Source organism: Zingiber officinale, chromosome 2A (assembly GCF_018446385.1).
Source record: "Zingiber officinale cultivar Zhangliang chromosome 2A, Zo_v1.1, whole genome shotgun sequence".
Taxonomy (NCBI): Eukaryota; Viridiplantae; Streptophyta; class Magnoliopsida; order Zingiberales; family Zingiberaceae; genus Zingiber; species Zingiber officinale.
The window spans coordinates 82,011,207-82,083,295 of record NC_055988.1 but is presented as its reverse complement, the minus strand read 5'-3'; the positions used below and the strand labels follow the sequence as shown (position 1 = coordinate 82,083,295).

At 39.5% G+C, this 72,089-nt stretch overlaps 2 protein-coding genes and 1 pseudogene across 3 annotated transcripts; 1 reads left to right on the top strand and 2 right to left on the bottom strand.

The window, feature by feature from the left end:
- Window positions 1–30,803: 30,803 nt before the first annotated feature.
- On the bottom strand, window positions 30,804–34,649 carry LOC122041344 (annotated as a pseudogene).
- A 1,803-nt stretch (window positions 34,650–36,452) lies between these two features.
- On the top strand, window positions 36,453–39,778 carry LOC122041343 (fruit protein pKIWI502-like). Its single transcript, XM_042600990.1, has 5 exons — window positions 36,453–37,097; window positions 38,073–38,172; window positions 38,261–38,356; window positions 38,433–38,513; window positions 39,446–39,778. The coding sequence occupies exons 1-5, from the start codon at window positions 36,550–36,552 to the stop codon at window positions 39,506–39,508; spliced, it is 888 nt and encodes a 295-aa protein (XP_042456924.1). The 5' UTR covers window positions 36,453–36,549; the 3' UTR covers window positions 39,509–39,778.
- Window positions 39,779–49,109: 9,331 nt separating this feature from the next.
- Window positions 49,110–55,973, bottom strand: LOC122041342 (ABC transporter G family member 7-like). Of its 2 annotated transcripts, XR_006128963.1 has the most exons (12): window positions 55,594–55,971; window positions 55,059–55,249; window positions 54,830–54,980; window positions 54,259–54,391; window positions 53,546–53,747; window positions 52,493–52,769; window positions 52,061–52,192; window positions 50,575–50,795; window positions 50,096–50,308; window positions 49,949–50,033; window positions 49,476–49,702; window positions 49,110–49,381 (listed from the first exon to the last, which is right to left on the bottom strand). XR_006128963.1 is itself a non-coding variant. In XM_042600989.1 (11 exons), the coding sequence occupies exons 1-11, from the start codon at window positions 55,930–55,932 to the stop codon at window positions 49,529–49,531; spliced, it is 2,118 nt and encodes a 705-aa protein (XP_042456923.1). In that variant the 5' UTR covers window positions 55,933–55,973; the 3' UTR covers window positions 49,110–49,528. The 2 variants fall into 2 exon arrangements, 1 of the variants encoding a protein (XP_042456923.1); XM_042600989.1 differs by having other exon boundaries at window positions 49,110–49,702; window positions 55,594–55,973.
- Between the last annotated feature and the right edge of the window lie 16,116 nt (window positions 55,974–72,089).

Below are 72,089 nucleotides of genomic sequence, written 5' to 3'. Positions count from 1 at the left end.
CTGGTCGGGTTTAAGGGTACTTAGCCTCATAACCTTTCCTAGGAACGCCCAAGCGAATAAAGGTCGATCGGGCTCAAAGGTGCTTAGCCTCGTAATCTTTCCTAGGAAGGCCAGAGCGAATAAAGCTCGCTCGAACTCAAAAACACTTAGCCTTCTAAGTATTTCCACATACGCCCGGCCGGGCTAAATGTCAACCGGGCTTAGAGGTACTTAGCCTCATAATCTTTCCTAGGAACGCCTGAGTGAGTAAAGGTCGTCTGGGCTCAAAGACACTTAGCCTTCTAAGTATTTTCATATATGTCTGACTGGGCTAAAGGTCGGCCGGGCTTAAAGGTACTTAGCCTCATAACCTTTCCTAAGAACGCCTGACCGAATAAAGGTTGCCCAGGCTCAAAGGTGCTTAGCCTTTAAAGTATCACCATATACTCCCACCTTGGCTAAAGGTCGGTCAGGCTCAAAGGTACTTAGCCTCATAACATTTCCTATGAACGACCGATCGAATAAAGGTTGGTCACTCTCAAAGACACTTAGCCTTTTAAGTAGCTCTATATATGCTCGGCCGGGTGAAAGGTCGGCCAAGCTCAAAGGTACTTATCGTCATAAAGTTCCTAACAGCCGTCCGACCAAACAAAAGTCAGCTAGGTTTATAGATGTTTAATTTCATATTACTAATACTTGATTGTTATTATGCTCAATATATCATACCAAGTTTCTGAGCCAGTCTATACAACATTAACAACCGACCAAGATACACTCAGCAAACGACATTCGACAACATTCTAACAACTTATCTTAACTTGTCGGGGAATATTTATTTAGAGCCTTCTTTCAATGTTATCGTGTTGCTCTCAAGCGAGATAATGATGATAGCATATTTCTTTAACAAGTCTCAGTAATTGTGAGGTATATAAACGACAAAAAAGACACATCTATGGGTAGGTAAAAGATTTCTCGAACAATTATTGCACAGGGTCCAGGATGTACTTCTTTCCATTACCTAACAAACTCTGAAACCCAGGGACCACCTCACGATCACGGAGGTTATGTGAGGTGGAATAAAAAGGGGGATCCTCTCCTTTGGAAAGGTACGAAAACATCTACATTTGAACCCTAGTTTCACGCGAGCACTTTCTCTATTGTTCTTCATCCACCTTATCGAAATCATACTAACTTGAGTGTCGGAAAATCTTACCAGGGATTCCCACCCCAGACTTTGGTCATTAACACTTTGTTGAATCGTCTGAATATGTGTAAGAGCGTCAAGGAGTTTCTCTACTCATCGGAAAGTCCTCTAGTAGTTAACAAATTATCTACTCGAGCAGTGCACCATCTCTCAAGCTTTCAGACAGGATCAGTATATTATCTTTTTATTCATGTTACAAAGAGCAAAATATCACTTATTTTTTATATATTTTAGCTTAATTAAGAAATCTAGTGTTCTTCCTTTTGTGGGACTATTCTTTAAATATTTTAAACTACAATTAAATCTGAAAAATATATACAATTTAATCCTCTTGATAATATTCAAAACTTTATGTTTTTTCATTTGCTAATAAGAGCTATTTATCATCATTGTCAATATCTCTCGTTAATTATATTTAAATGTAATAGGATTCCTTAAAACAATGGATAAGACAAATTAAAGGTGAAACCAAAAGAACCAAAACTTAAAGGCCACGTTGGGCCTGATATAATTTATATTAGGCCTGAAATGGTTGCAATATGAATCTCTAGGTCGATCAGTGGGTTTCGTTTAAAATCCATTGATCGATCTAGAGACCTCATATTGTAACTATTTTAGGTCCGGTAGATTTCTAAAATTATAAAGAGTCCAAATATGTTCTCGATTACTATTATTGACATTCATAAAGGTGGTCCAAAAGTTTTGAAAAAAAAATAAATTCTTTTTTTTTTATTTTTTTAAATTTTTTCTTCAGACCTATTATGGGAGATTAGACTCACGTTGGGTCTGATATCTCCCTATATCAGACCCAATATAGGCTTGATATCTCCCCATAGGCCCACATTGGGCCTAACATAAAGAAAAAAAAAAGTTTTTTTTCAAAACCTTTGGACCACCCCTTGGAAAGTCAAAAATTAATAAAGTGCATATTTGGACTTGTTGTAATTTTTGAAATTTACACGACCTAAAATGGTTGCAATATGAGATCTCTAGGTCAATCTATGAATTTTGACCGAAACCTACTAATCGACCTAGAGACCTCAGATTGTAACTATTTTAAGTTATGTGAATTTCTAAAATTACAAGGAATCCAAATATACTATCTATAATTATTTTTGGCTTTCCTAGGGTTGGTCTAGAGGTTTTGAAAAAAAATATTTTTTTTATTTTTTCTCATGCCTCTTATGTGAGATCAGACCCACATTGAGTTTAACATTGGGCCTGATATGAGGAGATATCAAGCCCAAAAATAGAAAAAAAAAAGAAGAAGAAAACATATTTGAAGTCGTTGCAATTTTAGAAATCCACAGAACTTGAAATGGTTACAATTTGAGGTCTCTAGGTCGATCAATGGATTTCGGTCGAAACCCACTGATCGACCTAGAGACCTCAGATTTTAACCATTTCAGGTGCCGTGGATTTATAAAATTATAAGGAGTCCAAATATGATCTCCATTATTATTTTTGACATTCCTAGTGGTGGTTCAAAGGTTTTGAAAAAAAAATCTCTTTTTTTTTAATTTTTTTTTTCTCAAACTATTATGGAAAATCAAGCCCACGTTGGGCCTGATTGTTGGTGCGGGAAGCATCCGACGATCGAACCTATGTTTTGATTATGTCAAAGGGTTCAAAGTTAAGGTGTTTTATTTACTAATATGTTGAATGAGCGTTGCAGGAAAAGTCCTAAGTGTACTTACGCAAAAGTCCTAGCTGCGGTTAGGCAAGTGGAAAACCCTAGGAGGCGGTAACCCTAGGTCATAGGGGGTGGTAGCTGTTGGTGCAATATCCCTCAGGTCAAGGGTGACCTGGTTAACCAAGCTGAGTCTTGGTTAGGGTTTAGATGTTTGACAATAAGATATTGATTGAAGAAGAGTCAAGTAGGTCAAGGGAGTGACTGGATACTTGACTGGAAAGTCCTAGTGAGTGAAGCTAGGCAGAAGGAAATCCTGGTGAGTGAAGCCAGGCGAAAGTCCTAGTGAGTGAAGCTAGGCAGAAGGAAATCCTGGTGAGTGAAGCCAGGTGAAAATCCTGGTGAGTGAAGCCAGGTGAAAGTCCTAGTGAGTGAAGCTAGGCAGATGGAAAGTCCTAGTGAGTGAAGCTAGGCAGATGGAAAACCCTAGTGAGTGAAGCTAGGTGAAAAGTCCTGGTGAGTGAAGCCAGGCAAGGAAGGAAATCCAGATGGATCAAGGATGATCGGACATCTGGTGTTGGGAAGTCCAAGTAGGTCAAAGGATTGACTGGATACTTGGCAAGGAAGGAAAACCAGATGGATCAAGGATGATCGGACATCTGGTGTTGGGAAGTCCAAGTAGGTCAAAGGATTGACTGGATACTTGGCAAGGAAGGAAGTCCAGATGGGTCAAGGTTGACCAGACATCTGGTGGAAGTCCAAGTAGGTCAATGGAGTGACCGGATACTTGGCACGACGAGTAAAAGTCCAAGTGGGTCAAAGGGATTGACCGGACACTTGGTGGGGAGTCCTGGCAGGTCAAGGGAGTGACCAGATGCGAGGCATGATGTACCAACAGGTCAAGGTTGACCGGATGTTGGTTAGGGAGGTTTGGGACTTGGTTTTGGGCAAAAACCAAGTGCTGGATCGATCCGTGGATCGATCCAGATCGATCAGTGGATCGATCCAGATTCTTCCCAGCGAACAGAAAGCTTCTGGATCGATCCGTGGATCGATCCAGAGGTCCCGATCGATCAGCCGATCGATCGGGACGATGCTGCTTCGCGTGATAAGCGCTGGATCGATCCGTGGATCGATCCAGGCGCGTTTCCTGAGCACAGAGGCGCTCTGAATCGATCCGTGGATCGATTCAAAGCCTCCCCGATCGATTCGGAACATTCGAATCGATCGGGATCCGACCGTTGCGTCGGGTTTAAAGCCGCAGGCGAGCGTGGTCTTCGGTAGATCTCTTTACGAGCTCTTCTCAGATTCATTCCAGCTCCTCCACAGCTCTCTACAAGCACGTGATCGCCAGTTCTTGAAGGTTCTTGGAGGCTTTCCAAGTCAAGAGGCGGATCTATTGCAAGAGGAAGAAGTTAGGGTTAGGGTTTTTACTGCACATCTTGTAAGCTTTTGCTTAACTTGTATTTCCCTTTCTTCTTCTTGTATTGAGAGTGTTGTAGGGCTTCTCCGCCTTTGGTAGTTACCATAAAGGAGTGTTATTCATAGTGGAGGGTGTGTGCGTTGGTGTGGATCCTTGGATTAGTCACCTCTTGTGAGGTGGATACCAAGTAAAATCCTAGTGTTAGTGTTTGTGTTTGTTTATGTATTTTCCGCTGCGCATTCTTGAAGAAACAAGCAACACCGAGCAACGAGCACGCGACGAGCTATTCACCCCCCCTCTAGCTACTTTTGGTCCTAACAAGTGGTATCAAAGCCAGGTTGCTCTTCACCGGAATCATCGCCGGAAGGGTCAAGCATATCAAGAAAAGCTAGAGGGTGAAGAAGTTGGAGCAAATTCATCAAAGTCAAAGAATTCAAGAAGCTCAACTTCAAGATGCAATTCCAAGATGGACTTGGATTTGATACAAGGGTGGCTCCACCATACACTTCTACAAGTTTCGATTCTTGGAAATCAAGAATCGAAAATTTTCTTATGATGGAAATAGAGCAATGGTTTGCTCTAATGGAAGGCTTCAAAGCTCCAACAAACTCCAAGGGCAAGTTTCTAAAGAAAAGCAGATGGAGCTCAGAGCAAATTCAAAGGTGCGAGGCCAATGACAAAGTGACCAAGCTTTTGGTCAATTTATTGCCAAGCACCATCCTTTGCAAAATTGGAGAGTTTGAAGATGCAAAGGAGCTATGGAGCAAATTGGCCAAGCTTCATGAAGAGATCCCCTCCACTGTACGAGATCATGAAGAATCCAGAGAGGGTGACTCTTTGGAGCAAGACCAAGAGGAGGACTCCGAGGTTGAGAGATGCTCAACCTTCGAAGAAGAGGAAATCCAAGAAGCTTCATCCTCAAGGGAATGCAACGAAGGGAACAAGGAGGGAGCATACTCCTTGTTTCATGATCAAGATGATGAAGCCTCCACCTCTAGGATTGAGGGGGAGCAATCCTTGGTGACGCCGGATCAAGAAGAAGGAGAAGCTTCTACATCCGGGTCAAGTGAAGAAGAAGAAGATGGTGCCACCTCCGAAATTCAAGAAATAGCAAATGGAGGAGCAAGTGCCATCCCTACACAAGAAGGTATAAATGTTTCAATTAAAAATAAAAATCATATAATATGTTTTGAGTGTAGGGAAAGTGGGCACTACAAGAGCAAGTGTCCCAACTTGGCCAAGAAGAAGGGTCAAGTGACGCAAAAGGGCAAGGAGAAGCCCGAGGAGACCACCCCCGGGACAAAGAAGAGCAAGGAGCACATTGTGTGCTTCTTGTGTCAACAAAAAGGGCATTATCGAAGTCAATGCCCCAAGGGGAAGAAAGTGGTCAAGGCTCAAGGAGGCACTAGTCAAGGGGGAGCCTCCAAGGTAAAAAGGAAGGTAACTTTCGTTGAGCCTATTTCCTTGCAAAATGGTAAAAAGCATGCTAGGTCAAATTTTTATCATTTTAATGCGATTTACCATAAGAATAGGAAGCATGAGGGTTTTAAGGAAAAGCATGTGGCCCTACATGCCAAAACTACTATCCCTAAGGCTAGGAATGTAGGTAAAAACCTAGGCGATAACTCTAAGGATGTAAGATACAAGCCTAGAAACCAAAATGCTCATGAACTTAATGGAAAACCAAAAACTAAGGACTTAGTGATGGAAAATCAAGTCTTGAGGTCAAGACTTGATAAAATTGAAAAGACCCTAAAAAGGATGGAAAATATCCTATTAGGGCAAAATGAGCATAACCTAGGTTTAGGGGTACAAAAGCCATCCAATGGCCATAGAGGTTTGGGATACAAACCAAAGGCTAAGAAGGATGTGCCCTCTTACCATAGAGTTCCATATAGTTATGGAACAAACCCTAGGTCTAGTGGTCAAGCCAAGAATACTAGGGAAGTCATCCCTAAGAGTATTTTTGCAATAAATGTGACTAAGACTTCTAAGAAGTCTAAGAAAGTCACAAACAAGGTCACAAAGGAGGTTATCCCTAGAGTTGACCTAGAAAATGTGACCAAGGCTTCTAAGAGGCCCAACAAGGTCACTAGGAAGGTATCTAGGGAAGTTATCCCTAGTAAGTACCTAGAGCATCCAAGGAGCACCAATAGGTGTTGGGCTCCTAGGAGCATCTTCTCTACCCATAGATGGGTTAGAGAGTGTCAACTCCGATTAGAAGGGTGGTTAACCCAACTTTGAGGAAATTGACACTCAAGGAGCATTTTCAAGGTTTTTGTTAACCTTTGAAAATGAAATGAAATTATTACTTACTCCTTGAAAGAGTAAAATGTGCCTAATGATGGAAGAATTGATTTTAATCTTAAATGGCACATATTGGGAAATTCATAAGAACTATCAAGTTGGGATTTTGGTATGTTCTTAGGTAATTTAAGGCAATCCGGGCCTTAAATTTAAAAGTGCTACTCTTGAGGAAAAATGGAATATGCCAACATTTGAGGACATGTTTATTTTAATTGGCATAAATTAATCAAGGGAATAAGAAATGCAAACTTAGGTTTTGGCACTTTCTTGAAGCGTTTTGGGCAATCTAGAGTTTAAGTTTTAGGATTAGCTAAGATTAATGATACTTAGATAAGTAATCTAGGTATATTTTATTTATGCTAAACCATGCCATGATTGTTTGCTCATAATATGCCATGACATCATGTCTATTTTTGCATTCATGTTTTATTATGAAAAATCCAAAAAAAAAAAAAAATACCATGTCATGACATTCATACATCATGTAGCAATAGGATATTTTCTTGTGAAAATTATTTTCTTTTGATGTATGCCATAACATAATCATGCATTAAGTTTAATTCCTTGTAATTAAGGACAAATGACATTAGTTTAACAAGTGGCATTTGTTTATAACAAGTGGAATAAACAAGTGACATTTGTTTAACAAGTAAATCAACAAGTAACATCCTTTGTGGATGTCTACCTCTCAAAATGCCTAGATAGATATGCATGATCCCTAGAATAGGGCAAAACCAAAATCTTACATCTCACAAAGACCTATAAGATGACTTGTATGTGTTTTAGTGCATATTATATACAAGTGAGATGTTAGGATGATGAACAAAGCTCAAGATGTTGACTTAGTGCATTCCTTTGAGTTTTAAATTCATCAAAACACATAGTTATGTGTTTTCCCATCATTGGGAAAGCTAATGTACAAGTCATGTGCATTATGCCCAAGGAACATGATGGGATATTGGTTTTGAAAATGTTTTTAAAATGTTTTTGGAAAACCTTGGTGAAGGCTATCTTTTGATAGTAATCACCATTGAATAGTTAGACACAAACTTGAAGAAAAACACTAAAGTTTTTGCAAGTTTTCAAGTTTGTGTCAATCTTTGAAAATATGATGTATTTTCATAGAAAACTATTTTCCATGATTAAGTATGCCCTAAATAATGTCTACACGAAATTTCATAATTTTTGGATTTTTGTAGAATTTTCTAGGGGTTTCTGAAGTTGACTGAAAAGGAATTTCAGCAACTATCAGAGCTCCGATCGATCCATGGATCGATTGGAGTTCCATGAATCGATCCATGGATCGATTCAAACGGTAATTCCCGCGAGCAGAAGCTCGCTGGATCGATCAGCCGATCGATCCAGGGAGTCTGAATCGATCCGTGGATCGATTCATAAAGGTTCAATCGATTGGAACCCAACTTCAATCGATCCAAGTTGCTGATTTTGGCTGGGAAGGCCTGACTTCAGCATCTTTGAACCATGGTTAGTCTATGTAACTATTCCAAACCCTTAAAATACATTTGTATACATAAAAAGGGTGTTTTCGTGTTGAAAACAAGGATGGAATGGTTAAGGAAGACTTCATTGAAGTTTAGGTCGAGGTTTGTGTCAAATTTTAAACATTTGAACCTCAAAACTTCTAAATCTGGGTTTCCTAAAGGTTTAGGGATTCCAAGTCATTGTTGGTGCAATGACAGAAGTTACCACCATGTCTTTAGGGGGAGGGACTCTTTAAAGGCATGAAAATTATTTTTCATGAACCTTGGAAGGTGGTTAACCTTCTTTAAAGAAAATGCTCATGGTTGAGCATTTAAACTTGAAATGGGGATAAATGGGGAGTGGATATCCTCATCATTTCAAGTGACAACTCAAGTGGTTGAAAATGCTCAAGGTTGGGTATTTATCAACATTGAGGGAGAAGTTTAAGGATAATGAAGGGTATGGGACCTTCAATATTGAGTTGATCACAATGAGTGAAATTGTGATCACGATGAGCAACTCTTCAGGGGGAGAGTCTTCAACAAATGGATTTGTTGAAGTGTGCCCAAAATTGGAGCATAGGTTGATGTGTGTCCAAAGACGGGTTGATGTGTTTTATTAGTAGGGGGTTGATGTGTGCCAATAGGGGGAGAATGAAAGGAAGTAAGTTAGGTTTTCATTACCTAGAGGGAGTTTGCCCTCTTAGGGGGAGAATGAAAAGCTTAATTTATGGGTTCATTACCTAGTGGCATGAAGAAGAAGGCTATAGGATTAGCCTAACTTACATGTGGGATTGTAAGTGTTATTGTGGTATTGTCAAACATCAAAAAGGGGGAGATTGTTGGTGCAATATCCCTCAGGTCAAGGGTGACCTGGTTAACCAAGCTGAGTCTTGGTTAGGGTTTAGATGTTTGACAATAAGATATTGATTGAAGAAGAGTCAAGTAGGTCAAGGGAGTGACTGGATACTTGACTGGAAAGTCCTAGTGAGTGAAGCTAGGCAGAAGGAAATCCTGGTGAGTGAAGCCAGGCGAAAGTCCTAGTGAGTGAAGCTAGGCAGAAGGAAATCCTGGTGAGTGAAGCCAGGTGAAAATCCTGGTGAGTGAAGCCAGGTGAAAGTCCTAGTGAGTGAAGCTAGGCAGATGGAAAGTCCTAGTGAGTGAAGCTAGGCAGATGGAAAACCCTAGTGAGTGAAGCTAGGTGAAAAGTCCTGGTGAGTGAAGCCAGGCAAGGAAGGAAATCCAGATGGATCAAGGATGATCGGACATCTGGTGTTGGGAAGTCCAAGTAGGTCAAAGGATTGACTGGATACTTGGCAAGGAAGGAAATTCAGATGGATCAAGGATGATCGGACATCTGGTGTTGGGAAGTCCAAGTAGGTCAAAGGATTGACTGGATACTTGGCAAGGAAGGAAGTCCAGATGGGTCAAGGTTGACCAGACATCTGGTGGAAGTCCAAGTAGGTCAATGGAGTGACCGGATACTTGGCACGACGAGTAAAAGTCCAAGTGGGTCAAAGGGATTGACCGGACACTTGGTGGGGAGTCCTGGCAGGTCAAGGGAGTGACCAGATGCGAGGCATGATGTACCAACAGGTCAAGGTTGACCGGATGTTGGTTAGGGAGGTTTGGGACTTGGTTTTGGGCAAAATCCAAGTCTTTGGATCGATCCGTGGATCGATCCGCGGATCGATCGATCAGCTTGGATCGATGATAAGCACCGGATCGATCCGTGGATCGATTCAGGTGGCTACCGATCGGAACGTCGTTCGCTTCGCGTGATAGCGCCGGATCGATCCGTGGATCGATCCAGCGCGCTTCTGCTCGCGGGAATCGATCCGTGGTCGATTCAGAAACCTCCCGATCGATTCGAAACATTCGAATCGATCGGGATCCGACCGTTGCGTCGGGTTTAAAGCCGTAGGCGAGCGTGGTCTTCGGTACATCTCTTTACGAGCTCTTCTCAGATTCATTCCAGCTCCTCCACAGCTCTCTACAAGCACGTGATCGCCAGTTCTTGAAGGTTCTTGGAGGCTTTCCAAGTCAAGAGGCGGATCTATTGCAAGAGGAAGAAGTTAGGGTTAGGGTTTTTACTGCACATCTTGTAAGCTTTTGCTTAACTTGTATTTCCCTTTCTTCTTCTTGTATTGAGAGTGTTGTAGGGCTTCTCCGCCTTTGGTAGTTACCATAAAGGAGTGTTATTCATAGTGGAGGGTGTGTGCGTTGGTGTGGATCCTTGGATTAGTCACCTCTTGTGAGGTGGATACCAAGTAAAATCCTAGTGTTAGTGTTTGTGTTTGTTTATGTATTTTCCGCTGCGCATTCTTGAAGAAACAAGCAACACCGAGCAACGAGCACGCGACGAGCTATTCACCCCCCCTCTAGCTACTTTTGGTCCTAACAGTAGCCCTATGCGGAAAGCCTTGGCGGGTCGAGGTCTTCGGGCAAAAATCCTAGGGGGCGCTAACCCTAGGTTGAAATCCTGATGTCGCGAACCGGGTGAAAGACTGGATGGGTCGTGGACCGGACGTCCAGCATGAAGATCGGAAGACTCGAGCGCCGAGCAAAAGTCCAGTCGGTCTGGAGAACCGAACTGGCAAAAGGTAAACTCTCCTGAGTGGAGTAGGTAAGGACGCGTTCCCCGGAAGAGGGAACAGTAGGCGTCGGTTCGACCTCGGATTTCCAGTCAGAACCGGACAGTCTAGAGACTATCAAATACTCTTTTTATTATGTTTATTATGTGTTAACTTTGTGTTGCAGAGTATTTTGGGACTAATGTATCTTGCAGGTACTAAAACACAAAGTTTACCTCAGATGAACAGTATCCGAGGCGCCTCCATGGAGCTTGGAGGCGCCTCGGGTGTAATGTGAGTTGGTTGCGTAAAAGGAGTTGGAGGCAGACCATGGGATTTGGAGGCGCCTTGGAGTGTGATAGAGGCGCCTCAAGGCGGATAAACAACAGCGACGCAAAGGCTTATCGCAACGTAGGATCCGAGATATAATTTCATGTTTGAGGCGCCTCAGACAGGCTTGGAGGTGCCTCAAGCAGGCTATTTAAGGAGGGTTCGAGCAGCAGTCCAGATCATCAATTGACAAGCGATCTTTCTGCAATGAGCTGCTAACGAGAAGTTCCAACGAAGCTATGACTTGACGCTGACAACCCGGAGCTCAGAATCTTCCATTTTTCGTGTCGTTGATATACTTTTACTACTATAATTATACTTGCTTGTAAAAGATTTCCGAGATTATAGTTGTTGCCCACCGAAAGCAATCAACGATCGCGAGCCTTGGAGTAGGAGTCGCCCAAGGCTCCGAACCAAGTAAATCTTGGTGTCCCTTGTGCTTGTGTCTTGTCTTTATTTCATTTCCGTTGCTTTACTGGTTTAATTATCGATTACGAAACGTGTGAAAGCCACGAGCACTATTCACCCCCCCTCTAGCGCGGTCTCAATCCAACATTGATATCTCCCCATATTAGGCCCAATGTGGGCCAGATATCTCCCTATATTCGGCTCAACGTGAGCCTGATATGGGGAGGTATCAGGCACAACGTGGGCCTGATCTCCCAATAGAAATAAAAAATCAGAGGTTTCAGTTATTCCGGTGTGAATGTTGGCATCATGGTAGTTCTAACAAAAAAGAAATTTGGCTAACAATATTGAGCTATCCTTAATGTAACATTGCAAGGAAGATTTTGATAGACCAAGTACATTAGGGATTCTTCTATTTACCACTGAAGGTTTTTTTCTTCAATCTCAAATCCTGTAGAGATTCTATATTAACATAGGTATGCAGTATCGTTTGTCCTGTAGATGGCTCTATCCCGGAGTTTGTTCACTTTTTCTCTGTTTGACATCTTGGAGAAGTGATCATCCCTTTGTTTCTTTTCTATTTTGTTTTATGAAGTCGTTTCTTATTCCTCACCTTTTTTAGCCGATCATAAATTATTTACAAGTTACAACCATATATAAACTATAAACCTGATTTAGTAGCTTTGAAAATGGATAATTTTCCCAATTAATGCCTAGAATAGAATAAATCTTTGAACCTTTAAGAGATGGGGTTTTCCGGATGTGATGGATAGATCAAGTGGGACTAGAGGCAGGAAGGAAAAAGGTTGCCAATTTCTTAACTTTGATTCTTCTATCTATCAATTGTTCCTATGACCACTTGCTAGATCAATTGTTGCATCACAGATATCTCCAAGCGGTTGATAACTTGAATGATACTTTCAACAAGTTTTAGATACTTTATGCTGCTAAACTATTTCCTAGAATATATTAATCATGCCCAAAAATATGTATATCAATTTTATCCACTGACCCATCGGTGACTTCCCTCTATTTCAGACTCTGGAAATGCTTCAAGAGAGGGAACTTGTTCTGCAACAGAACATATCGTTTGAGCTTGACAGAGCAAAAGAGTTTATCAGGGAAAACAACAGACAAGGTTTGTTATCAATTTTCTTGATTATGTTAGAGAATAAAGTATTTCTTTTACAATTTCATTATGATACAAAAGCAGTATTGTAATCTTAGCACATCATCATGTCGAAGTGACTTTGCAAAACTCTTGGGATCTCAATGTCTAACTCTATGTTTCAAATACTACGCGATCAAGCAAAAATTCTTTGTTTTTTTTTCTTTTGGGAGATTAAGTCCACGTTGAGCCTGATTCTCTCCATATCAGGTCCAATGTGTTCTTGATATGGGGAGATATCAAGCCCAACGTGGACCTGATCTTCCATAATAGGGTTGAGAAAAAAAAATTTAAAAAAAAAAGATTTTTTTTCAAAACTTTTGAAGCACCACTAGGAAACAGTAGGGATCCTCTGATCCGCAATTTGCGGACCAGAGGATGGTTCACTGTATGAGGACCATTGATTTGGATGGAGCTCACCTTTAAGTTGGTAGGGCCCATCCAAATCAAGGGTCTACAATAATGGACCATCTCTTGATCCGTAAATTACGGACCAGAGGATCTGTCCTCACTAGGAAAGTCAAAAATAATAATGGAGAGCATATTAGGAGTCCTTGCAATTTTAGAAATTCATAGAACCTAAAATGGTCACAATTTGAGGTCTCTAAGTCGATAAGTGAGTTTTGATCAAAATCCACTGATCGACCTAAAGACCTCAGATTGTAATCATTTCAAGTCCCGTGGGGTTCTAAAATTGTAAGGAGTCTAAAAATGTTCTTCATTGTTGTTTTTTCGACTTTTCAAATGGTGGACCAGAGGTTTTGAAAAAACTAAGGATGTGTTTGGTTTGCACGTTTTTCATTTTCATTTTTTGAAAAACGCGCGTTTCTGAAAAATGATGTTTGGTTTACATTTTCCATGTCTATTTTCTAAAAAAATAGATAACATTTTTTTGAAAATAGAGAATGACAAAAAGTCATTTTCTATTTTCTAGAAAATGCGTGTTTTCCAGAAAATGGAAATGAAACATGTGTAAACCAAACACACCCTAAATTCTCTCTATTTTTCTTTTTTCTGTTTTGGACTTGATATCTCCCCATATCAGGCCCAATGTGGGCCTGATATAGGGAGGTATTAGACCCAATGTGGGTCTAATCTCCGATAAGAGGCATCAGGAGAAAAAGAAGAAAAAATTTATTTTTTTTCAAAACCTCTAGATCACCCCTAGAAAAGTTGAAAATAACAATGGAGAGTATATTTGGATTCATTGTAATTTTAGAAATCCACATGACCTGAAATGGTTGCAATCTAAGGTCTCTAAGTCAATTAGTGAGTTTTGGCTAAAATCTACTTATAGACCTAGAAACTTTAGATTGTAACCATTTTAGGTCCTGTAAATTTCTAAAATTGCAAGAAGTCCAAATATTCTCTCTATTAATATTTATGACTTTTCTACAAGTTGTCCAGAGGTTTTGAAAAAAATAATTTTCTTTTCCCTTTATGTTAGGCTTGATATCTCCCCATATCAAGGCCAATGTGAGTCTAATCTCCCATAACAGGTCTGAGGGGAAAAAAAAAGAAAAATAAAAAAGAGAATTTATTTTTTTTTCAAAACCTCTGGACCACCTATAGAAAAGTAAAAAATAGTAATGGAGAGCACATTTACACTCCTTGCAAATTTAGAAATTTACAAGACCTAAAATAGTTACAATCTGAGGTTTCTAGGATGATCAATGGATTTTGAACGAAATCCACTGATCGACCTAGAAATATCAGATTGTAACCATTTCAGACTTAATATGAATTATATCAGGTCCAACATGGTCTTTTAAGTTTTTGTTCTTTTGTTTCCACCTTTAATTTGGCTTATCCATTATTTTAGAAAATCCTATTACATTTAAATATAATTAATGAGAAATATTGACAATGATCATAAATAGTTCTTATTAGCAAATATAAAAAACATAAAATTTTGAATATTATCAGAAGGATAAAATTGTATATATTTTTTCAGATTTAATTATAGTTTGGAATGTTTAAAGAATAGTCCTCACAAAAAGAAGAATACTAGATTTCATAATTAAGTTAAAACATAAAAAAAATTGTAATATTTGCTTTTTTAACCTGGATAAAAACTAAAAAGATAATATACAATAATGGAAATATTTTTTTTTAAAAAAAAGTTCGTAATGCATTAATATATATTTTTGAATTTAATTAAAGTTTAGAATAGGTGGAGAGCTTGAACGCTAAAAAGGAGATTTAGTTTATAGAAGTTATTACTTTGTTGATTAAGCTAAAATGTAAATGATGTGATAGTTTAACTATTTTAGTTAGACTCTTACATGAGAAATTTGATATTTTTATATTATTCACAATTTAGCTTAATGTGCGTATGATAACACCTCTGGAGAAGCCGAACTAAGCAATGGATAATACCATTTGAAATTCGTAGGTCCTGAAAAAGGTCCAATCGGACATTTCTAGCTTCATTAATAGGTTTTGACATAAAATTAGTTCAATCGGACCGAACCCCACTGATAAATTAAAAAAATCTAAGTATGTCTTTTGATAAATTACCGAAAATTAATAAAAATTATCTGTGGACGACTCATAGATTACCAAAAAAAATAGATGTGCGACCTTAGCGGCACCTAGTACTGATCTCACGGATATGGAGGGAGGTAAATACAAGTACACATGCCATAGATGTATGGTGGGGTAAACCCCGGTCATCAGTTGAGAATTAACCCCTGGCCATTACGCCAAATATATTATGCGCCCACCGTCTGCGCTACGCTCTGGGGCGGCTCATCGATTACCAATGCCTCGACGGATTAAGATTGATAATGTAATTAAGTGGTATCAGAGCCCAATCGCCTCAGAAGGACTAACCACCGACTAAAGCACTGAAACGATGACCGGACCTAGGGGCGTAATCGAGCCGAGCCGAGCCGAACTCTTGAATGTTTGAGCTTGGCTCGTTTATAATCGAGTCGAGCTCAAGCTTTATTTAACGAATATATTCATGGCTCACGAGCTTATTCGAGCTTTTATCGAGCCTAAACGAGCTTAATAAATATAAATCATAAATTTAAATATTCATTAAAAACTAAATTATATATTTAGAGAAAATTATAATAATATTGATCCGGTGGTAAGAATCCGGTACCCCATAACGAGGGGTCAACGCCACGGGGAGGTCAAAGGGCCCAGTGGCTCGCCGGAGAAGGACAAGCCAATCGGATTTGGAAGAAAGGGACATCCGGTAGTAAAAGGCACCCTGGTAAGGACCAGGGTTCCGACGCTCAATGAAACAGTACATAATGACCGAGTGGAGGGACGTGCCGCCCGGCCGACGCAGGGAATCAAGGCCGTCCGGACGCCGTTCTTCGCCCGGTCGGCCGGACGGATGTCCCAGCCGGGCGGTGGGTAAAGGAAGGGAACACCCTCTGACAGCCGTCAATTCGCATGGCTACGTCATACTCCTAGTCTGGTAACGGGGTGTCCTGTTGTCCCATAGAAGACATGCTCGGACTGTAGCAGTATGGTGTCAGGTAAGCTCTCTGACAAGTGCATACCGAAGTATGGGTTGCTGACACGTCTATACCTCGGTGAACGTGCATTAGTTCTCTCCTCGCTCTATAAATAGAGCCTCTTACTTCGCCGCAGGTACGCGCAAGAAACATCTCTGGAGCCACCCTTTTACACTGTTTGCTTGCCTGACTTGAGCATCGGAGGGTCGCCGCCGGGAACCTTTCCCGGCCCGACTTCTGTGCAGGTTCGCCGGAGCTTCGCGTGACCCGACGGAGGCCTACATCATCGACTAGAAGCGCCCCACGTGCCCAGCGTCCTTTGGTTCGGCGATTCGGACAGGATCAATTTGGCGCCGTCTGTGGGAACGCTCCTGCATCCGATCGGAAACAATGAACGAAGCTGGACGACAACACATGGTGACGCTTTCAAACGAGGAACTCGACGCTCTGATCGAGACAAGGGCCACCAAGCTCGTAGAACAAAAACAGAAAGCAGCATCCGAGCGGCCGGAGCAGCAAGCAACATCAGCATCTGGTGGCCGAGCGGAAGCACCACCTGCCACCGTCGCATTTCATCGGGCCCTGTTCCGCACCCCTGAAGCCGTACCAACTCACAGAGATAGGGGGTCTTCTTCGGATGAAATGCCTAGACGAGATGACAGGAAGGGGAAAGCCCCCCGAGCGGACGCCTCGCCCGAGCGGATCAATCGCCAATTTTCAGAGGCTATTTTACGAGACCCTTTGCCCAAGCACTACATGCCTCCGACGATCGGCGAGTATAATGGGACAACCGACCCAGACGATCACCTGGGTAAGTTTGATAATACGGCAACCCTCCATCAATACACAGATGGAGTAAAGTGCCGAGTTTTTCTCACCACTCTCTCGGGATCGGCTCAACGGTGGTTCCGAAGGCTGCTGGACGGATCCATCACCAGCTTCAAGGACTTCCGGACGGCCTTCCTCCACCACTTCGCCAGCAGTCGGCGCTATCAAAAAACGAGCGTGAGCCTGTTCGCCATCAAGCAAGAGGCCCGGGAATCGCTTCGAGCTTACATCCAGCGATTCAACCAAGTAGCGATGGACATTCCAACGGCCACCTCGGAAACCATGATGAACGCCTTCACACAAGGCCTAGTGGATGGAGATTTCTTCCGATCGCTCATCCGAAAGCCGCCCCGGGATTATGATCACATGCTACATCGGGCTAACGAGTACATCAACATGGAAGAAGCACAGGCGGCCAGGAAAAAAGAAACTCCAGCCGAGCGGCCTACTCAGTCCGAATGGAAACAACATACCGCTCAGCAGCTGCCCAGAGGGCCAAGGGCTGAAGCAATCCGATCCCCCCACGTCAAGTCACATGTGCAAGAGGTAGTCGCTGCTCGGCCCAAGCCAAAAAAGAGATGGACCCCAATGTTCTGCTCCTTCCACCGCACAGATACGCACAACACAAGGGATTGTCGAAGTCTTCCCTTCGTGGCTCATCCTGTACCTCGGAATGCTGGACGGCGGTCTCCCTCAGTCGACAGGCGACAGAGAACTCAGGAAGCCGATCGGACGCAAGCTGACAGGCCACGGCAACAATATCCCGATCGGCATCGTTCTCCAAGGCAAGAGAATCGCCGAGCGTCCAGAGAACGGTCTCGACCGTCCGTTCGGGAAGAAGAAAATAGAAGCAATACTTCCCGAGGCGAGATCAACGTTATTGCTGGCGGGCCGACCGGAGGAGACTCCAACCGAGCTAGAAAGGCAAGCGCCCGGCAGCTCCAGATTCATGCAGTCGGCTGTAGCCGAGAACGAGCGGAAGGACCCGAAATTAGTTTCGGGCTCGGGGACTTGGAAGGAGTTGAAGTACCCCACGACGATGCTCTGCTCGTCAAAGCGGTAATAGCCAATTACACTATTCACCGCGTATTTGTTGACACAGGGAGCTCAGTCAACATCATATTCAAGAGGGCGTTCGATCAGCTGCAAATTGATCGAGCCGAGCTGCTACCTATGATGACTCCGCTCTACGGGTTCAGGGGTAACGAAGTCCAGCCGGTCGGCCAGATCCGGCTTGCTACCTCGCTGGGAGAAGAGCCGCTCAGGAGGACGAGAACAATAAACTTCGTGGTGGTTGACTCTCCCTCGTCCTACAACGTCATTTTGGGACGACCGGCGCTTAGCGAATTCCGGGCGGTTGTCTCAACTTTTCATCAGAAGATCAAGTTCCCCGTAGAGGACCAAGTGGGAGAAGTACGAGGAGACCAGCTAGCAGCTCGGCGATGTTACATCGAGATGGTCCGAGCAGAGGCCAATTCTGCTCGGAAAACGCCCCGGGTCGAGGTAAACGCCATCACCAAAAAGCCACCCACTTTAATTTATGAAGAAAAAGAGGAAGTGCAGATTCATCCAACCCGGTCGGAGGCCACAACCTTTATTGCGTCCGATCTGGGGGAGAAGCAGAAAGAGGAGCTGATCCAATGCCTCAGAAGAAATCATGATGTCTTCGTCTGGTCGACGCATGAGCTGCCCGGAATTTCGCCAAGCATCGTGCAGCACGAATTACATGTCCGATCGAACGCTCGGCCGGTCAAGCAAAGAAAAAGAGATTTCAGCACCGAGCAGAATGCCATCATCCGGGCGGAGGTGGAAAAGCTTCTGGAAGCCTGTCATATACGCGAGGTGCAGTTCCCGAGCTGGCTGGCGAACGTAGTATTAGTCTCCAAGCCGGGCAACAAATGGAGAGTGTGCATAGATTTTCGGGATCTTAACAAGGCTTGCCCGAAAGATTTTTATCCTCTGCCCCGGATAGATCAGCTGGTGGACTCTACGGCCGGCTGCGAATTGATCTGCATGCTCGACGCCTACCAGGGCTATCACCAAGTGTCGCTCGCCAGTGAAGATCAAGAAAAAGTCAGCTTCGTGACGGCCGACGGCACTTATTGCTATAATGTGATGCCGTTCGGACTGAAGAATGCTGGAGCCACATATCAACGCTTGATGAATAAGGTATTCAGATAGCAGATCGGGCGGAACCTAGAAGTTTATGTGGACGACATTCTAATTAAGTTCGTCCGGGCGGCCGACCTCTTCAAGGATATGGAAGAAACCTTCCGAACGCTGCGCAGGTATGGAGTCAAGCTGAATCCTCAGAAGTGCCTGTTCGGAGCGAAAGGAGGACGCTTCTTGGGATACATAGTGACCGAGCGGGGCATCGAAGCCAATCCCAGCAAGGTGAAAGCTCTACAAGATATGCCACCGCCAAGAAATACAAGGGAAGTGCAGCGTTTGACCGGTCGGATAACCGCTCTGTCCAGATTCATCTCCAAAACCGCCGACCGGAGCCTCCATTTCTTCAAAATTTTGCGCAAGGCCACTAAGTTTCAATGGGATGAAGAATGCGATCGGGCGTTCGAAGACTTGAAGATGTATCTGAACTCTCTCCCGGTATTAGCCAAACCGACGGCGGGTGAGCCACTTTATATGTATTTGTCTTCAACCGAGCATGCGATCGGCTCAGCTTTAGTAAGGTCAAGCGGAGAAGAGCCTGTATATTTTCTTAATCACATTTTAAAAGACGCTGAATCTCGCTACACTGGGCTCGAAAAGCTAGCATTCGCTCTGGTCCTCGCCGCTCGGCGCCTTCGCCCATACTTCCTGGCGCACACAATCGTTGTCAAAACCAATAACCCGCTCGGACGTGTGCTACTGAATCCAGAGGCATCCGGACGGCTCATCAAATGGACGACAGAGCTGAGTGAATTTGACATCCAATATCAACCCCGCTCGGCTATCAAAGCTCAATCCTTGGCCGATTTTGTGACTGAGGTGCAAAGGTCGGAGCCGGAAGCTATGTGGAGAATATATGTAGATGGATCATCCACTCGGCTCGGAAGCGGGATCGGAATATTGCTGCTCTCTCCTCAAGAAGAAAAGATGCACTTATCCGTTCGGCTGGATTACAAAGCTACCAACAATGAGGCAGAGTATGAGGCCCTCATAGCTGGCTTGCAGGCTGCCCGGCATGTGGGAGCCGGTCGGGTAATCCTCCACTCGGATTCGCAATTGGCTGCTCAGCAGCTCTCTGGCACCTTCGAAATTAATAGCGCTCGGCTCAAGCTCTACGCTGAAGCCTTTGAGAAGCTCAAAACTGATTTTAAAGAAGTTGTTGTCCATAAGATACCCAGAGCAGAAAATCAAGCAGCCGATGAACTGCCAAGCTCGCGAGCTCAATAACGCCAGTCACCATTCAGCAGCCAATTGAAAAAGTACTGTTGGTAGCGCACGTCGACCGAATGGAGGGCCTTACATTTCCAAGCGATTGGCGGACACCCATCATAGAATTCCTCCGCTCGGGCGCCGCACCATCCAATGCGTGTGAAGCCCGGTTGCTAAGAAGGAGGGCCGGTCGGTTCACACTTATCGACGATCAGCTTTACAAGAAAGCTTTCTCGCGCCCGTTGTTGAAATGCGTGAGCTCGGAGGACTAGGTTTACATCCTCCAGGAAGTGCATCAAGGATCATGTGGGGGGCATCCGGGCGGACGCTCGTTAGCCAAGAAGATCCTCTTGGACGGGTATTTTTGGCCAACTTTGCAAGCAGACGCCGCTCGGACAGTATCTACATGCCTTTCGTGCCAGAAATATCACAACTTCTCCCACCGACCGGCCGAAGAAATGAAGGCATCCACCATTTCATGCCCGTTCGATCAATGGGGAATGGATATTGTCGGTCCGTTTCCGATGGCGACCGGGCAGAGGAAATTTTTGCTAGTGGCGGTCGACTATTTTTCCAAGTGGGTGGAAGCCGAACCGCTGGCGAAGATCACCGAGCAAATGGTCAAAAAATTCATCTGGCAACACATCATCTGTCGGTTCGGCATCCCCCGCCGATTGGTTTCCGACAATGGGCGGCAATTCACAGGCAAGGTGCTAGAGAACTGGTGCAAAAGTTACGGCATCGAGCAACATTTCACGTCCGTGGCCTATCCCCAGAGCAATGGTCAAGCTGAAGTAGCTAATCGGGAAATTCTTCGTATTCTGCGCGCTCGGCTCGACCATTTAGGAGGGAGTTGGCCGGATGAAGTGTCGGGCGTCTTGTGGGCCATCCGAACGACGCCGAAGGAAGGGACGGGCGCCACACCGTTCCATTTGGTGTATGGCGGCGAGGCAGTCATTCCGGTTGAAGTCGGCGTTGAGTCCGTCCGGATCCAGAGCTATGATGAGGGGAACGCCGAGCGGAGGAACATGGAACTGGATTTGGTCGAAGAGGAGCGAGCTAGGGCGTCCGTGCGATTGATGGCATACCGGCAGCGCATGAAGCAAAACTACAACCGCCGAGTAATCCCCAAATCATTCCAGGTCGGCAATCTCGTCTGGAAGAAAGTCAAGCCTATCGGCGACGTCGGCAAGCTGGAAGCTCCTTGGGTAGGTCCCTTCAAGGTTATTGAAAAACTCCGCTCGGGCGCTTACTACTTGGAGGATGAGGACAGGCGGCAGCTGGATCGACCGTGGAGTGCAAATCATCTCCAGCCCTATCGAGCTGGATTAAAGGTGCACGATTGTAATTTATTCTGGTGTATATGCTAGTCGCCTATGTACTTGTAATACAGGAAGCAAAAAGAGGAAAACGCATTGAGCATTCCCTGCCAAACGGCTTACTGCGTGAAGACCCCTTGCCGTTCGGCCTGGGCATATAAATTATCCGAGCCAAGCGCTCAAATAACGAGGCCCCCGAGCCGATCGGCCTGGAGGGTTATATATTTAAACTCGTAAGTGAATGACCCGTGCTGTTCGGCCAGGCATAAATATTGTTCTAGCGCTGGATATGATACGAAGGCCAAGGCCGCTCGGCCTGGTAAGGAGTTAGCCTTGAAAGGCCGACGAGTCCCGTTGTTAAAAATCGAGAGCCGCGCCGACCGGCTATAAATATCCGCGCCGTCGAGCTCCGACGTTAAATATCGAGAGACGAGCCGGTGTTTATAAACGTCCGAGCGGAAGGCCGACGAGTCCCGTCGTTAAAAATCGAGAGCCGCGCCGACCGGCTATAAATATCCGCGCCGTCGAGCTCCGACGTTAAATATCGAGAGACGAGCCGGCGTCTATAAACGTCCGAGCGGAAGGCCGACGAGTCCCGTCGTTAAAGATCGAGAGCCGCGCCGACCGGCTATAAATATCCGCGCCGTCGAGCTCCGACGTTAAATATCGAGAGACGAGCCGGCGTCTATAAACGTCCGAGCGGAAGGCCGACGAGTCCCGTCGTTAAAGATCGAGAGCCGCGCCGACCGGCTATAAATATCCGCGCCGTCGAGCTCCGACGTTAAATATCGAGAGACGAGCCGCGTCTATAAACGTCCAAGCGGAAGGCCGACGAGTCCGTCGTTAAAATCGAGAGCCGCGCCGACCGCTATAAATATCCGCGCCGTCGAGCTCCTACGTTAAATATCGAGACGAGCCGGCGTCTATACGTCCGAGCGGAAGGTCGACGAGTCCGTCGTTAAAGATCGAGAGCCGCGACGACCATAATACTGCCGAGCTCCGACGTTAAATATCGAGAGACGAGCCGGCGTCTATAAACGTCCGAGCGGAAGGCCGACGAGTCCTGTCGTTAAAAATCGAGAGCCGCGCCGACCGACTATAAATATCCGCGCCGTCGAGCTCCGACGTTAGATATCGAGAGACGAGCCGGCGTCTATAAACGTCCGAGCGGAAGGCCGACGAGTCCCATCGTTAAAGATCGAGAGCCGCGCCGACCGGCTATAAATATCCGCGCCGTCGAGCTCCGACGTTAAATATCGAGAGACGAGCCGGCGTCTATAAACGTCCGAGCGGAAGGCCGACGAGTCCCGTCGTTAAAGATCGAGAGCCGCGCCGACCGGCTATAAATATCCGCGCCGTCGAGCTCCGACGTTAAATATCGAGAGACGAGCCGGCGTCTATAAACGTCCGAGCGGAAGGCCGACGAGCCCCGTCGTTAAAGATCGAGAGCCGCGCCGACCGGCTATAAATATCCGCGCCGTCGAGCTCCGACGTTAAATATCGAGAGACGAGCCGGCGTCTATAAACGTCCGAGCGGCTCGCATGCGAAAATCCAGCGAAAACCTCTTTGAGGTGAGGCGCGAAGCAAAAGATGGTTAATCGGAATGGAGAAGGCAAACAAGCGACGTCTGCGCGCTGAGCGGCTGCTCAGTCGCATGATGAAAGACATTAAAGACAGGTCATGTCTGGCATAGCGAGGTTCCGAGCGGAAGAGTTTTAAAGAAGGAAAAATTTCTTGCTAAAATAAAAAGTGAAAGGAACAGAAGATTATCTATTATGCAAGCCAAAAAATTCATTACAGAGATAAGCCGGGCCGAACGGCGGGAATACAAAAAAGTTTATAAAAACACTCTTCACACATCAAAATCAAAAAGAGCGTCGGGGATGGTGTCCATCACGCTCGCTAGATCCTCGGGGGGGATGGTCAGCTCGGCAGGCAGGTGACCTTTGGTCTTCAGATAGCCCATCGCCGCCTTGATCGCCTCCTCGAACGTGAGGGATATCTTGTCGGTGAACTTCTCTCCGAAGTCTTCCGAGCGGAGGAACGCCTTCCTCACTTCTTCCGAGCGGGCCAACTCCCCCTCTTTGTATTCCTTGAGCGTGGCGTGAGCGGCGTCACTGGCGGCTTGGAGCTCTTTCAAGTCTCCATCGAATCTTTGGAGATCCGCCGAGCGGCTGTCCTTCTCGGTGGTCAGCAAGGCGTCCAAGTCTTTGATGCGTTGCTCCAGCCCCCTGATCTCCACCTTCATCCGGTCCATATCATCGATGGCCTGGAGCTTCCGGGTGGTCGCCGTCTTGATATCTTTATCTAGTTGCTTGATCATCGCTTCAAGCCGGATGACCTTGCTCGCCAAATCGTTAGCCCTTTTCCGTTCGGCGTCCAGTAGTTTTTTGGCCTTCTCCAGAGCGGCCGTCGACTGCTCGTTGCCCCCCGCAGCTTTTTTCAACTCGTCCTCCAGTTCGGCCAATCGATCGCTAATAGCGATCTGCTCCACCCAGTTCTGCCAGCAAATGTGCGCAGGTTAAAAACATAATTCGAATATGCTAACCAAGAAAAGGAGAACATACCCCGGTGGCCTGTTGTAGGTTGCTGTCACCAAGCTGCCCGGGAGTCATCTTGGCTATTCGACGCCGAGCATCTATCCAAGCTTGTGCAAGAGGGCCCGTCAGAGTAATCTGCTGCTCGGGGACCACTGGCCGATCAGCAGCAGCCATGTACGCCTCTGAGGGGAGGCGCAGAATGGTCTTTATTAAATTCGGGCCGCTCGGCTCGCTCTGGGAAGTACCGGCCTTGCCGGTGGACGAAGAAGGAAGCTCGCCCAAACGCCTGATACGTCACAAAGTTCTTGAAGGGCTGGAGGGCGGCACCTCCGAGCTGGCCCTCGGAGAACCCTGAGGGGTCGGGGTACTCTCGAGGGAAACCCTACCGGACAGCACGGTACATCCGCGCCCCGCTCGGGTTGTGGCTCGTCAAATGTAGAGGCGGGTGCGGAATCCGGTCGTCGACGTTTCCGAGTGCGTAGCGGCACATCATCGGCCGAGCGGTCCTCCACCACAGCTTCGGTAGGAGGTTCTATGCCGCCCGCGGCCTCATCAGGAGGAGCGGGGACGTCTGAAGCTTCAGGGACAGTTGGTGTCCCCGCACCTTCTTCGCCGGCCGGATCAACCGGAGCAAGGCCCCGTTCGGCGGCCACCTTGCTCGTCACCGCCTTAATCTGAGCGGCCTTCAATTTGAGCCTCTCGGTAGCTTTGGCGCGCCACATGACTTCAGCTGCAGAAGCAGAAAATAAATCAGTTAGAACATAATAAAGGGGGAGATAAGGGAACTTACTCATGCTACAGGGCAGATCGGCTGGGGTAGAAGACAAGCCGAATATATGCATTACTCCCGGAAGGAGCATCTTGTCAATATGATAGCGCTGACCGACTAGTCGTTCGGCTGCATAGAGATAGTCCGCGTCGCCTCTAAACTTGCCGAGCTCCGGTTGCGCGGGCATGGCTGTCTGCCACTTGGTGCGGAAAGTTGGCCGCTCGGGGAAACGTATATAGAAAAAATGCTCCTTCCAATGTTTGTTGGAGCTCGGCATATGATCAAAAAGGACGAAGCCTATCCTAGACTGGAAAACAAAGGTACCCCACTCGGCTTGCTTGGGATAGTAGAAGTAGTGGAAAATTTTTGGGGTTAAGGGGATGCCGTTCAGTTTGAACAAAACTATCACTCCGCTCAGCAGCCTAATAGAGTTAGGAACCACTTGGCCGAGCGGAATGTGAAAATAGTTGCAAACTTCTAAGAAAAACTTAGGGGGTGGAAAACGCAGTCCGGCCAGGAATTGGTCTCGGAAGAAAAGAACAGTGCCGGACGGCGGTTCATGAGGCCGATCGGCCGGCGTGGTTAGCACTATTTGATGGTCGGTCGGCAGGTCGTAAGTCAGAACGAGACGCAATGCGTCTTCCTCGTCAAAACGGCTCTCCATGGTCGTATACCACAGATCCGGAGCGCCGCCGGCCGACTGCGAGGTGCTGGTTATGATCGAAAGACAAGAATGCGGGATAAAAAAGGAGGGTTCAAGCAGAGAATGGAAGGAAACCAACTGAAGGGGACGAATAACAGAAAGAAGAAAACGTCGAGAGTAAGAAAAAGGGTCTTACAAGCGAGGGAGATGGTCAGAATAAGCCGTGTGGTCGCCGGAAAGCCTGAGCACAAGGTTGCCAGCGAAAGAAGGAGCAGCAGGGTGTTTGGAAATGAGGAGGATGAAATGCGGCGAGGAACATGGGTCGGGAGCTTTATATGGACGGCCGCCATTATTGTCCACCGTCCGATCCAGGTCACAGATACCCAAATCATCATCCAGCCGTTCATTTCGAACGGCGGTTGTCCCATCGGAAGTGACGCCACCGCCATACGCTGACAAGCGCACGATCGCCACGTGTCAACTGGATACTGGCCGCATTTAATGAGCTCCCCTTATCGTGCGCAGTGCACGTGATAAATAGTGGGGGGGGGGGGAGCATTGGACATGGATTCCGAGAGAAGCACAAGGCACGGGCAAGACACTGCCGAACGGATGAGTATCCTTATGCCTGGTCGAGCGGACTAAGGCAAGGGTCATTGCTCAGTCAGATCGGCAGTCCAGTCAGTCGGACTTCGCCTCCTTCGACTAGACTCAAGGGGGAGGCAAGTGATCCGGTGGTAAGAATCCGGTACCACGGGGAGGTCAAAGGGCCCAGTGGCTCGCTGGAGAAGGACGAGCCGACCGGATTTGGAAGAAAGGGACATCCGGTAGTAAAAGGCACCCTGGTAAGGACCAGGGTTCCGACGCTCAATGAAACAGTACATAATGACCGAGTGGAGGGACGTGCCGCCCGGCCGACGCAGGGAATCAAGGCCGTCCGGACGCCGTTCTTCGCCCGGTCGGCCGGACGGATGTCCCAGCCGGGCGGTGGGTAAAGGAAGGGAACACCCTCTGACAGCCGTCAATTCGCATGGCTACGTCATACTCCTAGTCTGGTAACGGGGTGTCCTGTTGTCCCATCGAAGACATGCTCGGACTGTAGCAGTATGGTGTCAGGTAAGCTCTCTGACAAGTGCATACCGAAGTATGGGTTGTTGACACGTCTACACCTCGGTGAACGTGCATTAGTTCTCTCCTCGCTCTATAAATAGAGCCTCTTACTTCGCTGCAGGTACGCGCAAGAAACATCTCTGGAGCCACCCTTTTACACTGTTTGCTTGCCTGACTTGAGCGTCGGAGGGTCGCCGCCGGGAACCTTTTCCGGCCCGACTTCTGTGCAGGTTCGCCGGAGCTTCGCGTGACCCGACGGAGGCCTACGTCATCGACTAGAAGCGCCCCACGTGCCCAGCGTCCTTTGGTTCGGCGATTCGGACAGGATCAAATATTATTAAAATATATAATTTTATTCTAATAAATAAATTTAATATATTTGTTTATATTTTTCATAATTAGAGTGTAAAATCTATAAATTCAATATCAAAACTATTATTTTTTTATTTAAAAGTTGCTTAATGAGCTTAACGAACGTGTTCACGAGCTAACGAGCCGAATATTGTGAAGCTTGAGCTTGGTTTGTTTATCTTAACGAGCTTCATTAAACAAGCTCAAACGAGCTTTTATCGAATCGAGCTTCGAATAGCTCGCGAGCGGCTTGGTTCATTTACACCGCTAGCCGGACCGACCATCTTTTCGCCAATATTTGAGGGGGAGTTCGAGTTTTGAAAACGCAAATGGAGATCTTCTTCAAGACGGATTTCGACATCATGTTAAGTATCGAAAATGATTTCAAAGTACCCAAAACAACAGATGTAAAAGAACTTGAGGAATACCAATGGAGCAAACAACAAAAAATGAATTCATGGCCAATATTTCATCTACTTAGTGTTCTACTTATGCAGGAACTCGAAAGAATCGACGACTATACATGTGCAAAAGAACTTTGGGAAAAATTTTTAGAATACCACGAAGCGTCAAGAAGAGAATAATTCGACCCTTCGATGGGCATTGCTTCGTCATTAGAGGAATCCGAGATCAAGGAGATCAATAACATAGTGCTAATAGCTGAATAATGACCTAAAGACGATGATGAAAGAAGCTCGGAGATGAGCATCGATGAAGGAGGAGGATTCTCAGAAGAAAACAGTAATGAAGGGGAAGCATCATAACATTAGGTAAGTGAGGTACGTACTTTATCTTCTGAAAAGTCGTTTCGATTCATTAAGGTGCTTTCTAAAGATTTAATAAAACTACAAAAAGAAAATGCTAAGTTAAAATTAAACTTAGCAAAATCATGCCTCCCTAGAAATGTATGATAATTTATAGATAGAAAACAAAAAAATAAAAATAGAAATCGAAAAATTAAAAAATGACTGTGCATATTCAAACAATTTTGAAAAATTAAAATTTAGAAATTATGGTAGAATCAGCTGGTACATTAGAAACCATAGGGTCAAGTTAGAAGAATCTCTAGAAGTCATATTCCACCAATATTGTTAATTAATCCAGTAGATAAAAATTTATATTGGATCTCAAAGTCATGCTTAAATTAAATTCTTAGGCATCTTGTTGTCATATATTTTTTGTTGTTTAAAATTAGTTAGAAATTAATTTTTCTAAGAAAAATGTTTTCATTTTCTATCGGGAGAAAAATCTCAATTTTTTCAGTTTAATTATGTTTTTTTATTACTATGAAAATATTTTCAAAATTTGTTAGCCGTTGAATTATTTTCTATGATTTTATTAACCAAAATGATATTTTGAATATTAAAAATAAATGACCTATTTTTCTAAATCTTTTATCTTTCTGTGATGAACCAATATGATATACTCTATTTTTACAAAAAGTTTCAAAATTTTTTGAATGTTATCTGAATTATTACTAATTACTTTGTAAAAATTATATTTTTAATATTAAAAATTCAAGAAAATAGAAATTTTGAAAATTCTATTTTTATGCCATTATACAATGTGTTGGACACATCCAGAAAAATTAATAGAATTTTTAGAATTAAAAATATGTGTTTTAAAGAATCATTTTTGAAATTAAATCTTTATACTGAAATAGATTTATTTCTTATCAAATACGATGTATTTCTTTCTTAAATTTTTATACTTATCTGATCTCGTCTTGTCTTATTGAGGTTGACAAAAATTTTCAGGAATTTTTGAATCTGATAAACAATTATTAAAATAATTTTCTTCAAAATCGAGGTTTAATTTTAAAAATTAAATTCGTGACCGTTAATTCTACAAAATAGTTACCATTTAGTATTTTTGTTATGGACGCCGAAGTTTTTTTTCTAATGTTTAATGTGATCGAAGGAGGAGAAATAAGTATAAATTAAAGATGAGGGATTATTTTTTGCTTTGTAACGAAGTTTGCAAATGGGTTCGGGTGAACCCTAGTCTGGTTGATCAAAATCACTTAGGCAATCGGAACAGTAGAAGAGCAAAAGATGACTGCAAGTACTGCTAGAGGCGCCTTCAAAGGTAATTGAAGGCGCCTCCTCACCTCTATGTGGAAGACGCCTTCAATGAACAGTGCGAACGCGTCTTCCATAGGTTAGAAGGCGCCTTCGACCAGCAGAAAGTAGATGTTGCCAAAGGATAAAGCTTTACCTTTTGGCATCTCGCTGGAGGTGCCTTCTAATGTGTTGGAGGCACCTTCTAGCCTGGGATAAAGTTTCCTAGGGGCTATAAAAAGACCTCTGGACGTAGGAAATAGATAACAACTCCTGTATTTTTTCTTAGCAACTATCTGAACGTTTAACGATTGTAAGAGATTTCTCCGCCTACACGAAAGAGATCTTTTAGTGCTTTCATTGTCCTTGAATTAACAACCACCTAAATTGTAACCAAGTAAATCTCATGTTTGATTTTTTTAGTTGTTAATTTAATTTATTATTATTGTTGCTACTAATCTGAGTTGAAAGAACAAGAATGGTTATTTTGTGTTGTTTTCTTTTAAGCATATAATTCACCCCCTCTTACCGGCCCCGCTGCTCCAACACAATAAACCATTTCAGATTAGTAAAAATTTGATGCATCGGAATGTCTTTTTAATTAGTTATCATCCATTGAATTTTTTTTTGTGTTCCCTTGCTTCTATTCATCTAGTATTTTCACAATCATACAATTCTTCTGCTGATGGTTTATAGAGAAATTGCCAAGTACCTTTTTCTTCCCCCGGTGAAGTTTCAGTGCAGCTTGTTGGCAGAGGACGCAATCAAAGCTGCTGTGGAAGACTACCAAGCAAAGAAAGCCAAGGCAGCTGCTGAAAATTCCGAAGCCGATGCAGAATCAATTGAGAAGGCTGCAAATGCCTGAACAAATCACTTTCCAATGGGCTACTTTTCTTAAAAAATAAATATCTATTATTCATTATTAAAAAGAAATCTGATAAAGACTCTTTATTATATTTTATTCTTTGATTAAATTTACTTGTACCTTCCAACTCTTGCTAATGTATAAATTTTATTATACTTGTTAAGTTATGATAACTGATTATTAAGCCCACAAAGTTGTTAAGCAAAGAAGATTTAATAGACTCTACTAAAATTTTAACAATTGTGTAAAACAACTAAAATTTTAATTTATACACAAGCATGTAAAACTCCATACAAGATATTGCAAGATTCAATATTCATACCTGTTTTGTGCTTTTCTAATACCTTCCCTCTCGATCCATACTCTTCCATGAGATTTGAAACCTCAATGTCTTTCTCCCTACACAGCTTACTTGTTCCCACCATGCCGAATTCCCATAGCGATCATGTTGCACTATGTTACGTGATAAGCAAAAGAACTTCACCCCCACTTCCATTGAAGCACAAACAGACTGCAGATTACTATACCTCCCCTGACATCTCTCTCCCATTCACTTTCTCACCGTGCGGTATGCTTTAGCCATGTACTCCTTCCTTTGGTTTCAACAGATATCGCTAATCAATCTCTTCTCACAGAGGACATGGCGACAAACCATAAAAATAAACTTGAAAGAAGTTCGCTCATTTAAGCATTAGTCATATCTAACACTAAACATGAAGTCCAGAAAAGTTCAAGAAAGCAATTGAGAAACAAAATATTTTACTAACTCAAAAACTGAGCTAATGAGCTTCCACGAATATGAATATGAACGCTTTCTAGTAGCACGGAGAAGAACAGGCAAACAGAGTTCTGAATCGCCAAGGGGAATACCATATTAGTAAATAAGTGAGATAGATGGGAGACTCGAAACTGTAGTTTAGGCAGCAGCTATGAGTGAAGTCCAGTTGCTCTCCGCTTCTATTATTCTTCCTCATGGCCAGAAACTATTTTGTTTCAGCCGTAATTTAGCTTCAAGATGCATCTACATTGTTTGTCTCTTTAGTTCTCTTTCTTTTTCTGGTTCTTTTATTCTTCGTAGCACCAACAGAATTGCCACCATTCTGCAGGAATGGCAGAAAAAATAATTTAAACTCTGGATCAACTGCATAAATTGTGCATGTAAATGCATCCATACAAATAGTAATTAGAACAGTCACAGTGAAATGGTGGATCAACTGCTACCATCCTCCCAAAAATGCTCCCAAGTTGAACATTTTAGGCTTTTAAATATCAAAAACATATTTTTGACCAAAATCTAGCTACCTTGCTGCACCTCTAGTGTCAATATCAGTCATTTTCCACAGTGCTAGTTGATTTGCAAATCAATTCACTCTGTGCAAATAAAAAATTGATTCAATGTTTAGTGCACCACAGATTGATCATTTCATGTCTCTAGTTATCCTAAAATGTATGTTTTCACCTGTAAATCTTATACCAAATTGAGTTGCTAATCAACTTATAGCATTTTCTTGTCATTTTTCGCAAGATAAGCTGATTTGCAAATCATTTGACAGTGTAGAATCATAAAACCCCCATATTTATCCCATGTTTAGCTTTGAGACACTCTAAGTTGAAGAACATTTAATTTACTAAGTAAAAAAGAGGAAATAAAAGGTCTAATTCAGCATTGGATTACACCTTATAGGTAATAAGTTAAACTAGGATATTGTGATGCAATCATTCAATTATTTCTTATCACTGTGATGTTTACCACATGCAACTTCCAGCTACCAGATTCTGATAGCCTAAGTGTTTTCGTAGAAGAGACTGCTTCTCCAACTCTTGTTGTTCAACAGGAGAGCTGACAGATAATGCATTCCACTTATTGAATATAATCTATGTTAGACACAGGGGGACCCCAAAGGCATGTTTGGGGTGATATCATAGTTCTTATTGGGTCGAAACGAGAAAGATACAAAGGAATAACTTACACTTCACTATTTTAGGTTTTTGCAACTTCAAGTATACTATCAAGCATAGAGAAAAAAAATTATTTCTCTATCTAAGAGCTATTACTTATGTTTACCAACCTACTCAAAAAAGATAAGTCCGAAACGGCGAAGAAAGAAGATAAAATTGAAGAGTTACAAAGATGAAAGAAAGGTATCTCCATATTCACCTGATTCTTCGCAAAAGAAGCATCATTGTTTTGTTTTTCTTCTTACATGAGAGTGGATTTGGGCCCTGTTGAAAATAATTAGTACAACCACATGATTAGTTGTATAAAGAAGCCTAAATATGATAAAATTAGTGAGAAAAAGTTCAAAAAAAAAATAATCATATAATCAAAATTTTAAGTGTCATGTGATGTTTTATAGTCATCTTTCCTTTAGAATAATCATTTTTGAATAAATTTGATTGTTCTATTGGAATTAGCAATTAATTTTATTTGATATCCCATTCATGGTCAAAGTTCGGATTGAGTACACTCCTCATTTGCAAATAAAGGCAATCGAGATTCTTATCTTGATATATAGCTCTTCTAGGTGAGTAAGGAACTATAGTGCATTTGAAAGGGCATATCTTAACAACTTCAAATTGTTTACATTTAGAATATGTTACATAATATTAACAAATGAATAACATTTCTCGTAGATTCATACAAGGAATACAAAAAATGGAATTGCCACTTTGCTCATCCTATAGCCAATCCTGCCATATAAACAGCCATTAAATTAGTTGCAGTTACAAGTAAATGACAATTCCACAAAGCCAGTTCAATCTATCTAGTTACATTAGCATCAATACACTTCTTGAAACGATCAACTTTATTTATCATTAACAGCAGTAACCAAGCATGCACAAATAGGCACCTGTAAGTAGCTTGGCCATTTACTAAAATAATGTTAACATCTACCTTATTCTTAGATTGGGAGTTCTCATGGAACCTGATTGAAATTTTATCAAACAAAGAGAAACTGCACTATTCTCATTTGCTGGATGGAAATAACATCTGATAAAATTGCCTAGATACTGGTTTCATGAGAACATTTATGATAAGAAAGCTAACCTTTGCTCGCTTTCGTTTTAATTGACTAGTCCGTGACACGCCTAGCATATTTCTTTTATCACTAGCAGTTCTGAGGAGTGTTTCATCTGCATCACCATGGTCAGGATTGTTTGATATTTTATCCCTGGGATTCAAATCACGCACTTTCAGATCTTCTGATTCAGGCAAATGCAGACGCCTTTCCTCACTAGATTTGACAAATTGTTTTTGCATAGAAGAAGGTTGCTCAATGAACAAAGAGTTTCTAAGACCATACATCACAGGAACTCCAGGAATCTGTATGCCAGCAGTAAAGCAAAAAGATATTAAAATGAACAATTAGCAGAATAATTGGAAATCTTACTTGAAGAATCATTTTTTTTAAAAAAAAATAATGACACTATCTCATAGTATAAAGGAACTAATATGACAATTGCAGACAATTATAATTAATGGAATGTACCTCTGTAGAGGTGAATAGAAGTGATCTTCTAACAAGCCTGGGTTAGCATGGTCAACTTTGAGTATATTAGCAAGCTTAAATTTATTCTCTTGTCAAGCTTGTCTGGAAGTTGTATATAAGAACCTTGTACAAACTCATATACAAAGGATGCGCCTTCACATGGAAATAAAGTTTAATCATAGAAAAGCATGTTTTCAAGAAGGGGAGCCTTGACGCAACGGTAAAATTGCTGCCCACAAGTTCGAATCTCAAAAACAGCCTCTTGCAATTATCCTGCATACAATAGACCCTTCCGTGAGACCCCGCATTGGCAGAAGCTTTGTGCTTTAGGCTGCCTTTTAAAAACATGTTTCGGACCTCAAAATTAGTTTTCTAAGCTTCATCAAAACGCAAACTAGTCATAATAATATGAATTACAATTTACAAGTCAAGCTGGATATGACAACTTTTATCCAGGTGTTCAACCCTTATATTAATCAGTGTGTTCTTTAGCATCAACGTAGAACAAAGAAATCTATCAATTATCATCATCATGTAACTTCATAGGTCCAAAAATCATTATGCAAGTTCTTAAATAAGTGGCAAAAGGAGATACAGAACCACCTTCTGGAATTTTTTCCTCATATCTGCATCTTGAGTGGCAACAAAGAAATGCTCAGAGTTCACCTCTCCAACAACCGACTCGATACAGTCCATGGCATTAATCCTCTTCTCATGGTCGCACCTGATACCACAATATGTAGAATTCTCAAAAGACAAGAAACCTATTCTATTAATGTAGTATGTTTGCAAGAATATCAAAAGGGCAAACCTAGCTATCATGAGCTGCTGAGCAGCCTCGAGGGCTTCACGATGGGATTCACCGAGGCTTCTTAGCTCTCCAATAATGCATCTGCAAGAGAAAATATATGGGTAAATTTCACCCTATCTATACAGGTACTGCCCTAACTTCTCACAATGAGGTGGTGGGACCCACTACTTAAGTGTGGGTCCCATCATCCCAATGTGAAAGGTTGGGACAATGCCTGCTCGAATTAACCAAATATATGTACATGAACAAAGTTGTGTTTTTTTGCCAGGAAGGACAAAAAGGAGAAATATAAAAAAGAGGGAACTCATCTCGAACCTAGTAGTGAAGGGGATAATGCGAGTTCCAAGAAGACGAGCAAGAGCATCATTGATAGGGATGAGGCGGTGGAGAAGGAGGTGATGGATGAAGGTGCCATCACATAGAACCATAAGACTCTCGGAAACCGAAGCACGCGGAGTAGAAGCGCACCACTTTGCGATGGCGCTTTTGCTTCTTCACCATCATCGTCTGCGGATCAGATGTAAGGGCGACGAGATCGGACACAGGAGAACCGCCCGAAACCGTACAAAGTGAGAGATCGATGCAAAAAGTGGAACGGTCACCTTAGCGGCCTCCTGGGTCCAACCCATAGATGTCCAGAAGAAATAAATCACGATTAAGTTGGACGGGAGAGATGACTGGGGGTCGAGTGGTAAGTGAGAGATCGGGTTGCTCTCGAGGAGGAGGGATCACGCAATCGCTAGCGACGAGATGAAAAAGTAAGAACGGGTTTAGCCCGTAAACCCTAATTTTGTCACAAAAATATATAGCATATTTTAAGTTCTCCTTCTTATCAAAAATTAATCACATGAATTTACATGCATTCGTCTCTAAGTTTTTTACAAACCTATGTAAGTTTCAAGAAATTATTATTATCAATTTATGCTATTAAGGTGGCATTTGATAGGAGTTTGGATTTTTTTTCATCACATTTTCTTTCTCTTCATATTTTCTTTTTCATCTTATTTTTTTCCACATTCAACTTTTTTTCACATCTAATTTTTTTTCTTATTTTATTTTATATTTTACTCTAAAGATAAAAAAATAATTTATTCTAATAGAAAATATTAAACTAACCAAACATTATTTTTAAAAATGATATTCATATTTATACTCATTCCTATTCTATAATACTATGATTCTCATTCCAATTTCAATTTTTAAGAAAAAAATCAAAAGCCACCTCATAGGAGCAAGACAGGGCTAGTATAAGAGCACCCGGGCTTTAACTCAGGAGCCCACCCCTTAGGTGGCAATTCTACAATGATTGAAAGGACATTCTAATGATTATCAAATCTAAGATCTCGACTCGATTTAGTGTGCTCCAAGCTCGAGCTCCTCTAGAGTTGAGCTCATTCTCAAGCTCAAGCTCGATATTAGCTTGATTTATTTTTTAAATAAATAAATTAATATAGTATATATTATATACTATAAAATATATACAAATATATATATTATCAGCTCGTTTGGCTCGATAAATCACTTAGTCAATAATAATTAGACTTCAACTCGGCTTGATTTTTAATCGAGCTGGCTTGAGTTCAGTTGACTTCAAATTCGAGTAGAGTTTTGACTAGGCTGATCTCAAACAGCTCATGAGTTACTTGGCTCATTCGCAACCCTAATCAAATCAGGATTTTTCTTTTATTTCTACTTAAAATTTTGTTAGCCCTTTAGCTCAAGTAAATTTTAATTTATAGCTCCGTTAAATCTATTTCAGACTTCAATCAATTAGTTTGATAAAATTATCACAAATTTATTTAAAGGTCTAAAAATAATTTACTCACTAAACAACCCAACCAATAAATTCATAAGATTTCTAGGCCCGTTTAGCTAATTTTATCTAAACGTATTGGTGGACTTTAAAATGTTTAATCATTTTAAATTAAAATTAATATATCTTTGATGTTAGATCTAAATTTCATAGTATAAATGGAGAGCAGTGGATTTTTTCAAAACTTATAAAGATTTGGCTAAAAATTTAGCCTTGCCAAATCATATAATTATTAATAGAAATAAAAATGAGTATAACACAAATAAGAAACTTCCAAATAACATAGTGTTATAATAATTTTTCTAGAAATAATATTTTTTGTATATTGACGAAATTATAATAAAAAGATTTTAATAATCAAATATATTTTTTTTCTAAATGTTATTATTTATTATTCAGATAATAAGATTATAAAAAAATATTAGAAAAAATAATGGCCACCGAAAAAAATATATCTTTATCGAAGTCTCAAAAAAATATTTCTTTCTAGAAAAGGGGAAAAAAATCTAAAAGGAGAAAGTTTCTCGAAGTTTTCCACCTGCACTCCAAATCTCTCGGCCGGCGGCGAAGACAACTCTATAATCCCTAAAAATGGCCACTTCGCTCGCGACTTGTTCTCCGTCGCCTCCTCTCCTCCGTCAGCCCATGTCTCTCCTGACCCGCTTCCGGAGAAGCTGTCTCCCCCCCTCCCTCGGCCTCGCCCGCCGCGCCCTCACTGCCGTCGTTGCCGCCGCCGTCAGACAGGACGCTGCGACCTGGACGCAGGCGCCCCTCAGCCTCGTCGCCCCCGCGGACGCGGACGCCTCCCTGTTCCACGTCGCCGTGGACGTCTCAGAGGCTCCCGATCTCGCCGCATCTTTCACCGCCCCGGGCCAGTACCTCCAGCTCCGCGTCCCTGAGGCCGAAAAGCCCGCCTTTCTCGCCATCGCCTCCCCGCCATCCTTCGCCTCCTCCCGCGGCGAGTTCCAATTTCTCGTCAAGAGGTTCCCCGGCTCCACCGTCGACCTTCTGTGCGGGCTTGGGCGAGGGGACGTCGTCGAGCTGAGTGTGGTTATGGGCAAGGGATTTCCGGTAGGCCGCATCTCGCCTCCCGATGCCTTCCCCACCGTCCTCATATTCGCCACCGGATCTGGAATCAGGTAGGGTTCTGCTCTTGTTTCCATGTATAAGTTCCTTTTACTTTGGAACTTTCCTCAAGATGCCAACTTTTTTGCTTGAAAATCCTTTGGCTGTACATATTTCTTTCGCATAAAAGAGTTTCTTTTTCTTTGGTCGTATTAGTATTTTCCCTTTCACACCGTGCAATTTGATTGAAATCAACCATAAGTCTTATCCCATTAGATGGAGTCGGCTAAAAGGGTTGCCCGGTGCACGAAGTTTATGTTAGTGTGGATCTGGTAGAAGAGTCGGATCACATTGAGTCTATTATATGCAGCGTTATCTTGCATTTTGTAAGAGGATGTTTTCGCAATTTGCGCTAAGACTCTCCTTCTTTGTAATTTGATTGAAATAGGATGAAAAATTTATGTGTATTTGTATTTTCCCGTACGGTCTTTTTCTCTGCACTTCAATCATTTTTTTAAAAAACTGTTTTAGTGAATATATAGTAGTGGCAAAACAGCAAATGCTCCATTAGGCTATATGCGATTGATCGAGGAAGAGGGTGACCAATGAAAGAGTTGGTTAGCAACGATAAAGCAAAATAAAATTCATTTAAATATAGATGAGGATATAATATGGGATCAAGTCCAATGACATAGGAAGATCCATATAGTGGACTGTACTTAGTGGGATAAAGAGGTTGTTGATGTTGTATAGCAGTGGCAAATGCTACCGAAATTGAACTAATTTGAGTTGTATATTGCACTGCATATGGCTCAATGGCCTCATGAGATCCATCAAGCTGACTCAAATATCTATTGTACTGAAGTAGTTGATGTTCTTTACTTAATACTTAGGTATGATCATTGACGGCCTGATGAGATCCATATAGTTGATGTTTGTTACTTTCATACCTAGGCACAAATTCTCTACTATACTACATTTTTAAATTAGTTGTTGGCGAGTTTGTATTGTTTGTTAATGTCTTTATCATATTTGAATGGCCGTGACAGTCCCATTCGTTCACTCATCGAGTCAGGTTTTGGTGCCACTGAAAGACAAGATGTGAGACTTTACTATGGAGCTAGAAACCTTAAGAGAATGGCATATCAGGTCTCAGATATGAGTCCATCATTCAACCATGATTATAGATCTTAATATCGTTAAACTTATTGAAGGAATTGAATACGATTCTGTTTAGGAGAGGTTCGAGGATTGGGAATCAACTGGAATCAAAATAATACCTGTTTTGTCGCAACCCGATGAAAGATGGAGTGGCGAAAGAGGATATGTACAGGTAACTCTTCTAATCAATTATTTTTTTTTCTTTATAAACTCTACTTTCCGTCAAATATGTTTTCACGACATTGCAGGCGGCTTTTTCAAGAGCTAAAGATATACTAAATCCTTCATCAATTGGTGCTGTGCTTTGTGGGCACAAACAAATGGCTGAGGTATGTTTTCTCGCAGACATTATTGCAGCCATTTGTAAGTTATCTTAAGAAATTGTTCGAGCCCATGCAATTTTAATCTGCTCATCCCGTAGTTTTGGAATTTGCTCGATTGATTTCTAGCTGTGCCCGTACCTTGAATTTTATAGTTTCTATTCGTAATGTTGGCACCAATCAGTTGGTAGCTGCTTGGTTTCCTCAATCATTTCAATTGTTGGATCATCATAAACTTTGTGAAACACAAATGTCGATAAGTACATGTTCTCTACCTGTCTAATGTAGCTGCTTGGCCTCAATAGGGCCTAAAGTGGCTGTTTGCTTCCTCGTCGGTGGCACCAAATAGTTGGGACTGTTGATCCTGAAGTCGCTTAATTTCTTGCATTTTATTCCATAGGAACAACAGCCTCTGCTGTCCATTTTGAATTGCTTGAATAGATGCTCGGGGGATTTTGATTTATAACTAGATCTGTCAAAGTCGATTAGCTAATTTCTTTTTTCAAAACTCGAGGAGTTCAAAAATGGAGTTGTCTATATACTTATATCCTTTGTATTCCTCGAGATATTCATTTGACTGGACCAACCATGACACATAGAAATGATGATAATATTATTATTGTAGGCAGATTTCGAAAATGATCGAGTAACCACTCGTGTTAAAAGCTCAAGTTATTAGAAAAGAAACGAATGTATTTATATCTTTATTCTTCGAATCAATCTACATGTTTTTATACTCTCTATGTGTACTAGGATCAAAGCGAAACAGATGCCATTGCTAGATTTGTGTAGACTTTGTCGATTATTGATGCTATGATATACGACGGGGATATGATCTTTGAAACAAAAACTCCTTTGTGAATGCCAAAACTTATTTTAGTTTTCGATACAAAACTAAGATCGGAGCTGTGCATATGGATGATGTTTCTTGCATGTGATAGGATGTTACATCGCAACTTGTGGCTGATGGTGTATCGAAGGAGACAATCTTGATGAACTTCTGATCAAGGAGGGTGAGGCCCCTTTTGTTGTTGCAGCTGTTATACATAATTCGTTATCAGATGCCACGATCGCTTGACCGAATTTGAAGTAGAAAATAACAAGTTATCACAAGTCGATTTGTTCATCCTTCTTATTACATGTATTAAGTATCTCCATCGTGTATGTTCTGAGATGAATTTTTTAGATTTATATTTTGATTAAAATTGTTACGTGAGCTAGTACTGACCAAAAATTTCAAGCAATACAATACTACTCTACTGAGCTTATGAGAACTTCTTTAAGTCATTTTATGTTTTTTTCTATTTTAATCGATGTAAATCCATATAATTGTTTTAATTAAAATTATTGTATTGACACAAAGTCAGTGCAATGATAAAATAATGAATTTATTACTTCATTAAAAAAATTATAAAGCACAAAAGTATAAAGTTGGAACATATTTGCATTGGTTGCGTTTAAGGAAAATAAGGTGTATATATATATATATATATATATTATATGATGTAATAACAAAAGTAAATAGATAGTAGACAGTAAAAAAAAATATAGTAGTAGTGAGTTAAAAAAATTAAGTGGATCACTATAGTAATATAATGTTGCATGTAAATATAATGATATTGTAATTTTAACTTCTTTTTTTTTTACTCTGCTTTCTTTTCTTATTTATTTTCCAGTGAGCTTCACTTGTTCAGGATCTCACCTTCAATCAGTGCCCCCGCTTATGCGTAAGACTTTGGGTCTATATCCTTCTTACTTAGCCAGCACAGGTCTTATATGATTTTGGTTATTCCTGATACAGTTACTGTTCACCTGTTGGTTACTAAGATAAAGACTGAGGAAAAGAACCAAGACAGAACTCAATTCATTATAAAACAAGTATAGATTTATGTAGTGAAGAAATTTTACAGGAGATTACACTCAGCAAACTAATAATTACATAGTTTTTACATACTGAGATCGAAATTTTTAAAAGACATTACATACTGAAATTGACATATTTTACATACTTACAGGGAGAAAAGAAGGGTTTTGAAAGAGTGCTGGAAAGGGAGTTGCAAGAGCTTGAGGAGGTAAAGAGTGAGAGAAGATTGTGCTTGGGGGGATGCCTTGGGAGGCAGAGGAAGATGACCTTTTATAGGCAAGAGTGGAGAGATGTCTTTGGGAGGAAGGAAACATTTGCTTAGGAGGGAAGGAAAGCATCTTGGAAAGTAAGACAGGTGGAAGGAAGGTGTTGTTTAGGGTGAAAGGAAGGCATCTGCAAAAGAGACAGGTGGAAAGTAGTATTGGTTTTAGTGGAGACATTGGTGAGTGGTGGCACTGTTGAGTAGTGGTGGCACTGTTGAGTAGTGGTAGCACTATTGAGTACGGTGGTTGTCAATCTTAGCTGTCCATCATATAACTGTTGAGTAGTGGTGGCGCTGTTGAGTATGGTGGCTGTCATTCTTAGCTGCCCATCATATTATCAATGTTGTCTTCTCCGGTTGAGTCTAAAGATGGTGCTTGTGAGCTGGAAGCTTGATTTGGTGCTCTGTGTCTGGCTAAGGCAGCTCAATAGGCTCTAGCTGAAAGGGCAGAACTTGCTAACCTCTTGTTACTCATTCTCTCTGTCTTCTTCTGGTAATGTTGAAACAGGGTAGTATGCTGTGTAGTAAAGTGAAAAGGGAAAAATCTGGTACCTATATCTTTTTACCAATAAATTTTTTCAGTGAATGATTCGCCAACCAAGAGATAGGTATCAGGATCTTCAAGTCTGTCCCAGCCCCAATGCGTCCCTTGGACTAAAGCTCTCCAGTGTTTGAGTTGGTCTGAAAAGGAGGGAGGAGCTTCCCAATCACAGTCTGGGTCTATAGGATAGTCATGTAACTCGGCTTGGTAACCGCCAACTTCATTTACGTCAATTTTTACTAAATGTCGAGCTGACTCTATCTTGAGATCCAACCATTCTGGAGGTGTACTATCAAATGTGCATACTACAAACGTTTCTTCTTCTTCCAAAGCAGTAGAAATAACAGTACCAAATTTCTTTGGGAAATCTTTAACTGAATCTGGGTCATGAATCCATAATTTATGTAAGAGGTCGTAGTCAAGAAGAGTAAAAGGGGTAATTTGTCTCCCTTTGTAAGCCGTAGTAATGTAGGATTCGTAATCCATATTAGCTCTTCTGAAAGCATAGAGAAACTGACATTGACATCCATATTTATCTGATTCTATGCAAGGTGGTCCTTTCTTCTGGCATTTAAGTTTTGGGTTGAACTCAGCTTCATATACAATAGTCATTCCTTCATGAGGTGTTTTGTGAAAATCTTTTAGGGCTTCACATAATTCTATAAACGTTTGTAAAGTAGATTTTTCAGCCAGACTGCGAACATAAGTATGAATATCCTCAGGAATAGTATTTGGGAAACCTGCCAGACGCATCTCAGATGATCTTTGTAAAGCTGTAGTCTTATTTTGTTCTTTAAGTTGAGCCAAAGTTAGGTACTCTGGTCTGATAGGAGTATTGGCGTGTTCTGTTGATGGTTCTGCCAGGCTATTCTCAGGAGTATGTTGCACAACTTGAGTATAAGTAAAAGTATTTGTATCAGGGCTAGTAGCTTGTATTGGTGTTGTTTGCAGAGTTGTACTCACAAAGAAATGTGGCCCTAGATGGGCTTTGACTGCTGTAAAAGCCTTATCAAGTGAATAGTAGCCTTTAAAGTATGGATGTTCTAGGTTTTGAATTGCTAAATTGGTTTCTTCCCATGTAGAGTATACCCTTGCCTGGGGTCCTGAAAAGACCACGTAACAGGAAAATTTTTTTCCTGCTGGTTTCTGGATAGTGGTAAGAAAGTAGTTGGAAAGAGCATTTATTACTGCGATTTTATGTCCAGAGCTTCCTGGAAGTGTAGGGATATGCCAAATATTGTCAATAAGACAATTTTGGATGTGGTCTAGTCTGTCTCTGCCAACAAAATGAAAATGATCTTCTGGTTGTGTGAAAAGTTGTAAATCTTGAGTGCCAAAACGCATGGTTTTGGTGGAAAAGTACGAACTTTCTTTGGTCTGTCCATCCTGTAAGGACTAAAAATATTAATGTAACAACCTTGATAATGTATCTGCTAAAGAATTATTAACCCCTTTAATATGTTCTCATTGTATCTTAAGTCCTTTATTGATTATGGTATCTGTAAATTTTAACCAACGCTTTGTACTAAGGTCTTTTTTGACTGTTTTAATTTGTTGACCATATTTGACTATGGCTTCACAGTCTGTTCTAATAAGGATTTCTGGTTTGTTACAAATAAATAATCTAAAAGCTTCTAAGCAGTAAATAACAGCTAAAATTTCATAATCTAATGATGTTAAGTGTCCTTTTTCATGGTATTTTCTAGAGGCATAATGACATAAAGCTTCTGTTGATTTAGGTTCTTATTTGGAAGTTTTGCGATATAAGATAACACCCCAACCAGTCTCACAACCATCTGTTTCAATAATTAAATAATTTGAGTCAAGAGGTAAAGTTAACTTAGGGATGGTTTTAACCAGTTGTTTGATTTGCTGAACTAAAGCAATATCTTGTTGGTTAAAATATTTTTGTCCTGTCAAAGATGTCTTATTGTATAATGGTCCACTAATTTTTTCTATATCTTTTAGATAGGGTCTTGCATAATTTAGAAGACCTAGAAAAGCTCTTAAAGTCTTAGTATCTTCCATTTTGTCTGGAAAGGCCAGAATCTTAGCTGAAATATGAGGTTGTAAAGTGATTTGTCCTTGGCCTATTTCAGCCCCTAAGAATTCTACATGTGTAACAGCTAGTTTCATTTTCTTTCGTGAAATAATCAAACCATGTTTTTCAAATAGATTGAAGATTGTGTGTAAATGAGCATAGTGTTCTTGTTTAGTTTTGGAAAAAACTAAGATATCGTCTATGTAGACACAGGTGAAGTGAGCAACATTTCTAAAAATATCATCCATTTTTCGTTGAAATATTTGAGGAGCTATTTTAAGACCAAAAGGCATAACAAGCCACTCAAAGTGGCCTTCAGGATAGGAAAAAATTGTCCATTCTATTGAGTCTGGGTGCATCCATACCTGCCAAAAACCTGATTTCATATCGAACTTTGAGTACCATTTAGAATGTTGTATTTTATTCAGGAGTTGGTCTTTATCTGGTATTTTGTAGTCATCTTCCTGACAGTTATCATTTAGCCTTTTATAATTAAATACCATTCGGGATTGACCTCATTTTTGTTCGGCTCCTTTATTTACTATAAAAGCTGGGCTTCTATGTCTAGAGGTAGATCGTTGAATGGCTCCTAAGTGTAGTAATTGTTGAATATGTGTTTTGCATTCTTCAGTTTCCCAGTTTGTGTATCTTAAGTCTTGGGCCTTAATAGTTAGGTCAGGATTAATGATTGCTAATTTACAATAAATTTTATCTCTTTCCCAGTATTTGGTTGGGTTGTCGCCAATAATCTCTAGTTTTTCTAGTCGAGATATAAGAGAGTCTATATCTGGCTGATGGGTGTTAATAGTTTGAAGCAATTGTTTAGGGAGAAGTAGATCATTAGGAATATTCCAGGTGGAAAGATCATTTATAGGGCTTGTCCAGCCAAGTAAGTCTAGTTTTCCTGATATTCAGAAAAGGCAAGGTCACAGGATGACATCTGTTTACATGTCCCTTTTATAGTACACTGGCAAGTATTGTCCTTAGACTGTGTTCGGGTTTCTATTGAAGCTGTTAAAGGCTTAACTACCGAGGGGTAGTCTGACACAATAGGTGCAACTATTGGATTAGAGAAGAATAGAGCATAATCTTTTGTAAGTAAAAATGCCCTGTCTGGTGATATAAGAAAATTTAGTCCTAGGATAAGGTGGATATTCTGATGTAGTAACGGTTTAACCCATAATTTGGAGAGAGTTTGGGGAGTACTATAGGAACCACAGTTATTATAAAATTTTATATGTATGTTTGTGACAAATTGGGTACTAGTAAGTTGCTGGCCATCAAATTGTGTACTAATTAAAGGTTGTGATGAAGTTTTAATCAAATTTTTAGGTAAAATAGACAGAAGTGTAGCCTCATCTATAGTTGAATTAGTGGCTCCACTATTTAAGAAAGCTTGTAATGTAAATTCATGACCATGTATATTTACTAAGCATTTTACCCTAACATCAAGAGTTTTATTTGTATTACAAATACTAGGGGTTTTTATAAAAACCATATCAGTGTTTGGTGAGTCTGTTATTTGTAAACTTTTACCTTTGTTAGATGGTAATGACTCTTGTGATATTAGTTCTTCTATTTGGTTTGTTATTATATCCACATGAGTTTCTAGTTGGTTTATTCTGGTTTCTAATGTTGATACTCTTGTTTCTAAAAGGATATTTCTAGTACTACTTTTAGTGGGTTGTGTTATTGAGATTAGAACATTAAAATAACTCTGAAGACACAAATTACATGCCTGTTTCTTGCAGGTTATACAAGTACCTCTTTATCAATAGCTGGATAATAACTACGTACATAAATAACAGGGTATATTATCTGTTCCTGTTTTTGATTTCCAATCATGTGTATAATTAGAGTCACCTAAGTTTGTATTTAGTTGTGTGAGCATTAAGTTGGTATCCATGAAAGGAAAGTCATTTCATAATTTTGGTTCTAAGTTTATTGAATTGTAATCAAAGTCTGTATAGTATGGGTGTTGTAGAAAGGAATTTACTAAGCTATAGTCGGAAGAGGGGGGAATTTCTTCCATATCCTCTACAGAAATAATAGAATAGATAGAAGATGTGTCTGAGACATCTGATTGAATTTCTACTAAATCTAAATTTGTACAGGTAACTAATTTAGCTTCTCTAGTGTATAAGTTTTTCTTATTTGAGCAAGCAGACGACAAATGTCCTGGTTCATTACAAGCAAAATAAGTAATAGTATTAGCATATGTTTTCTTTGGTTTATATTTCTCTGACATGTTTTTCTTTATTTAAATATGGTTTCTTTTCTCTGCTTTTCCTAACATAATATATTTTTCTTGGCCTGACATTTTTAGTTTTAGCAGGTTGTGTAGTTGCTTTAGTATTTCGATAATGCTTTTGTTTTTTTGTTTAGGTGTCATTGAGCCATACTGTTGGGGGGTATATATTTGACTACAAAACCCATATTGCTGGTTTTTAAGTTGTTTTTGAATATGGATATAAGTATATTTTTCTTTTAATACAGAAATTATGTGTTGTATACGTATTCCTATATTGTCATATTGTGGAGCTACTTTCATGTCTGTCCAGATCTTGTGTATTTCCTTTCCTAATTCCCCTGTCAGTTTACTAAATAGTCGTTCTCCTAATTCCGGATTACAGTAATTTCCTGATACTGTTGTTAAGGCAAGAAAGTCATTGTAAAAATGTTTAATCCAATTCCAATTAAAAAGTTGTAATTGTTCTAAATATCTCATAGCCTCTTTTTGTCTAATATCTAATCCTGTATTAGCGTCTCTTGCTGTAAAAAGTCTGTGGATAGTATAACAAAAATTAAATATATTATTATCTTGTGAAGCAATCCTAGCTATTTCTTCAGGGTGAATAGTTTTATAAGATTCTCATGCTACTCTAGCTACATCACCTAAATAATTTTCTCCTACTCTTATCATGGCTTCACCAGATTCTATATCTAATTCATGTTTTGCCTGGTAGTCTCTTTTGACAGAGACTATCCATTGTTCTAAATAAGTGTCATACATTTGTGGGTCGTCACATTCTTCTATATTAAGTAAGACTGAATTCTTTTCAAAGTATGTAATTTCTGGTGGTCTTCTTTTCCCTATAGTCCTTAACAAAGGATTATTGTTGGTATAAGGATGAATTTGTGTTCTTGGAGGATGCCCTTCTCCATAATCCATAGTTCTCATAGAACTTTCTGGGTATCGTACTTGTAAAGGTTGTGGTGTATTGGTAACACTAGATTCTGCAGGATTCATTAAAGCAACGTTGGAAAAGTAGTCTTTCTTTTTAGCTATAATATTATGGTCCTCATCAAAATATAACATCCAATCTTCGTCTAGCTTATGATGCAGTATGTCAAAAGTTTCTAATTCTGTAAGATCTTCTTGTGTAAAATAATTAGCTATTTCAAATGGAAGGTAGACATATTCATTTAAATCATCATAAAATAGGAAGTTATCTTTTTCTTTTTGTGAGTGTGTATTAATTTCTATGTTCATTATATTTAAAGTAGGTTGGTTATTTTCCTGACTATCTTCTTAGGAAGTTGAGGTTTTATAATTATGAAATCTTTCTATTGATTTACCATGTCTATCTTTATAGATTATGGATTCTCTTGGTTGTAGTATTTGTGGGGTAATATTTATATATATATATATATATAAGTTGTTTTATATATATAAGTTGTTTTAATTAAAATTATTGTATTGACACAAGTTTTGATAGCTACCTGGAGAGTTAGTTGCTACAAGATGTAGCAATTATTAGTCGAAGTAGTTGTTTCAACATGTAGCAGCAAAGCAAAGTGAAGGCGTTGTAACAACGGAAATAATTTTAAATCATTTTTTTAATAAGTTGATCTACAATTACAAAAATATGACTACTAAAAAAAAATGACTTATCGAGTTAGTTGTCACAAGTTGTGGTAGCTATCTGGAGTGTTAGCTGCTACAAAGTGTAGCAGTTATTAGTCGAAGTAGCTACTTCAATGTGTAGAAGCAAAGCAAAGCGAAGGCGCTACAGTAGCGGAAATAATTTTAAATCATTTTTTAGCAAGCTGATGTACAGCTACAAAAATATTTTTCGGGTTAATCTCTGCTAGAAAATATGACTACTAAAAAACGACTTACAAAGTTAGCTACTATAAGTTGTAGTAGCTACATGGAGAGTTAGCTGCTATAAGGTGTAGCAGTTAACAGTCGACAGGTAGCTACTACACGTTGTAGCAGCTAACTCTCCATGTAGCTGCTACAATTTGTAGCAGCAAAGGAATGTCCAAGTGGTTGTAGACGGTTGTAGCAGGCGTCGGCCTTGTACGTCGTAGCATAAATCCTTCCTACCTTCTACGACCATCATTCCAAGTTAGCTACTACAAGTTGTAGCAAGTACAAGGACAGTTTGCTGCGAAGTAGTTGCTGCAACATTTAGAAGCGAAGCAAAAGCGCTATATCTTTACAAAATAATTTCAAATAATTTTTTACGAAGTTGATATACATGAAATTAATTATTTGTAGGGGTAATATCTGTTAGAAAATGTAGCTACCAAATAAATGACTTACCAAGTGGCTACTTCAACATGTAGCAGCTAACCTGCAGTCCACTTGGCTGTAGCCTGCAGACGTTTGTAGTCGGCGTCGTCCCTGCACGTTATAGCATTATTCCTTCTAATATATGTAGGGTATAATGGTGTGGAATAACAAATTAAAATGAAACGAATTATCATTGGGAATGGAGAGAGGTGGACTAGCTCTCACAGCAGTTGTGAGGTTGAAGACGCCGATGAAACTTTTCCAGCGGGAGCGCGAGGTCCGACGGACGACGGAGACAGAGGGAGCGAGAGAGGGAGAGAGCGAGCGTGGGAGAGAGAACGGCGAGGGAGAGATTTTAATATTAAACTTTCCCGGTGGCTTGTGAGGTCGGTCGAACGACGGACGACAGAGACGGAGGGAGCAAGAGTGGAAGAGCGACGAGAGAGATTTTAATTTTAATTTGGATAATTTTCCACGACGTCATTTTAAACTGCATGTGAAAGGGGAGAAAGAATAAATGATATATTTTATTTATAGGGAAATCGAGCTGGCAACGTCACGTCTGTACGTCGAGCATAAAGCGTCGTCTAACATATCAAATATATATATATATATATATATATAATCTATTTTTCTTATTTATTTGATGGAGAAAGGTGATAAATTAAGAATAATTAATTTCTTTCGTATATTACTCGTATATGTTTTTTTAACATATAAGCAATTGTCTGGTAATTAACAAACTTTGATTTGTCACAAATAAGTAAAAAACTTTTTATAAAAAAATAATAATGAATTAGTTAGTACATGCAAAAGCACCATTAAAAAATTTTAAACAATAAAACCATACAATTACATAACAGATAATATAAACTTTAATTTGCCAGTGTGATTAATTACATTTTGAAAAAAAAATAAAATATTAATAACTATATTGTACTCGTGTCAGTGACAACCATAAAAATTTAATATATATAAGGAAGTAAATGAACCAAGCCGCTTGTGAACTATTCGAAACTTGATTCGATAAAAATTTGTTTGAGCTCGTTTAATAAGACTCGTTAAGATAAACAAACCAAGCTCAAGCTTCACAATACTCGACTCGTTAGCTCGTGAACACGTTCGTTAAGCTCATGAATAAAATTTTAAATTAAAAAAAATAATAATTTTGATATTAAATTTATAGATTTTACATTCTATTTATGAAAAATATAAATAAATATATTAAATTTATTTATTAGAATAAAATTATAAATTTTGATAAGAATATTATAATTCTCTAAATATATAATTTAATTTTTAATACATATTTAAATTTATAATTTATACTTGTTTAGCTCGATAAAAACTCGAATAAACTCATGAACCATGAATATATTCGTTAAATAAACCTTGAGCTCGGCTCGATTATAAACGAGACAAACTCAAACATTTAAGAGTTCAGCTCGACTCGACTCGATTACATCCCTAATTATATATAGAATGATATTATCAATCCGTTAGTGATAATCAAACATGCATAAAGTTAAACAAGAATGCGCAAACCCAACATCGATTTACTGATGGAGCCAAAATATATGGAAAGACGGGCAATAGAAGTATTGCATCAACATGGTTGGAGGCTGGATGATGTAGAAAAGCTTCATTCTGTTAACAAGCAACAACAAACCAGACAAGTAGATAAACAAAGAGCTGCTTTTTGATTAGGGTTTTAACTGGCGTCTACCTGACAGTGACTCACCTCATGTTATTTTGTGTTCATCGAAGTTCATCTCTCGTTTCTTGCTACACTAATTAAGTTTCTGGTTGCTGATGATCCGGTGAGGATGGCGACAGGAGCTGCTGATACTTGGGTCTGTTCTTTTTCAGAAGAATGTATGTGGTCCAATACCAGAACATCAGTATCCTGCCCTGGGCGGCAACAGTGTCCCGGATTCGACTGCCTCCAAATGAAAATCTTTCCAAAGCCTGCAAAAGAACACAAGATATTACTTGAATCTTCTTCGGCTAATTAGAGAGCTCACAGTGTGTAGTAGAAAACAATGTAACAAAAAAACTGCTCAAACTTCTCAGATAGAGTAATAAATATAAACATTAGTTCATTATCAACTGAGTTAATGAAGAACATTAGTCTTGATTTCAAATTTTAATTTTAGTATCTTAAAGTAAATTTTGCATTGCTGTGTTCTTGATGATTTCAAATTGCAATTGCACCTGTTCTCCAGTTTGGATATCATATGAGTGTTGTTGCTCAAACTGAAGGCCTTTGAACTCATTGATGCAAAGCCCCTGAAAAGCCCTGAAAGTCAAAAAGAAATGATTAGTTTGTGCCAACGAATGTTGGAAGTAGAATGAGAATACCATCTGATTAGAGAGGCTCGGGGGATCCAGCGGAAGACTAGAGGTGTGTTCTCAGCATTAACATAATAGCCACCAAAAACGATGAACACAGTCATAAGAGATGGTCCTACGGCCATTGCCGCTTCAGTTGAAGGAACCATAGCCCCTACAGTGAGACCCATTGCTGAAGCAGCAAATGATTCCATAGTCACGATGCCGCAAAACTTTGCAAACCTATGCCATCAATTTCACAAGTCTGAATGTGGTAGATAAAAATTGCTAAAAAATTACAAGTATAGCTTACATATGAAATGACAATTGCCTAATAAAAGGCACAACAGGTAAAATATTTATTGTGCAAAATTTTGCAGCATCAAATGAGAGTACTATTTAGAGCAATACTTGAATACTTGGGAAAAAATAACTAAGATAAGTAGCTTGCAATTTTCGAGGTTATGCAGAAGGAATAGCAGCAAAGTCCAGGAGTAGATTCAGCGTACCTAGACAGTGTAGGATGAAGACGAGCCATTGGATATAATATCGATCCAAAAATCAAGGGAAATGCTGCTCCTATTGGGACTTCTGCCAGCAATTTGGATAAAAGGTAAGGGCCCAAATCATAGGAACCTTTGGCTCGCTCTCGATCTACTATGGCTCGTTCTTTTGGAAACACACCTACTGTTTTTGTGAGAGCTGCCATAGCTGTGTTAATTGCAGCCACCTTTTGCAAATGAAAGAAATATCAGTCAACCAGGGTCTTTTTATTAGATATCACTGACATCATAATAAAATTATATAGGAAATTCAACAATGTTACTCTTCATTTCATTATATGTATATTGCTTTATATTATCAAGAGGCTAGAAGGGCAGAACTTATAAAAGACAGCCATAAACACAACTTGCATAGTCATGCATAATATGTTCAAATGTGGAAACATATGGGGCATAAAAATATCAAAACCAAGAACAACATCAGTCAATCCAGCAAATGATGTGTCCTGTGTCGATTTAATTATTTCAAAACAGTTTGGATTCCTAGTATAAGAGACTAGGAAAGCAGATAAATAACATGATCTTACATTCTAAATATTATGGGTATCCGCACTTATTTATTCCCATAACCACCAAGTTACATGGAAAATTTTAATCACTTTCAGTATTATTCCAAATATTAGTGATTCCAGATCCTACCAAGTACTAACCAGTCCATAAGCCCGACAATAGAGACTGTTAGTACTTTTTTCTGCCCGCTACTCCAATGTACTTTCTATAATTAATCTGACAGGGTGATGCCATAAACAAAAAGTAATTACACCAACTTGCCAGTGAATCATTTATTAATCCTACTCATTTCATGGTAGTCAACAATTTATGACTGATCTACATGGATAAACAAAAAAAGATCTCCTTAAAATCCATTTTGGCAATTTTCAATTGCAATATGAGAACTAACCTCTATATCATCAACAACATAGCTCTGGAATGGTATTCCAGCATGGTTAATGACACCTAATATCCATCATCAATTCCTAAATACACTTGTTTTTTTTGTTGAGAAATATAATATTAAAAGTCAAACATTGTAATGTTTGCAACTTGGATACAAAAGTCATTTATCCAAATCTGTCTCATATGCCACGGAACAATTTGAAAATTCATTGTCCCCTTAGCTGCTCCTTATTGAACCACGAAGATTTTATTCTAAAATTATTAATCATAATTATCATTTTTTTATACCATGCATCAATACGTGCAAGTTTATTTAACTGATTTCAATAGAATCCTGCATGCTTCACATCAATTCCCCTATAGGAAACATGTACGAAGGCTTAATTCAACAAAATAATGACCAATTGCGGCTCAGAAACTGCAAATGGTAAATGCACTACATGAACCCAGTTTAAACCATTTAAGAAGCTAGCTGATAAAAGTTCATTATTCAAAGAATTAAAGCTAACTGAATAAAGCAATAGAACATGCATACTTGAAGAAGTCCCATTCTATCTTGTATTGATGTTTGAGTTCTTCCCATTCGCCAAAATACAGAACCAAATATGATAGCTGATGCAATAGACATTCTTGCTCTAACTTTGTTTGTTGGACCATCACGAGAAGCCTGAGCACAATGACAATTTCTAAATATGAACATAACAAATCTGATTGTGACTATTAACCAATATAAACAAAGAACCTCTTCTCTTCAGGCCAAACTAGGCATTTTGAAGATTAACAATGTAAGAATAATTGCCTGAGGATTCTGACCTAAGTGAGAAAGAATGGCATTGGCACAATGATTGAGAGTAACCACTAAATAGCTTATGGAATCCTAGTCATTCCCTTTTGTTGTTTAATTTTTCAAGTGAATTTTATGGAAACTTAAACAGTAATCAATACAAAAGAAACACATGACACTAACCTGCATCCATGCTCGTTTAAGGAGCAATCTAAACTGGGGCCACCAACCACCTCTCCTTTTAGACATGGTTTTTTTGCCAAGCTTTGCTGAAACCTTAGAACTCTCCAATAGCATAACTGGAGAAGAACACTGAACCATTAAACTGCTATTTGAAAATGCTTCAACCAGATCATCAATTCTTTTTTGTGAGGTATGTACACTTTCAGCTGAACTATAATCAATTGAAATAAGATCAGCCAAAAATTCCGCAGGGTTTTCATGATCAGGGCACTCATACCTGCAAAAATGGGCATAAGAAAATTAAAGATTGTCAATATTAATGAGTCAATAAAGAAAAAGTAGTTTCAAATCAAAGATAATTTAAAAATCGACCAGAACACTGGAACTGCATACCAACTTGTTTGTTCTTTTCAAGTCAAGTTCAAAGTCTTTCTTGACCGAGGCAAAGCTAACAATGCCTTGGTGAATCATCTAATGAGCTGAGCATGTGCCAATATCATCTAAACTCTATCTTCACCCTCACCCTTGCCCTCCTAAGAAAGTCAATTCAATTTCATTTCTAGACCTAATCCTTTATTGGAGAGCTGTTGGAGTAGCTTTCTCCTTAACTAGTTGTTGGTTACTTTCCCTGTGGTCTAGGAGTGCCTTTACCAGGGAGTTCTCTGTCAACTTCTATTCTAAGAATGGGAGTATTGAAAACCACAGAAGTAGTCTTTTGACTTTCTTAAGCTATCTATGTATCTTAGGCAAGACTTGGATAAGAGATTATAGGACCATTTTCTACTCATTTAGGTAAGTCCAATACTTGGGAAATGCATATCGGATTCTCCTCTTCCAGAAAGACAAAAAAAAAAAAGATGCCAACACTACCGACCAACTAGGCATTTACTCTCCCACGAGTGGTGGTTTTTTCATTTCAACATGTTGTATTTCATCACATTTATCTGCTAAATATAACTCCAATTGCACAATTTCATGCATATTTTGAAATGGAATATAATAGATTGAAAATTATGATGCTACCAACAAGAAGGCAAATGACAAAGTAATGACCCTAATTTAGCAAAGTATGTCAATGTTTCATCTTTAGCAGGGCCCATATACACAAGAGCTCCTTCTGACAACAACACGATGTCATCAAACTTGCTATATACTGAGCCTCTTGGTTGGTGTATTGAGCAGATAACAGTATGACCATCCTCAGCAAGTTGCCGAAGTGTTTCCATAACCTTTTCTGCCTGAAAAGCATCTAGTCCTGCGAGTAAGACAAAGGACTATCATGAAAATAAACACCACCTCAAACTATTAAGTTTGACATGCTGAAAGAAGAGCAACAACATTAAAGATTGTAATCTACATCTGAAATTATACTATTATTGAATTGGTTTTTGCCAAGAAACTATTACAAAAAAGGACAGAAAATGTTATTGTGTTTGTTTGGATTTTATGGAAGATTCTCCACAAACAATTGCATAGAGATGCTCTTCTCTCAAGTTCAGTTAAGCTAAGGCATTTTCGTAACTCAAACTGATAATGTTCATTCCCCTAATGAACGGTCAATTAGAATAGACACCATCGTGTACTTCTTAGTTTACTGCATGACTCTCCATCTGCTCAGCAATATTCCATCGCCCATGTAATCAGATCCTTGTAGTAGAGATTCCATGTCCCCTGGCTTTGTCATAGATTTGTGACAATTTTAAAAAGAAAAAGAAAATTTGCTAATGATTGAAATGACAAAAAGACTAATAATAAGGTAAACAGACCTGTTGTTGGTTCATCCGCAAATACAACAGATGGACTAGCAATCAGTTCACAAGCTAGTGCAAGGCGCTTCTTTTCTCCACCACTAATTCCACGGACTTTTGAATCACCGACAATGGAATCAGCACAATTTACCTATTTTAGCAAAAAATTTTGACAAATGAATAGAGAAAATAAGTGTGGCAGGTCCACTGTTATCATAGAATGTAAAGAACTAAAGAACATGAATAATAGACTGTTCGTACATTAAAATGCCTGTCTTACAAGAATTACAGGGTTAACACCAATTTATTAATTTTGTTTGAGCGAATAACAAAATTTCAGACACCAAATTGTATTACTTTTACTAAAATGATTGGATAGAAACAATCCTTTTCTTCTAGAACCTATATTCCAGCATAGCACAGACAAAACAAAAAGAACATTTCACCATATTCTGTGAAGAGTTGCAGAGGAAGGGGATGAATGGAATTGTTGAATTATAAGTATTTTACCATAGACTAGACTTGTTCTGACTGAAACTCCAGCTAACAGTGAGAATACTGTATCAGGTATACTACTTCGAATACTCACCAGTCCCAGTCGGAACAAGAGACTGCTGACATACTTATTCTTCTTTTCTGCTGACAATGTCCGAGGAAGTTGAAGTTCAGCAGCAAGTGATATTGTTTCTCTTACAGTAAGCTGGGAGAAGAACAAATCCTCCTGCCTCAAATATGCAAACCTGAAACACAAAGATCCTTAAGCTTTTGTGAAAAAATACAGTCAACTCATAATTCTTGAACAACATCACAGCACAAACTTGTATCCGCCACTTGGTATCGGCAATCCATTGATATCCAAGTGCCCGGAAAGGTGCAACCGAGGAGAAGCAAGGAGCTGCCCCGCTAAAACACTAAGCAGAGTAGTCTTCCCTGACCCAGATGGCCCCATGATTGCAAGCAATCTTCCAGGTTTCGCCACTCCGCTTAAATTCGTCAGCAGAAACCTTGTCTGTCAACCACAATTTAAAAAATAAAAAATAAAAAAAAATCGAACGATTCATTGCCATCAGAATAAGATGAATCAGTTCTGAAAAATTTAGTCGAGTGATTTTTTTCGTTAGTTTCATCAGAAAAAGGGCTGAATCTCACACCCTTTTGCAGAGAAAGAGGTCACGATCCGAATATAGAGCGGAGATATATAAAACAGTAAGGCTTCTCTTCAACTAAGATGCGTGATTCTCGTGAAGAAGGTTGAAGGGAAGAAAAACGGACGTAGGGTTCGTACAAGTTGGCGATGAGATGAGGATAAGGCTAATAGGAGTGGTGAGGAGTTTATGGGCGATGGACACTTACCCTTGCGCCTCGCTTATCGGACAGCGTGCAGGTGACAGAGCGCCACCGGATGGTAACAGGAACGACCGAACCCGAACCCGACGCGTCCTCGTCTCCTGCGGAATCCCTCTGTTCTTCCTTGTCCTCGTCTGCGTCCACCGCCGGCGGGAGTGCCGGACCGACGCCGGATATGACCCGGAAGAAGAAGGCCGCGGCGAGTGCCGCTAGGATGCGGCCCATAGCTCTGCCGTCGAAGCCAACCGCCATCTCGCTTCTCACCCTTCCCGTTTGAGTGGGACGTCGGAGAACGATGAGTGAGAGAGAATGTCGAAAGGCGACAGTAGGAGATGTAATCATCATATTGGGCTATATGCTTTCGGCCCGTCATATTGGGCCGGACTGTAGGCCCAATTTCTAGATATTTTCCGTCAACGGATCTTGATGACGTCAGCATTTTTTTTTTTTTTTTTCCCCTCATCCCCCGTTGTGTCGATCTTCCTACCGTCGCGATTCAGAGAGCAGAGTGCCGTTGATGGCGAAGGCAGCAGCGTTTGGCCGGGAGCGAACCAGAAGCATCGGAAAGGCTTCTGGTCGAGAGTTGCTCGCCGGAACTGAAGGAAGCTTAATGACTCTAGCTTCATCGTTGCTGAACAAGCCCAAAAGCAAACATCTGGTGACATTGGTTTCAGTTGACAGTAAGGCTAGACACTTTTCAAATGGTTCTATCAGCTTGAATTACCTTCAGACAGCAAGAGAAAGGAAGCTTAACGTATGATTTTCACATTAAAGTAACAGGAAGATTTGGGGCGTACCATTTTCTGTGAAGATTTGCGTGCGTGCTTCACGTTTGGCATTGGCATTTAGGCTTCTTTCTCTGGTATATGTGACTTCTGCTGTTCTGCATTGTACAACGCCGTGCTGCTGTCATCAAGCATAGGACATGGCACAGTTGAGTGTGAAGGCTTGCCTGCAAATCAAACAGCCCGACAAGAGGATTCCTCTTCGAGGTGAGATCCATCTGAGTATAATGGCAAACAAGTACTAAATCCAATTCAAGCACTGTTCTTCATTCTTCTGGCAGAGCACATAAGAAATCGATACAGCTAAGAAGTGATAATCATTGAATTCTATGCAAGGTTTATATACCTGTTTATAAATTCTTCTCTTAAAAGAAGTGATAATCTATTTTGAAAGTAGTAGTGATGGCAAGAGATACAAACAAGCAAACTCGTGAAGCTTGAGAAGTTTTCTAAAATTTAAATCAGGTACTATCACTTGCATTGAGTGAAGTAGAAAGTGCTGAATATGAACAGGAGGAATATATAATCCAGCTTGAAATAGAGAACACATTTGATGATCAACGACATAAACGAAATTGGTATCTATATCTGAAGAGCATTTTCTGCACCCACTAAATTCAATCTTCGTGATGATAATTGGTTTGGCTTGTTCTACATCAATCTTCCACTGTATGTATTAACTCCTTGACTGGGGGAGGCAAATGGAAATTTCCAATTTGCATGATTCTATTGAAGAAAAGAAAATTACAAAATAACGGCTATGATATGAAAATGACAAGCTTCTTTACTCGTGTTTAACTTAATAGTTTTTATATTTGAATATGTGCGAAAATAAGAATTAAAACATGGAATTTTAAGTATATGATCATATTATTTTCTTGAGATCACCAGGCTTATCTTACTTAACCTCAGACTGATGAGAAAGGAACAATTTACAACTTCGGTAGCTCGAGAGAGCCCGTTTTGAGCCATAGATCTGACAACCCTAGTAAAAATTTAATCATTCTGCAAATTTAATCATGAACACACTTGTAAAGGAGTTCATCCATTGCAACTTCTATACATGAATGTTTGCAATTAAAGTCATAGTCTTAACCATCGTTGCATAAGTTTATAAATACTTACAACTCATGAAAAAATAAGTGCCCTACATAACCTTTCAAATTTCATGAAAGTGTCCGCTCACAGTACCTTTAATTTGAGAAGTAGATTAAATCATTATGGCAATAATTTAAGATTTTGAGAACACATACGATAAAGTTATGAGGAAATTAAGTTGCAAGAGCCTTCATGAAAAGAATGTTAATGGCATGAATTGGACTGATTATGGCAAGGAAAGTACTTTAATTATTTAAGTAACTAGTTAGATTTATTGTTTTTTCTATATTTTTTTGGTAAAATTAATATTTGTCGAAGAGCATTAGGGCAATGTGTTTGTGTGCGCTAGTTTAATTGTATAGTTTTAGATTGATTGCTAGATGCTATGTCAAAATGGCTTCATAAGTTTTAGAATATTGCATGCTTTGGTTTTGAATCATCAAAATGAATTGGATTAGCATGATTAGATGCCATTGTAATCATCACATGAGTGAATTTGACCAGATATAATGTACTAAAAATGTGCTAAAATAAGCCTCAGTTTACACTCACATAAATAATAAAAAAATCGCTGTTTAAATGTATTTAACTTTAATTTATTACATAACTTATGCAAATGGTCGTGGATCTTACCATCACTAATCGATGAATCACTCTAGAAAGTGATTATTACTGCTTCTAGGTTTTGAACTTAATAAAATAAGATAATTGAGACTTTTCTTTTGATTGTCAAACTTTAATAAAGAGAGTGAATTTGAAAATCATAAGTTACATTGGAGTACTCTTGGTGAACAAATGCATTGAAGATTGTCTTTGGCTTTTACTTAACCCAGTAGGTAACTTTGTGAAATTATCAAAGCACATAGGTAAGTTGAAAAATGATGAAATCACGAATACTGTACCAATTTTACCCCTCTTACTATTCCCAGTTGAATCGATGTTTTTTTATCAATTGAATCATTTTTTTCATAAGCTAATTTCAATCAAAATCGGTTAATCAGTCGATTTCGAGACCTAGAGATCTCGGAATTATATGAAATAATTGAGAGCAATGATTTTTGAAACATAAAAATAAGTTCAAAAAATTAATTCATATTCAAAAAATCATTGTTCTGAATATATTAGGTCAAATTGATGTTTAAGGGCATGGATATAATTATGAAAATGAATACATAGAAACTGATTTCATGTCAATTAGAGATCATTTGTCTATCATACTATTTTTCCCAAAATAGCTTTTCCAAAAATCTATTTTGAAATCCATCGTGAATAGTAATATTTAAAAAATAATAATTCATATTTAAACGAATACTGCGCTCAATATATTGTGTAAAATTAATATTTGAAGGTATTTATATAATCAGGAGAACTAGACGAATACATAGAGACATAGTTTCATATTATTCTAAGGTCTCTAGGTCCATCAACCGATTTCGGACAATTTTGGCTGAAACAGGCTGATGGACATAAAAACTTCGGAATAACATGAAATAAATTCTTATATATTCGTCTAGTTCTCCTGATTGTAAAAATACCCTCAAACATCAATTTGACCAAATACATTGATAGCAATAATTTTATAAACCTAAAAATATGTTCACAAAATTAATTCGTATTCAAAAAAATATTGCTCTCAATATATCGGGTGAAATTAATATTTGAGATTATGGATATAATCATGAGAACTAGATGAATACAGCATGTCCATCAACCCATCAGCCAGTTTTGGCCGAAATCGATTGATGGATGGATTTTTCGAAAATCGTTTCGACTGGAAAAAAAATCAGTCGAATCGATTTCCAATGGATTTTTTAAATAGTTTGGAAATCGATTCAACTGAATATTTTCTAGTCGAATCGATTTTTGGAAAATCTATCTATCAGCCGATTTCAGATAAAACCGGCTGATGGACGAGGTGATGGACCTATAGACTTCGGAATGACATGAAATTAATTCTTATGCGTTCGGCTAGTTCTTCTAATTGAAAAAAAACCCTCAAATATCAATTTGACCCGATATATTAGAGTAATGATTTTTTGATCACGAATATGTTTGAAAAACTAATTCGTGTTTAAAAAAATTATTACTCTCAATATATTAGGTCAAATTGATGTTTGAGGGCATGGATATAATCAAAGAACTAAAAAAACTCATAGGACATGATTTCATTTCATTCCGAGCTTTCTATGTCTATCAATTGATTTTAGATTCATTCAGTTAAAATCATTTGATGGACTTAGAGAACTCGAAAAACTAATTCATGTTAAAAAAATCATTGCGAGCCTAGGTTCATTGTGTTCGTCTAGTTCTCTTGATTATATCCATGCTCTCAAATATCAATTTGACTCGATATATTGAAAACAATGGTTTTTTTAACATGAATTAGTTTTTCGAGTTCTCTAGGTCCATTAACCGATTTTGACCGAATGAACCTAAAATCAATTGATGGATATAGAGAGCTTGGAATGAAGTGAAACCATATCCTATGAGTTTTTCTAGTTCTTATGATTATATTCATGTCCTCAAACATCAACTTAACCTAATATATTGAGAGTAGTGATTTTTTAAACACGAATTAGTTTTTCAAATATATTCATGATTATATCCATACTCTCAAATATCAATTTGACCCGATATATTGAGAGCAATGATTTTTTGAACATGAATTAGTTTTTGAATATATTTTCAGGTTAAAAAAATTATTGCTATCAATACATTTGGTCAAATTCATGTTTGAGGACATTTTTACAATCAGGAGAACTATATGGACATATATGAATTGATTTTATGTCATTATGAGTTCTCTAGGTCCATTAGCCGTTTTCGGCCAAAATTGTTCAAAACTAGCTGATGGACCTAGAGACCTCGGAATAATATGGAACTAAGTCTCTATATGTTCATCTAGTTCTCCAGATTATATAAATACTCTTAAACATCAATTCAACACAATATATTATGTGCTGTGTTCGTTTGAACACGAATCATTTTTTTAAAATATTACTGTTCATGATGGATTTCGAAGTCAATTTTTGAAAAATCTATTTTGGAAAAAATTGTTTGATAGGTAAACGATCTCTGATTAACATGAAACCAGTTTTTATGTGTTTATCTAGTTCTCATGATTATATTTATGTTCTCAAATGTCAATTTGACCAAATATATTGAGAGCAATGAATTTTTGAACATGAATTAATTTTTTGAGCATATTTTCAAGTTCAAAAAATCATTGCTCTCAATATATCCAGTCAAATTGATGTTTGAGGGTTTAAATATAATCAGGAGAACTAGATGAATACATAAAAACTAGTTTCATATAATTTCGAGATTTCTAGGTCTCGAAATCGTTGATAAAATAAATGATTCGACTGATAAAAACATTGATTCGATTGGGAACAATAATAGTGGTAAAATCGGTATAGCATACGTGATTTCATCATTTTCCAACTTACCTACGTACTTTGGTAATTTCATAAAGTTACCTACTAGGTCCAATAAAAAGTCACTTTATCTTTATCTTTCATTTTCATAAGAGACTTTAAACTATATTAATTAATGGCTAATTGTAGATATTATTGGATTTGTATTCACAATCAGTCGAACGAGCAATACGTACTTATCTGTCAAGATGGTTTGAACTGATAACCTTAAGCTGTCGGCCTGGCTGAGTAGGATGATCGCCAAGTTACTGTGTCAGTGAGTTCTCCAAGTGCTAAGTTGAGGACGCTGATGCTGACAGCTCGAGACGGACGCCGAACAAATATAGAGCTTGTGTCCGAGTTGTGTGAGGAGCGTCACCCGATGAATAAAGACGTTGAGTCCTGCAACGAGGCAGTCTCCTTAAAACAGATTCATCCCCTCCGACGGGGCTAAGAGGTCACGCTTGGACATCTATTTCCCAGGATAAAACGGCGAGACCACGATACAACCTAGCACAAGTTGACGTGGCAAACTAAGCATATACGTGAACACCATCATGAGTGTCTACCGAGCGAAGGATTGCACAGCAGAACGAAAAGAGGACAAAAATGAGGGAATTATCTCTCTTTTCCTTTTTTCCTTTCCCTCTGTGTGATTTATTTGGACACATTGTACCCCGACCGCGGTCCTTTACGTGCAGTGGTGTTCACTAGAGAATCTTGTTAGTGCAATTCGGGCTCTTAGATTTGCACTTCTTCCTGCACTATTGATAGTCGTATTGTCACTCATCTCAAATGGGACTAAAATCCACATGTCATATTTTCATTTACATTTTTCCAACAGATACATCAAATGTGTGGACTTTCTTAAAATCTATTCTCATCAAGCGCAAAGTGAATGGTCTAAATGAAGTATTCTTGGAGAAGTTTATGTTCATTATTATTTAGTTGAGTTTGAAAAGTATGCCAAAATGACTTTCATCTTAAAGATGTTTAATTATAGCAAAGATAAATGTTGTGGATGACAAGGAACTTCCACTTTTTAATTATTCAATATCAAACCTTTCCTATCACTTCTATTGTTCCTATTTATCAACTCTCTAGCTTATTTAAGTCTATAAAAGTCTTCTCATAGTACATTCCAATATAGATTCCTTTTAACTCTCTTAAAGCTAGGTCCTTCATAGTTATCCCTGTTCTCTCTTGATGAATCACTAATATAAAGAAAGTTTTTCTTTAATATAGTTAAGTTATCAAGTGTTATGCCAAATATTACTACATCATCCACTTATTATTTTTCCTACAGGATTTCAGGAATTGCACAGTCGCTAATTAAGCATAGAAGAATTGTTGATGATATTTGGGTTAGTTACGTTATGCCTCATAGCTATTGAAATCTATAGCAAAACTTCTCTATATTTTATATATGTCTAAAATAAATTTTTAAAAAATGAGGAGGCAGAGCAAGTGATGAGGTATATAGTGGTAGAGTGAAAATTAATTAACCTGGTGTTTGTCTACACGTGTCAGAGTTGAAGTTATCAGTCTAATATGCTTCTGCCTCCATATACTTCAAATTGAACTGTGCGAATCAGAAGAGGCCCACCAAAATCTAACTTGCTAGATTTCTCACAGGCATTGCGCCACTGTGCTGTCTCCTCTACAGCCTTTTTAGGACCCTTCACAGATGATAACATCAATTGGATAGTGACTTGACAACAGTGCCCGGTTATTTCCTCCTCAACCTGACCTGGACATCCAAACCATTAGCATCAATTACAAACACCATTAGTTACCCTTAAATAACTATCAATGAGTGCAATCAGGGAAGACAAGAGAGTGAATATATAGCTAGGGTAGTAGAGGCTACACGTACACTGCTTCATGGAAGTGGTCGTCCATGTAGCAAGCGATTTCTCCTCAAATGATGTTAATGAAGGGATCAGGTTGATATCTGAGTGAGATCTCCCATTCTCGGAAAAAAACAACGTCATGCAGCTTTTCCTGCAATGGCTATTTGTGACACACTTTCTCTCTCAGTTCCATTCTATTGTACATTGGTCAATCGGTAGATCCTAATAGGGTACTATATAGATCATATGAAACTTTTTTTTCTACATTTGACCTAGCAAATTAAGAACATCACCAACGGCATGGGCTGCTCAGAATTCAGTCACTGTGTGACATGTATGTAGCTGATGAATATGCAGAGGGATTGGCATTGAATTTTTAACTATGTCACGGACATAATGTTTATTGTTGGAGATAGAATGTGAGAGAGGAATGGACGTTCCTAATAGGATACTGTTACAACTAATCCGGTTTGGGGGCGGGGAAGCAATGGATGACAGAGGAGTTGATCGGTCTCAGAAGAGGGGAAGAAGTGATAGGACGACGTACACGTACAGCAGCTGCTGGACAAGATAAAAGCCGATGGAGATGCAGAATGAGACAGAGAGAGAGAGAGGGAGGGACGACTGCAAATGGTCTGCAATGTGCTTGACGAATTAACACCCGGCCGGCAATGAAAGACAAAAAGAGGAGATGGGTGGCGGGGAAGGGAAAGATTTGAAATCATGTAAGATGGGGTCAGAGGAAGAAAGCTACAGGCGCAACCGGCCACTCTCAAACTGTCAGTGATCATGGAGGAGGAACAGTGGCTATTCTAAGTAATCTATCACATCTTTCTCACTCCCTCATCAATCCTGCTACTTGTTTCCTTGTCTTACTCCACGGGAAAAGAGAGATTTTGGTGAGGGAGTGGTCCGCACATATATGTATGAAAGTTGCAACGAAAGGAAACAGCCAAGGAAGCAAATGTACTGCACCTTTCCCCAGCCAATTGAATTAGAAACGAATCAGCAATTCTGATAAATTTATTAAGTTGCCGTTCAGATTCCAACTAGTTGGTTGAGGAACGTGATGAAGCCAATATATCTGCACAACACAACAAACCAGATTGTTAATCTACTGTTCTAACCACTATATGACCTCATCGTGGACAAGCTGGGTGTGTAATGTATGTAGCGCACACATATAATACGACAATGAACAAGTCAGTATATGCTGTCAAACAGAGAGAGAGAAGAATATATATGTGACTCAATATAAAATTAGCTTCATTTTGTAGTCATTTATGAACTTAATTTGATCTAGATTGCATAGACATTTGTGACCTTTGATGTTTCTGACTAAACTCTAACAAACTATTATATACCAGAGCTAACAAGAGACATGAGGAATATATACAAGCAACAGATTATTTGGTTGATAATGAAAACAATGTATACGTTGATGGTAATAGGTATTTAACTAAAATATGCCCTTAATCAGGTAATCTTTGCTTTGTGAAATTTTAATTCTCATGGTATAAAAAATTGTGAGGATGCATGGTCAGAAGCATTCATGGCAGTATGATTCAATTTGAAACTTTAGGAACCACAAGAAGCTACAAATATGATAACTGTTCTTTAATTGTTCTAAAACTATGATATCATATTCATAAATTTGTATAGTAAATCATTCTGAAAATAATTATTACTTACTATTTAATGTTGTTTTCTAAAGGAAAACTTCTTATAAAATGTTAACGAATATCTAAACAGATGTTTGGCGTTTTGAAAGAAGTTCTTAAGTCAATCTACGTACTTATATGAAGAACTATTTGACTCTGTCATTAAAATTTAAGGAACTATCTTTACTCTCACTACAACATCCAAACATACTTTATTGCCTTTTTTTTATTCGAATTAATTGTGCTAAAGATGATTTTCTTGGCAATATGAACCTCCGTACATGTTAACAAATAATGGAATTACCTCCACTCACATGCAATTTGTCTTCCTTTGTTTAAGTGGCTGACTAGACCATACCTGGATATTAATTACCAAATGGCATTAGCGAATTAACTAGAAATGTAAAGGAGCACAAAGTAATTTATCGCAAGATTAGTGTCTTCACTGCTGTAATAAAATTATAATCAGAAAAATATTCTTAACTAACAGTACTAATATCTTAGTTAATTAACAGCAATAATATCTTAGTTACTTACCATGGTTTGCATCCTAGACTTTGCTAGAATGGTTCATCAAACGGATATCTCTCCCAGACATGACATGATATGTTATTTGCAAAGTTTAGATGGCTGGAAATTAGGGTTGAGATTACACAATATTGATTTTTTTTTTATCAAAACTTCTCGTTATATTTCCCTGAAAAAGCATTCCACACATTTTGTAGTGATCCACGCTGGGAAGATTAGTAGTTTCATCAGGTAGTGCCTGAAATTGGATTAACTTATCATGCCAGTTGCCATGAATAATCATTTCCCATTTTCACTCAGAAATCACTACTGACCAAAAGGTTTCAAATTGGTCACCTCCATAAAGGAAGACCAAGGTTTGAGGAGAATGTTTTCAATATAATTATTTCAGTAGAAATATGGAGTGTGAACTCTGCCGAATCACAAGGACGGGAACCCTGATTAATGAACACATAAGTGTACAACAAACAACTTCCCTCGCTAAAAAAAATGACAAAAAAATATGGAGTAGTAAGTCAAATGAAGTATTTGTCATTCCTAATTCACAAAAAGCATCCCTAATAAGTTTATCATTATGTATGGAAGTAGTTCAATAAGAGTTAAGAGCTAGCTAGAGAAAGTTGAACTAAGATAATTGAACTTAATTATATATTCCTACTTCATAATTTTTCTTGAAGTCAAATAGTAGCAATTGAAAAGGAAAATTAACCCTCTAGATTGTGTATTCCCCAAACAATTTTCTTGGTGATATAACTTGTAGATCCCTGAATCACCATGTGCATGTTGGTTGGTTTAATTTAGGCCATCAGTTTTGCTTGAGCAGATTTCTACAAGAAGCCAACCTGAAGCAAAGCGCCTAGCTAGGCTCCCTACAAATTGGCACCTCAAATATGGACTCAGGAGGAAAGTGTTCAAATAAATTGAGACAGTACGTACTTACCAAATAGGTCACAGATATGTAGTTGACAACAACAGCACCATGAAGCTTGCTACATCAGGTACACTCTGGGGAACCTATATATAGGGCTAGACTCCTATAGCATGCCCTTCTTAACTAAATACCCAAGCATCTGATCGCTTGGTAAGAGGTGCTCTTGTCCTTATTGCCTTGAACACGCCAATTTAATAAATATTAACAACCCTCATCATTCACTGTTCAAAGGTAAGAGTACAGCGTGCACATATATATGTATGATCAAGCAAGTGGAGAAACTTTAACAAACAAGTGTGTTAGATTACATGTTTAATAATCAATTGCATGCACATCTATATCGGCTGTAATTATTCATGCTGCAGGAGGGTGGGCTCAGTTATAAATAGATATCAAGGCGCAGTGTGAGTACTGAGACTGAGAAGGGAGTAGAGTAGGGTTTGTAGGGAGAGAGGAACGAAGGCCAAGTCCCTCTCAATACTGCTCCCACCCTAAACAAATAAAAAAAGCCACTGCTAGCAACTGATTCCCTAAAGCCAAAGAAACTCGTCTTCTACCAGTCACAGATACCAAGACCCCTTTGCCTCTTCCTGCTTAGAATATTATGTATATGAACACATTAAATGAAAAAGGAGAGGAGGAGCAAAGAGAGGGACTGGAGAGCGAGAAAGAGACGGCTGGGCAGGGAGAAAACTGATAGAGAACTTTCAATGTCTCTCTCTCTCCCTTCTCTTTCCACTACCCTCACTTTAAAAACAAAGCCAAAGCCTTCTTTAGAGTGCAGTAGCACTAGCAAACTGCAGTTTTTTTTTCCTCTCAACAAAACGCCACGCCCTTCTCCTCCCCTATTAATTCCCCATTCTTTCACTTTGGTTTGCCTTCGACTCGTTTCTTCTTGAGTGCAATACCATGTAAGATGCTTTCCTCGAGATTTCATTTCTCACATGAAAGCCCTTCTCCTATGTATATCTTCATGCTGCTTGCTTAATTGCAGGAGGCCAGAGGGGAACTCGCTAGATCTCAACAACTTGCCTGACGATCATGGTAAGCAACCAATAGAAGAAAGCTCCATGACCACTGCTGCCTCAGCTCATGATACAGCTCGTGAGTATATAACTAGCTGTGTATATGTATAGATTGAATTGAAAGAATCAATAGATTCTTGTGACAGTAAAAAGCTAGCGAAATCAATAAACGCTTTCCTAAAAAAGTTGAGAGAAAAAAAAAGAAGAGAGTCTATATTAGTTCCTTTGAAGCCATGCAGACTGATTGAAAGAGATTTGATCCTAAGTTGCAGGGTTGAAGAAAAAGAAGAGTGGGGGAAAGGATGATTCTGCAAAGGTGTATGAGTGCCGGTTTTGTTCCCTCAAGTTCTGCAAGTCACAAGCACTCGGAGGTCATATGAATCGACATCGCCAAGGCAAGATGACCACCATGTTTATATAGATGTTGTTGCACCATAAAAGTTGGAGAAGCTGGTCGATGTGACAGCATTAATTCTTCTAATATTATTTTCTCCTTTCAATTTCTTCTTCACATCAAACCTGTTACACTCAATTTGATAATTTTGTTAGAGAGGGAGACAGAGACTCTCAACCGTGCTCGTCAGCTAGTTTTCAACAACGAAGGTCTTTCCAACGCTGCCGTGGGGTATACATTCTACTTTGACATAAATCCTAGCTACTTTAATCTCCTTTCTTTCATTGAGTAAATAAATATAACAGGTTGAGAGATCTTAATATTGGTGGCTTGCAAATTCCTCCGGGGGGCTTCCCACATGGGGATCCATGTATTCCTTACCGATCACCAGTCTATACACCGAGATTGTCGACGACGATGCCACCGCCGAACCCTTCGCCAATGCAGCAATACTATCAACACCCACCTTCTCATCCACCTGAGGCCAACTACTACGTTGGTCATGTCCAATGTCCACCGCACAACCCCAACTACGGCTCCAACTTCACTTGCTTCGGGACTCCTCTTTCACACAGCTTTCCCGTGGAAGGAAGAGATGGTGCACCTCGTAATCAAACGGAGGCGAAGAGCTGGGGATGCAGTTATGGTCATGTCCAACACATGGATCCGTCTGTCGATCGCTTCCGGGACAACAACTTTCATGGTTAACAATTTTCTATCTTATGTGCCGCGATTAAGTTAGGTGGACCATGTAGTACATATTCCTACTTGTGCTATGAAAAAAGCAAATGTAAGGAAGAATGATTCCCTTAGCGGTAAGTTTTGTGGGTCATATATATGTGCTTAGCTTATGTCTTAAACGTATGCTGCACCCCCCTCTCAAGGTAAGTTCTTTTGTCTTATCTTTGTTGTACTACGTTTTATTTTCTGTATTCAATGCCTCATGAAACGAATTTTATTTCTTGCTAAAGCAAAGAATATTGTTCCTGTGGTTTTAACTATTGACGAAGGTCAAATCAAGAGATAACAACTTTTTAGTGGCTCACGTTTTTATGATAGTATTAATTCTCTCACTCTGTTTCTCTCTCTCTCTTTCTCTCTTCAATTTGGGAAGGCTACAAGGTGAGGCAGTTGCTCAGGTGAAGGCCGCTTGTTGGGACAATAGGAGGAAAAGGCCTAGAGAATGAAGGCGGCAAAGACGGCAACATGTCTTAACCTGTGCGCTTGCCTTGCCGACTATTGTTTTTAGATTTTCGGGCATGAGTTGTCAAGGCTAATGTTCTTAGAGTTCTGGGTGCTACCTACCACTTTAATCAGTGACTTTATGCTGCACAAAAGCTTACCAATTAGGTGTTATGGGCAAAGCAGCCACCTAGCTATGAACTTGTAGCCTGAGCCACTGTGTGTGTCCATGCACCTTCATCTCCAAACTTTAGTTTCGGGGAAAATTTGCGTTACCCTCTTACCCCTCTCCAAAGAAAGACAAATATACAACGAACAAACAATATTGGCACACAGTTCACAGAGAAGACTAAAGATAGAGTGAAAAGAAAAAGTTAAGGATATGTGCTTACTGAGAGCATGCATGGGCCTTCGTCTTCTCATTATGCCTCCTTTCTGTGTTCTATGATTGGAATGCATGTGATTGCCAGACTCCAGGTTAACTCCATTGATAAATCTGGAAAGGTCCTGAGTCCGCTTTTGACTTATAACCTGGGCTTATTTTCTGAGGAAAACCAGTCGTCATGTGTGGGGCATTCATTTCAAGGAAAAAAAAATGACAGCTTGAAGTAAATTTGTGCTTCTTCAGAATCATTAAAAAAAAATCATGAAATAATTATATTATTAAAGCAAAAGCCAAGAGGAATAAGTATGGTTTCTATATTGCAGACAGAATACTGTGAAGGGGAAGAGCAAGATTCAACTTTGGATATTTGTTTGCATGAAACTAGTAAAAGTACAAAATTGAATGCGAGTCGTTATTAACATCTTTTTTTCCTTAACGAAAAGGGCCCCAGAAGAGGCTGTAGATTGCTAGTTACTCATCACTTTTGTCTTCTTTGGCGCACAATCGTTTTCACATTTTGTAGGTATTAGGGTTACACCAAGATCCTATACATTGTTCAGTGAATATGAACTCACCTTGGCAAGCAAATGTGTGTATATATGTCTAATGATTCAGTGGTATGGATATGACTTGACATACACCTAATTTAAAACGTCACGAGATCATGGCGTGTAACTTCTTAATTAATGTTACATTTACCTTCTTCAAAATAACTACTACGCCTCTATCCTCATATATGGATTTTTCCTCACGGCTGGTGGGAAATTTCCTTAGGACCGGAGAGGTCCGGTTCATCATTTTTTTTTTCACATGGTAGCAGGATGAGGAAGATGATAAACGCATAATTAAAGATGTAAATTAAATATTATCTTTCAGATTAACTGATTAAGATCTGCTTTTTATGATCCATAAATATGCGTTCCTTAGAGAAAAATAATAATAATTGCATTCTGGGAACATGTCGCTGCACTAAGACTGGATATATGTAAAGCAAGATAAAGAACATAGAAGTGTAAGAAAGATATTCCTCACTTGAAGAAGTCAGAAAATTTTTATAGACAGATGCTTGTCTCCCCTACAAAACAGTTAAAATAGAAAATTAGGGGGTGGAAATTATAAGATGTCGATCAATACATTAAAAGCACCCAGATATTTATTATCATAATGCAAACTCCAGTTAGTCTAACTAAGCATGCGTATGGTTCAAGTTCAGCCAGAAAACTGGTCAACAAATAGTAAGTACTTAAAAAATAGCTTTTGTTTTCGATGCAGTACATACTGAATAGTTAACTACTAGTAAGAAAATGATAGAAAATTAACGACAAAGAATGACAAATAGGCCAGCCTATAGTGAAAGAAAACTGGGAGATTCAAAACGTACATATACGAACCATTAAATGCAGCTTGGGCTATGACTTTTCTCTTGACCTGGGCCACTTTTCAGCCTAATGTATGATACTTTCGCAGCCTATACACATCTAGGAGGTCCCCTCATGTTAAGCAATGGTCCTATTATGAATCATACCTATATCTTAATTGAACAAAACGATTAGAAAACTAAACCTGCGATTTGAGATATATAATTTGTCTTGGCTTACAGATTTAAATCACCTAAATAACTTGAAGATAGTTATGACATCGTTTTTTCCCCTAGAGAAATAACATAAGAAAAAATTCTAGTGACCATTTAGAAAATTATAATGGAGCTTAAGGATTTAATTCAACAAAGGGTTAAATAGCAAAGAGAAAAGGTGGAAAACAATTCAAATGTCAACAAGATAAAGTTAGGAGGCACTGATAAAAGTTACACTTATCCTTTCGGCCTACTAATGTAGCTGTAGCCTAAATCAGATGGATTTATTTTATTCATCACAGCGCCTAGTTTTGCACCAGTCCTTACAAGGAGCAAGTTAATGCTTTTGCATCTGCTACAAGAAATTTCGTATCAGAAGAAAATTAATTTGTATGACTACCTAGTCATGGTAAATTTCTTTAACGAATACATAAATTTTACCTCAATTTCTGTAAGGTTCTACTGAGTTAGACAGAAGAAGACCTTTAATTGGAGTTCAGTAGTTTCCGGTTCTTTACAAGGAGTTCCACTCCATATGCATATGTCTTTTCTCTGTGGTCTCCACTCCATGGAGGGAACTGGGGCTATTTTCCGCAGCTCCCTGCACATCTGATCTATATTTGAGCCCTGTGGAACAATTGATACCTATACTCTTGTACTTTCTCCATTGCTGCACCGCTAGTAATGAATCCAAGACACTCAGAGGCAATGTCAAACTTACTAAATGAATCTTGGCTACATCTGTCAGATCATGTGATCGAGGAACTTTAATTTCAGAGTGGATGAAAAATCGAAGTTAAAAGTGCCTACCAAGCTTTTGTTAGCAAACAAGTTTATCCTATAATTCACATCACATGCTACCAAAATGGACTTTAATTTGCACACACAAAAAAATTGTGAAAAATCAGTTTTTTGGTAATCTCCTTAGAATTACTAGTTGTATCTTCTTACCCTATGTGCATGCAAACAGTTAGTGTTCAAGTATTACATCCAGGTGATCCAGCTAACTTAGGTGAGATCCCCTTCATCTGACAAAAAATGCTAGGGGTAATAAACGGCATTAGCTTATAACAAAAGATCAGAGCCAAACAAGAACTGCAGGATGATAAAAATAATTCTATATGGCAATTAGTCACCAAGAACTACTTAGGTACAAAATGTTTCATAAGAACGGCTTGATCACTATCCTTCAAGTGCTACCACTATGCAATTCCGGGAATGCAAACCTTTCATTTCTCCACTATTTATGGTTTTTGAAGAAGAATGTTCATCACGACTAAACTTCTATAAACTTGTAAAAGAACAAGAAAGCATGCAAATGATATGAAAAGAGTTTTCTTTTCTGGATTTCCTAAATAGATAATTTATATTACACGTTTCCAATGATATGTAGCTTAACGAATTAAAGCTCATCTTTATTAACCGATATGACAAATGACTGGCAAAGCTCAAAAAACTCATTTCTGATTCATGGTCCATCAAAGGTTAATTCAGTTTCACTAAATATGATATTGGGACATTCGGTGGCCAAAGACCAAAACAGACATAACCATCTATCTTTTTTAGCACAGTTTGTCGGGAGACAAGCATCATCAGGAACAAAATGATATCTGATCTAATGCATCTTCAGCGGCAAACTGAATATAAAATATGTTTACTCTTAAGGGATTA

Bases quoted from the DNA above. Each gene is read 5' to 3' on its own strand.
- LOC122041343 (XM_042600990.1), top strand. From the start codon at position 36,550: ATGGCCACTTCGCTCGCGACTTGTTCTCCGTCGCCTCCTCTCCTCCGT. The intron at 38,173-38,260 runs GTCTCAGATATG...GATTCTGTTTAG, and splicing joins TTAAGAGAATGGCATATCAG to GAGAGGTTCGAGGATTGGGA. The intron at 38,357-38,432 runs GTAACTCTTCTA...ACGACATTGCAG, and splicing joins GCGAAAGAGGATATGTACAG to GCGGCTTTTTCAAGAGCTAA.
- LOC122041342 (XM_042600989.1), bottom strand. From the start codon at position 55,932: ATGATGATTACATCTCCTACTGTCGCCTTTCGACATTCTCTCTCACTC. The intron at 52,193-52,492 runs GTTAGTGTCATG...CATTGTGCTCAG, and splicing joins TTAAACGAGCATGGATGCAG to GCTTCTCGTGATGGTCCAAC. The intron at 50,309-50,574 runs GTACGCTGAATC...TTGATGGCATAG, and splicing joins CTTCATCCTACACTGTCTAG to GTTTGCAAAGTTTTGCGGCA.